Here is a 72089-nt window from a genome sequence, read left to right on the forward strand (position 1 = left end):
CATAGAAAACATAATATTATATACAAAACATAATATTATATACACATTGTTTATCTGTATAATCGATAATCATGTATAAACATTATGTTAATTAGCTTTTCCAAAAATGTTTTTAATTTTTCTAATTGATTCTATAAAAAGTTATATCTGTCTATATACTTATATATTATACTATTTACTTATACACATACATATAGATATATTTACAAATTATAAACATATACATACACATACATATATACATACATATACATATAAATATATTTGCACATATATATACACACACACACACACACACACACACACACATATATACGTATATACACATATGCATATATACATGTATATACATATACACATTTATACATCCATATATATAAATACATATACAGTATATACATATACAAAACCCAGAAGCAGTGAAGTTGTCACGTTGTGTAAATGCTAAATAAAAAGAGAATACAACAAATCCTTTTCAACTTATATTCAATTGAATAGACTGCAAAGACAAGATATTTAACATTAGAACTGGAAAACTTAATTTTTTGCAAATATTAGCTCATTTGGAATTTGATGCCTGCAACATGTTTCAAAAAAGCTGGCACAAGTGGCAAAAAAGAGTGAGAAATTTGAGGAATGCTCATCAAAGACTTATTTGGAACATCCCACAGGTGAACAGGCTAATTGGGAACAGGTGGGTGCCATGATTGGGTATAAAAGTAGATTCCATGAAATGCTCAGTCATTCACAAACAAGGACGGGGCGAGGGTCACCACTTTGTCAACAAATGCCTGAGCAAATTGTTGAAGAACAACATTTCTCAACAAGGAATTTAGGGATTTCACCATCTACGCTCCGTAATATCATCAAAAGGTTCAGAGAATGTGGAGAAATCACTGCAGGTAAGCGGCAAGGCTGAAAACCAACATTGAATGCCTGTGACCTTCGATCCCTACTGCATCAAAAAGCCACATCAGTGTGTAAAGGATATCACCACATGGAACACTTCAGAAAGCCACTGTCAGTAACTACAGTTGGTCGCTACATCTGTAAGTGCAAGTTAAAACTGTACTATGCAAAACCAAAGCCATTTATCAACAACACCCAGAAACGCTTCGCTGGGCCTGAGCTCATCTAAGATGGACTGATACAAAGTGGAAAAGTGTTCTGTGGTCTGACGAGTCCACATTTCAAATTGTTTTGGGAAACTGTGGACGTCGTGTTCTCCGGACCAAAGAGGAAAAGAACCATCCGGATTTTTCTAGGCGCAAAGTGTAAAAGGCAGCATGTGTGATGGTATGGAGGTGTATTAGTGGCCAAGACATGGGTAACTTACACATCTGTGAAGGCACCATTAATGCTGAAAGGTACATACAGCTTTTGGAGCAACATATGCTGCCATCCAAGCAACGTTACCATGGACGCCCCTGCTTATTTCAGCAAGACGATGCCAAGCCACGTGTTACAACTGTAGTAGAATTTCTGACCTTTGACCTATATTGCATGTCTGTCAAGAATGTACGCTCATTTAATTTCTCTTCTATTCTGGGCCAGTGGGACAAAAGTGAATATTAAGTCGTGCCAACCTGTCTACAGAATGTGTTGACTGTCTAAAGGATTCGAGTTGTTATGGAACAGATAGGGAAAACAAAAAGACATTGACGCACTAGATAAAAAACAATGACGCACAAGAGACATATAAAAAATGGCAGAAGACCGGAACTCGACAGTGATTTTGGCTTGTGTGTGTCTTGTTTACTCCGGAGTAACATGTGGTCTGTCTGCACGGCCAACTCAATTCAACCTGCACTTCTGATAATGGGTAAATAAATTTGTTGTACTAAACTACTTTTGTTGCCTGTTTAAGCTTCGGACAATCCACTACAGAAATTGGCGTCACTAACAGGATGGCACAGAAGCTACAGGTCGACAGCCGCTCCCGCTCTCTCAGTCAGGCAGACAGTGTGTTGCACGCCCGCATCACAAGGTAAGCAGTTTGCTTAAAGTGTAAACATTTTCTGCCTGGAGAGAGCCGGATCGATAAGACTAATTGCTGAATCTATTTTTGATAAAAGATAGGTTTAGTCAGGTTCTCCAAAAACAACCTGGAATGGGGTAAATTATGGTTGGATTGAGTTGTTTTATATGTGATCATTTGTCTGTGTGTTTGTTGAAAACTTGTGATTTCTTGTTTTTAACATAAGGGGATTGTTATTAGAATTTTGGTGGTTTGGAGTGTAGAAGCACAGACGATGTGAGACGAAAAATTTCTTTTAACCTCTTCATCCTCTGTCGTTGCTGGCAGAGGATGCTTCTTTCTGCAAGTGCATCAGAATTAGCCAGAGTTGGACAAAGATAAATTTAAGGCAAGGTTTGCTAACTGGTGTGACATTTGGCCCATATAAAATTGATACGTCTGTGAAAGTGCGAGACACCTGTCTATGTGGAAACTGCAGCGGTCCCTAGTCCTTGTGACTCAGCGTGTAAAAAAGCCTCATATTAGGTGACCATTCAGTGACTCCGGTAAAGGAGATCAACTGAGCCAAGTTGTCACGAATCTGTTTAATGGCTGCAGAATAGACAGGTGGCGTCTCGGGCTCCATATGGTAGAGCTTTGGTGAAACTTGGTGAAACTGTATGGGACTGACCAGACACGATGTCTGTAGGATTGCTGGGTGATTCCTAGTGGTCCTATGGCGCCTTAGGCCAGTGATCCGTGTTGGTCAGTTTGATAACGCAGGTGCTGCTCCAATGAAACGGGTTAATCACCGTTGTATGAGCAATGATGGAACCTGGTTTTTGTGATATGAGACGGCCGATTCCACAAAAGCACGCGTGCATTAGTTGTTTATGTTTGTCCGGACAATGGGGTGGTATGGTAATTTAACAATGTGTGTGTATAATGATGAATGCTGAAATATGTGTGTATTGCGTGAGTCAGTTTATGTTGGTACATTTAGATATATGCGTAATTTAATAACTTTTGTGTAGCACCTGGTTTCTTATCTGGTTTAATTCCCCCCTTCCCTTCCCCCCGCCCCCTCTCGCAACCTCCCTTCACGCTTTTTCTCACAGCCCCGCTATCTGTAAAAGTTGGGAAATTGTCTAAAATGTGTGTGATTGTGAGAAAGTAGACAAAGTTTATGTACAGAAAACATATGAGTGAATGATCTATCCATTTAATTATCTTATTCCGCTCTCGGAGGTTGGATCGCGGGGGCAGCAGCCTAAGCAGGGAAGTCCAGAATACCCTCCTTAAACTTGACTATTTGTCCATCAAAGAGTGAATGATAAATGTTGTTCTTATTATTAAGGTTCTGATATGATACAGCTGTGCTTCTGGATGAGAAAAATAGTTGTCTGTTGCATTTACTTTTAACTGTGCTGGTGATTGTAACTGTGTGACACTGTGGTTTGAAAAAAAAAAAAAAAAAAAAAGGAGGCCCTGCTGGAAGACATTTTAAGATAAGGGATGTGTGCGTGTGACGAGGTTGTGTGAGTGACAGCTGTGTGAGGCGTGGGCCGAAGAGGTGTGACACAGTTAGCATAGCATTGAGCTAGGTTAGCATTGAGCTAGGTTAGCATTGAGTTAGCATAGCATTGGATTAGTTTAGCATTGAGCTAGGTTTAAAGAATAAATAAATAAATAAATAAATAAAAAACTATATATAAATATATATAGTGGACAGCTGTACTCAATCTGAAGAGAAGGCTGACAGGTTGGTTTTGATAATAGGAAAAATAAAATATACTGTATATGAATAAATAAACATTTAAATATCAATACATACATTTGGACTGGGACATTGAAACATTGTTAAATTCATTAGTCATTAATTATGTGTGTAATATATTGTATTGAACAGCCTTGTTGCTTATCTGATCCATCCAGTTCCTGTGTGGAAGTTGAGACAAACACACGCACATCATAGAGTAGGACACATTGTAACTTTGAATTAATAGTTATACAACAAATAAATTAATAATATTGAATTTAAGTTTGATAAAGATAAATTGATTATACATTGACAGTTTAATTTTTTTTAGGAATAAACACACAATAAAATAAAAGTTAAATTTATATTCTAAAACATCTAAGGGCATCTGTGCAAACTGTGAAACATAGAGTCTGAAGAAGTACAGAAAAGAGGCGCCAACACTCAGCGCCATTGTCAAAACAAAACGTAGAGAAGCGTTAAACAAATTCTAATCAGAAGGAAGACAGACCAAAAAATGAGAACTTAAGTAAACAGACAGCAAGTAAACCAGAAATAATAATGTAAATAAATAACAAAGAAAGCACATTTCTATGTGACATTGGTGCATGTAGAATTACATGTAGAGAATAAAACTAAATGGAAATAACTGTCTGCAAGATGAGCATGACGTCATGAATTGTGCTCGGGTTAGTAATAGATAGATAGATAGACAGATAACACGTTATTGATTCCTTCAGGAGAGTTCCCTCAGGAAGAAGAAGTAAAAAGTAAACAGTAACTAATAAGGGTATAAATGGAAACAAAATAGAAAAATATTACAAGGAAAATAAAAAGAGAACAGTAAAATAAGAATATAACAAAAGAAACTAGGCATTAGCGACTGTGTTATGAAAAAGTATTGTACTGTTATTGTTTTGCATTCCCTGTTATCCTTATGTTATGTGAATGGTTTCTAGGAGAACAGAAAATAGAAACATTGTGTGAAGTGTAAGGAAGAGATGGATACAGGATGTTGTTTGTAAAGGAAAACGAAAGTGAAGAAAAGATGAGAAAGTGACAAATGAAGGTATTCGTAAATGGTATGCTGTTGATTGTGGTTAGCTGCAAGTTTGTTTAATTGTTTGTTTGTTTAGTTGTTTGAGTGAAAGGGGAAGAAATCAATAGGAATAATTACATGCAAAATGGAATAAAACTATGAGTGCGATAGATAATGAATGAATAAATGAAATAAGTTTATTTTGGTCATATAATAAACCATCAACCAATTTGTGTGAGCAGTTTAACAGTAAATTAGACATATTAACAATAATACACATTTACACACAGAACAAAAAAGAAAAAGAATGACCGAAAAAAAGAATAGGCGGAAGCCAAAGCTTATATTGGCCTATGATATACATTTACTGAACATTAAATTACCTGGAACATCAACGTTAAAAGATGAAAGTAATTGTTACTATATTTTATAATGTTCAAAAAACTTTACTTTTCAAGGGTCTCCAAAACCATAACAACAAACTACATGTGTTCAGCTCATCACTGAGGATGGTACATTATTTAACTCCTAAAACTGAAATACATTTGTGTTTTTATTTTATTTTACTTGACCTATTTCAAAAATCAATATCCCCCGTAAATGATAGTTTTCTCCTCATAATGTAAACAAGCTAAGAATACAAACTGGAAGGCTGTTGTTCTTTTCTCGGAAACATAATTGCCATTGTTTTAAAATTAAATTATCTGAACATTTAACACATTATGACTTATAAAAAATGGATTGATATGATCATAATAATAATGCTTTGTGTAATATTGAAATGAGCCTTTTAAGTTTAAGTATTGGGTCTATATTTCTTCTATAAACATTTCCCCAAACTTCAAAACAATATTACATATGGAAAAATAAATGAATAATATAACATGTGCAGACATTTCTTATTCAGCATGTGTTTTACTTTATACCGAATAGCAATGGATTTGGATATTTTTCTTTAATATGTTCAATATGCAGCTTCCAACATATTAATGATCAATTACTATTCTCAAGAATGTAGTTCATATACTCTGTCAATTTCCACTTGATTCAACTTTAATTTTTGTTTCACAATTTGACTTTGCACCCTGGACAGGTCGCCACCTCATCACAGGGCCAACACAGATAGATAGACAGACAACATTCACACACTAGGGCAAATTTAGTCTTATTAATTTCTACATATTGAGATCTATTACTTAAAATAACTACTAAACCACTATTGTGAAACACCTTTCTAATTTATGGGAGTATTGGGATAGGATTGAGGAAGATGTCTGCTGTGGTGGTGGTTAGTTTGGAAATCAATTTAATAAAAGTAAGTTTAAGTCAGGTAACTTTAAAGTGTAGTCTGACATTTTAGTTTGGAGTAATTTATATTTTTATTTAGACATTGCAGTACACCATACTTCTGGATGTTGAGCTAGAAGAGGATAATGGCATGACAGAATAAAGTTAGAGTTAAAGTTGGGGTGCCGGTGATTGTCACACACACACTGGGTGTGGTGGACCAACACCCGATACCTGACTGGAAGGAACCGAAAGGAGAGACAACACCTTGCCAGCGATGACGAGAACAACTAAGGTTGCCAGCCAATATGTGTCCACCGGGACTCCAGCAGCTGTGGAAAGAAGTGTCGGGAGTGCCGAAGCAGCGAGGAGGCCTGAAGCAAACCGAGGGCCTGGACCAAAGCCCCCACAGCTCCAACTCTACCTGAGTTTTCCCCAAAGCGGCCAGCGCGCACATGCCATTGCACAGTCTGCCCAATGGACTGAACCACACCCCAAAGAGAGACTGACTGTTTGAGTGGATCTCTTTCTTCACCAAGGCAGCCGAAAGCCCAACGAGGTGTCGGCAGGCCATCAGCCTGAGGCACCACCGAGCCATCTATACGAGCACTAATCGAACATGGACTCATACGAAATTCAGTTGTGTGTTCAAAATCAATTGATAATTAACAATATTGGTAACTACATTCATTGCAAATGCCGGGAAAAATATTTTTGAAAATGTCTTACAGTCATAAGTCTATATACATTCATCTATTTATGTTCAATGATGTTCATGATCAAAGTATTTCTTATTCCTTTACTAAATCAAAGGGTAGGCCACTAATTGTGTTCTGTGAGATGGTTTTACTGCAGGCTGGTAACAGCGATCGCTCTGAAGGAGGGTCATAGACGGAATTTTTGCCTCATATAAAAACATTGAGGTTTTTGCCTCTATCTGTGGTAGAGATTTAACTAGTGGTCTACATCAGAAATTGTTTTGGTCCAGGGTCTTAAGACCCTGGAAGGCGGGTATGTAGTAGAATTTCTGACCTTTGACCTATATTGCATGTCTGTCAAGAATGTACGCTCATTTAATTTCTCTTCTATTCTGTGCCAGTGGGACAAAAGTGAATATTAAGTCGTGCCAACCTGTCTACAGAATGTGTTGACTGTCTAAAGGATTCAAGTTGTTATGGAACAGATAGGGATAACAAAAAGACATTGACGCACTAGATAAAAAACAATGACGCACAAGAGACATATAAAAAATGGCAGAAGACCGGAACTCGACAGTGATTTTGGCTTGTGTGTGTCTTGTTTACTCCGGAGTAACATGTGGTCTGTCTGCACGGCTAACTTAATTCAACCTGCACTTCTGATAATGGGTAAATAAATGTGTTGTACTAAACTACTTTTGTTGCCTGTTTAAGCTTCGGACAATCCACTACACAACAGCGTGGCTTCATATTAAAAGAGTGTGGGTACTAGAATGGCCTGCCTGTAGTCCAGACATTGAAAATGTGTGAAGGCTAAAATATGAGAAGGGAGACTGTTGAACAACTTAAGCTTTTGAAGTGGAAAGAATTCCACTTCAAAAATGTGTCTCCTCAGTTCCCAAACCTTTACTGAGTGTTGTTAAAAGAAAAGGCCATGTAACACAGTGGTGAACACACTGACTTTTTTGCCATGTGTTGCTGCCATTCAATTCTAAGTTCATGATTATTTGCAAAAACAACAAAGTTTCTGGGTGTGAACATGAAATATCTTGTCTTTGCAGTCTATTCAGTTGAATATAAATTGAAAAGGATTTGTTGTATTCTCTTTTTATTTACCATTTACACAACGTGACCACTTCACTGCTTTGGTAGTTTGAACATATATACACATACAGTATATGCATGTATAAATATATACATATGCATATACAGTACTATTTCATTTTGGAAAAGAAAGAACATCTATTTTTCAAATATGAATGTGGGCTGCCATTAATTCTAAGAAATCTCCTGATGAGCGACTGTATCTCTGGCCATCTTCATCCTGCCTCCTCTACCTCTCCTAGCTGCTTGCCCACACTGCACCACCACCACCTTGTCTGCCTCCATCCATGCTTCCAAGGTGCCAGCTCAGGCAGAGCGTACTAAGTACTAAGTACTGAGTGCATGAGCTCGGCGGGGGTGCTGCGAGACTGTAGGAGGGGATGGGAGAGAACACATGGTGCTGTCAAGGACTCCAATAGGAGGACAGAAATAGGCACACGAGGAGGAGGAAGGCAGGTGAATGTGATGCTTTATGTGGAGAAAATGTTTGAAAATACTCTTGCTAAGTTTTGTGTTGAGAGGCGTACCTTTGATGCCAGCAGGCTAACATTTAGGGTCATGTGGGCCGATTGACCTTGCAGACAGACTGACCCCACCAAACACCACCGAAACCTACAAGATACAAGAAAAAAGGCCAACATGTGAATTCCATGTGTAAATGGAGGTGTGGTGCATCCCAGAGTGCTGATGTAACCCCATGGGCCAATCAGAAACATGATGTAACCCCATGGGCCAATCAGAAACAAGATGTAACCCCATGGGCCAATCAGAAACAAGATGTAACTCCATGGGCCAATCAGAAACAAGATGTAACCCAATGGGCCAATCAGAAAAAAGATGTAACCCCATGGGCCAATCATAAACAAGATGTAACCCCATGGGCCAATCAGAAACAAGATGTAACCCCATGGGCCAATCAGAAACAAGATGTAACCCCATGGGCTAATCAGAAACAAGATGTAACCCCATGGGCCAATCAGAAACAAGATGTAACCCCATGGGCCAATCAGAAACAAGATGTAACCCCATGGGCCAATCAGAAACAAGATGTAACCCCATGGGCCAATCAGAAACAAGATGTAACCCAATGGGCCAATCAGAAACAAGATGTAACCCCATGGGCCAATCAGAAACAAGATGTAACCCCATGGGCCAAACAGAAACAAGATGTAACCCCATAGGCCAATCAGAAACAAGATGTAACCCCATGGGCCAATCAGAAACAAGATGTAACCCCATGGGCCAATCAGAAACAAGATGTAACCCCATGGGCCAATCAGAAACAAGATGTAACCCAATGGGCCAATCAGAAACAAGATGTAACCCCAAGGGCCAATCAGAAACAAGATGTAACCCAATGGGCCAATCAGAAACAAGATGTAACCCCATGGGCCAATCAGAAACCAGATGTAACCCCATGGGCCAATCAGTAACAAGATGTAACCCCATGGGCCAATCAGAAACAAGATGTAACCCCATGGGCCAAACAGAAACAAGATGTAACCCCATGGGCCAATCAGAAAACAAGTTGTAACCCCATGGTCCAATCAGAAACAAGATGTAACCCCATGGGCCAATCAGAAACAAGATGTAACCACATGGGCCAATCAGAAACAAGATGTAACCCCATGGGCCAATCAGAAACCAGATGTAACCCCATGGGCCAATCAGTAACAAGATGTAACCCCATGGGCCAATCAGAAACAAGATGTAACCCCATGGGCCAAACAGAAACAAGATGTAACCCCATGGGCCAATCAGAAAACAAGATGTAACCCCATGGTCCAATCAGAAACAAGATGTAACCCCATGGGCCAATCAGAAACAAGATGTAACCACATGGGCCAATCAGAAACAAGATGTAACCCCATGGGCTAATCAGAAACAAGATGTAACCCCATGGGCCAATCAGAAACAAGATGTAACCCCATGGGCTAATCAGAAACAAGATGTAACCCCATGGGCCAATCAGAAACAAGATGTAACCCCATGGGCCAATCAGAAACAAGATGTAACCACATGGGCCAATCAGAAACAAGATGTAACCCCATGGGCCAATCAGAAACAAGATGTAACCCCATGGGCCAATCAGAAACAAGATGTAACCCCATGGGCTAATCAGAAACAAGATGTAACCCCATGGGCTAATCAGAAACAAGATGTAACCCCATGGGCCAATCAGAAACAAGATGTAACCCTATGGGCCAATCAGAAACAAGATGTAACCCAATGGGCTAATCAGAAACAAGATGTAACCCCATGGGCCAATCACAAACAAGATGTAACCCCATGGGCCAAACAGAAACAAGATGTAACCCCATGGGCCAATCAGAAACAAGATGTAACCCCATGGGCTAATCAGAAACAAGATGTAACCCAATGGGCCAATCAGAAACAAGATGTAACCCCATGGGCCAATCAGAAAACAAGATGTAACCCCATGGTCCAATCAGAAACAAGATGTAACCCCATGGGCCAATCAGAAACAAGATGTAACCACATGGGCCAATCAGAAACAAGATGTAACCCCATGGGCTAATCAGAAACAAGATGTAACCCCATGGGCCAATCACAAACCAGATGTAACCCCATGGGCTAATCAGAAACAAGATGTAACCCCATGGGCCAATCAGAAACAAGATGTAACCCCATGGGCCAATCAGAAACAAGATGTAACCACATGGGCCAATCAGAAACAAGATGTAACCCCATGGGCCAATCAGAAACAAGATGTAACCCCATGGGCCAATCAGAAACAAGATGTAACCCCATGGGCTAATCAGAAACAAGATGTAACCCCATGGGCTAATCAGAAACAAGATGTAACCCAATGGGCCAATCAGAAACAAGATGTAACCCCATGGGCCAATCAGAAAACAAGATGTAACCCCATGGTCCAATCAGAAACAAGATGTAACCCCATGGGCCAATCAGAAACAAGATGTAACCACATGGGCCAATCAGAAACTAGATGTAACCCCATGGGCTAATCAGAAACAAGATGTAACCCCATGGGCCAATCACAAACCAGATGTAACCCCATGGGCTAATCAGAAACAAGATGTAACCCCATGGGCCAATCAGAAACAAGATGTAACCCCATGGGCCAATCAGAAACAAGATGTAACCACATGGGCCAATCAGAAACAAGATGTAACCCCATGGGCCAATCAGAAACAAGATGTAACCCCATGGGCCAATCAGAAACAAGATGTAACCCCATGGGCTAATCAGAAACAAGATGTAACCCCATGGGCTAATCAGAAACAAGATGTAACCCCATGGGCCAATCAGAAACAAGATGTAACCCCATGGGCCAATCAGAAACAAGATGTAACCCAATGGGCTAATCAGAAACAAGATGTAACCCCATGGGCCAATCACAAACAAGATGTAACCCCATGGGCCAAACAGAAACAAGATGTAACCCCATGGGCCAATCAGAAACAAGATGTAACCCCATGGGCTAATCAGAAACAAGATGTAACCCCATGGGCCAATCAGAAACAAGATGTAACCCCATGGGCCAATCAGAAACAAGATGTAACCCAATGGGCTAATCAGAAACAAGATGTAACCTCATGGGCCAATCAGAAACAAGATGTAACCCCATGGGCCAATCAGAAACAAGATGTAACCCCATGGGCCAATCAGAAACAAGCTGTAACCCCATGGGCCAATCAGAAACAAGATGTAACCCCATGGGCCAATCAGAAACAACATGTAACCCCATGGGCCAATCATAAACAAGATGTAACCCCATGGGCCAATCAGAAACAAGATGTAACCCCATGTCCACGCGATGTTGCAGAGTCTTGTCAACCAAGACAGCCCCACAGCATCCAGAACCTTAAGGAACTCCGGGCGGATCTCATCTTGGGCCTTGCCACCGAGGAGCTTTTTAACTACCTCGGCAACCTCAGCCCCAGAATCAGGAGAGCCCACCACAGATACCCCAGGCACTGCTTCCTCATAGGAAGACGTGTTGGTGGGGTTGAGGAAGTCTTCGAAGTATTCCCTCCACCCATCCACAACATCTGCAGTCGAGGTCAGCAGCACACCATCCTCACCATACACGGTGTTGACAGTGCACTGCTTCCCCTTCCTGAGGCGGCGGATGGTGGTCCAGAATTGCTTCGAAGCCGTCCGGAATTAGTTTTCCATGGCTTCCCCGAACTCATCTCATGTCCGAGTTTTTGGCTCCGCGACCACTGAAGCTGCACACCGCTTGACCTGTCGTTACCTGTCCACTGCCTCCTGAGTCCTGTGAGCTAAAAGGACCCGATAGGACTCTTTCTTCAGCTTGACGGCTTCTAGGATTACCGCCACAAAAGGCACCAACCACCTTGCGGCCACAGCTCCAATCAGCCACCTCGACAATAGAGGTACGGAACATGGTCCACTCAGACTCAATGTCCAGCACCTCCCTCGTGACATGTTCAAAGTTCTTCCGGAGGTGGGAATTGAAACTCTCTCTGACAGGAGTCTCTGCCAGACGTTCCCAGCAGACCCTCACAATGCATTTGGGCCTGCCAGCTCTGTCTGGCATACTCCCTCACCAACTCCGCAGCCAACTCACCACCAGGTGGTGATCGGTTGAGAGCTCCGCCCTTCTCTTCACCCGAGTGTCCAAAACATGAGCCTGCAAATCTGATGACACAACTATTAAGTCCATCATGGAACTTTGCTAGCTTATGTAGCCGAGGATCAGACTGCCAAGTGCAATGCCTTCGGCAACCGCCCAGCTCACATTGCAGCCGACCTCTATGGCCCCCCTCATGAGTGGTGAGCCAATTGGAGGGGGGACCCATGTTGCCTCTTCGGGCTGTGCCCGGCCGGGCCCCATGGGGACAGGCCCGGCCACCAGGCGCTCGCCATCGTGCCCCACCTGCGGGCCTGGCTCCAGAGGAGAACCCCGGTGACCCGCGTCCGGGCAGGGGAGATCTGAGTCCTTTGTTCTTCTTTTTCATCGAGGTCTTGGAGCTGCTCTTTGTGTGATCCCTCACCTAGGACCTGTTTGTCTTGGGAGACCCTACCAGGTGACATAGAAGCCCCCGGACATCACAGCGCCTAGGATCATTGGGACACGCAAACTCCTCTACCACCATAAGGTGGCAGCTCAGAGAGGAGCCAAACTTTATTTTGTAAAAAAAATGTAATCAAATTAACGAAACTTTATTTTAATTTTAATTCAATTCATTGGGAAATATATTGTTCCACACATCGTTATTTTAGTGCAAAATAACAAATTGAACATGAATAATCCTGGTACAGGATTTGAACCCAGTAGGACTGTTTACCCGCCCAGCACTAATGCCGACACAAGGGTCAATGAGGGGAATGTTTTGATCAGTGAGAGAGCAGGAAGGGGCTTGTAATAAGTGTGTGGTAGAATATCATATGATGTCATTCATTTACTGACATTTTACGTCAGCAAAATCATGAATTATGGATTATTAATATCTAATGCTTTTCATTACTTTCATGCATTTTCAAACTCACATTTCAGAAAATAAACTTCACATTGTTCACCATTTTAAATGTGCCAATAGACTGAAATGTACACAAACTTGAAGGATTTCATGTATATTTGGGGGATGTTTCATTATTTAAAGGCATGTCTGGCTCACAAAAAAATAAATAATAATAATGAAAAGAAAAGGCTAAAATAAAAGCAAACACTTTATTTAGCAAAAAAAATCAACAAACCCCGTTTCCAAATGAACATATTTCATGTTCAAACTCATAAACTTGATTTTTTTTTTGCAAAAATGATTTGCAAAAAAAAATGTTTATGAGTTTGAACATGAAATATGTTGTCTTTGTAGCATATTCAACTGAATATGGCTTGAAAAGGATTTGCAAATCATTGTATTCCGTTTATATTTACATCTAACACCATTTCCCAACTCATATGGAAACGGGGTTTGTAATAAATGTTGCTGCATTTTTTAAAATACTTTTTTAACCAAACTTTAAAATATTTTGCGTGTTTGTGACGCGCTCCCAGGGAAATATTGATCACTCTCAATTTGATAGTTTGTCGGTCATGTGACTTTCACACCCACACAGGTTGGCAACATAGCCTCCACCACACAACATCGCCTCCACCACACAACATCGCCTCCACCACACAACATAGCCTCCACCACACAACATCGCCTCCACCACACAACATCGCCTCCACCACACAACATCGCCTCCACCACACAACATAGTCTCCACCACACATCGCCTCCACCACACATCGCCTCCACCACACAACATCGCCTCCACCACACAACATCGCCTCCACCACACAACATCGCCTCCACCACACAACATCGCCTCCACCACACAACATCGCCTCCACGCGTGTCCAGCGTCAGCGTGATGCACTTTCACAGCAAACAGGCGATATATGTGGGGGAGTCAGGGGGGGAGGGGGTGTGGTGAGGGCCTTTGTGAGTGGGAGTGGGCTTGTATTTTAGTGAGTGGGAGTGGGCTTGTACTTCTCCTGGACAACAGCTGCTGTGCAGAGAGGAAGAGGAGGAGGAGGAAGAGGCGGAGGCAGTGCGTGTCTTCAGTCCACAGCAGTGTTCCTCGCTGCAGGATCAAATACTTCCTCCCAGCAGAACACACACAAGGGATTCTTTTTTCTTTAAACCGCCGACATTGCTGCTCGTCCTCACCCCGCCTCCCTTTTTTTTTTTACCCTTTGTCCTCCTCCTTTGTCCCCCCCCAGGCCCCCCACCCCCTCGTCCCCCCTCCCCAGCCCCCCCTCAGCCTCCCCTCAGCCCCTGCATCCACCTCAGCGAGAGAAGGCGCCCTTGTCATCCTACAGCCGGTAAGCTAGCTCCACTCCTTCATCCACGCAGGGAGGTGATGGACACGGGCTGGTCCTCCTCTCCTGCATGATGGTGCATCCACGCAGGGAGGTGATGGACACGGGCTGGTCCTCCTCTCCTGCATGATGGTGCATCCACGCAGGGAGGTGATGGACACGGGCTGGTCCTCCTCTCCTGCATGATGCTGCATCCACGCAGGGAGGTGATGGACACGGGCTGGTCCTCCTCTCCTGCATGATGCTGCATCCACGCAGGGAGGTGATGGACACGGGCTGGTCCTCCTCTCCTGCATGATGCTGCATCCACGCAGGGAGGTGATGGACACGGGCTGGTCCTCCTCTCCTGCATGATGGTGCATCCACGCAGGGAGGTGATGGACACGGGCTGGTCCTCCTCTCCTGCATGATGCTGCATCCACGCAGGGAGGTGATGGACACGGGCTGGTCCTCCTCTCCTGCATGATGCTGCATCCACGCAGGGAGGTGATGGACACGGGCTGGTCCTCCTCTCCTGCATGATGCTGCATCCATGTTGTCTTCCCACGCTACGTGGGTGACCTCACCGTGTGGGAAACAAAAGCATTGCTAATGGAGGGAGGAGAGAGGAGGGAGGAGGCATGATTGAATGAGTGGAATTGCGCTTTTAGCTCAGGTGACACGTCTGCGATGACCAGGATGTCCGCTATCGGTTCCTGTTATCGCGGTCACCATGACAACCCGGCTCAGGTGTCCCGCCAAAGACAAGGAGCGCCGTCATGATGGGTCCAGGAAGAAACATCCCCCCCTTCATTTTGACTCCACTGTTGCTAGGACACGCCCTCTCCACGTCATGACGTCTCATTGGCTGGCAGAGATGATGCAAGACTCCCTCACCCAGAATCTGTCCTGAGCACCCATAGAAACATCACCAAGATCATCACATTTATTTGTGTTCCTCTCAGTCTGCCATAGAAACATCACCAAGATCATCACATTTATTTGTGTTCCTCTCAGTCAGCCATAGAAACATCACCAAGATCATCACATTTATTTGTGTTCCTCTCAGTCTGCCATAGAAACATCACCAAGATCATCACATTTATTTGTGTTCCTCTCAGTCAGCCATAGAAACATCACCAAGATCATCACATTTATTGGTGTTCCTCTCAGTCTGCCATAGAAACATCACCAAGATCATCACATTTATTTGTGTTCCTCTCAGTCCGCCATAGAAACATCACCAAGATCATCACATTTATTTGTGTTCCTCTCAGTCTGCCATAGAAACATCACCAAGATCATCACATTTATTTGTGTTCCTCTCAGTCCGCCATAGAAACATCACCAAGATCATCACATTTATTTGTGTTCCTCTCAGTCTGCCATAGAAACATCTCCTGGCCCAGCAAGTAGCACCTTGATCACAAGACATTCTGTTGGGGGAGTTGCATCATCTTCTATTAGCGATCGACTAATTATCGGCACTGATATTTGGCATTTTGATGTGTATCGGTCTTCTTTTATCTGTATCCATTTTTTGGACAGAATCAGCAGATATGATAGCAGTATTTAAAAAATACTTAGTAAACTACAAACCTTGTTTCCATATGAGTTGGGAAATGGTGTTAGATGTAAATATAAACGGAATACAATGATTTGCAAATCATTTTCAAGCCATATTCAGTTGAATATGCTACAAAGACAACATATTTCATGTTCTAACTCATAAACATTTTTTTTGTGCAAATAATCATTAACTTTATAATTTGATGGCAGCAACACGTGACAAAGAAGTTGGGAAAGGTGGCAATAAATACTGATAAAGTTGAGGAATGCTCATCAAACACTTATTTGGAACATCCCACAGGTGTGCAGGCTAATTGGGAACAGGTGGGTGCCATGATTGGGTATAAAAGTAGATTCCATGAAATGCTCAGCCATTCACAAACAAGGATGGGGCGAGGGTCACCACTTTGTCAACAAATGCCTGAGCAAATTGTTGAAAAGTTTAAGAACAACCTTTCTCAAGCAGCTATTGCAAGGAATTGAGGGATTTCACCATCTACGCTCCGTAATATCATCAAAGGGTTGAGAGAATGTGGAGAAATCACTGCACGTAAGCAGCATGGCCGGAAACCAACATTGAATGAGCGTGACCTTCCATCCCTCAGACGGCACTGTATCAAAAAGCGACATCAATCTCTAAAGGATATCACCACATGGGCTCAGGAACACTTCAGAAAACCACTGTCACTAAATACAGTTGGTCGCTACATCTGTAAGTGCAAGTTAAAGCTCTACTATGTAAAGCCAAAGCCATTTATCAACAACACCCAGAAACGCCGCCGGCTTCTCTGGGCCCGAGATCATCTAAGATGGACTCATGCAAAGTGGAAAAGTGTTCTGTGGTCTGACGAGTCCACATTTCAAATTGTTTTTGGAAATATTCGACATCGTGTCATCCAGACCAAAGAGGAAAAGAACCATCCAGACTGTTATAGACGCAAAGTGTAAAAGGCAGCATGTGTGATGGTATGGGGGTGTATTAGTGGCCAAGACATGGGTAACTTACACATCTGTGAAGGCACCACTAATGCTGAAAGGTACATACAGCTTTTGGAACAACATATGTTGCCATCCAAGCGCCGTCTTTTTCATGGACGCCCCTGCTTATTTCAGCAAGACAATGCCAAGCCACATTCAGCACGTGTTACATCAATGTGGCTTCGTAAAAAAAGAGTGCGGGTACTTTCCTGGCCCGCCTGCAGTCCAGACCTGTCTCCCATGGAAAATGTGTGGTGCATTATGAAGCCTAAAATAGCAGAAGGGAGACCCCGGACTGCTGAACAACTGAAGCTGTACATCAAGCAAGAATGGGAAAGAATTCCACTTTCAAAGCTTCAATAATTAGTTTCCTCAGTTCCCAATCATTTACTGAGTGTTGTTAAAAGGAAAGGCCATGTAACACAGTGGTGAACATGCCCTTTCCCAACTACTTTGTCACGTGTTGCAGCTAAGTTCAGGCCTGGCCCTAACCAATCTGGCGCCCTAGGCAAGATTTTAGGTGGCGCCCCCCCACATCGGCAATGAAGTGTATATACTCACAAGAAACCGAATAGCTTTGTCTTTGACCTTTTTTTTACTTAAAGAAAGCAAATTAACATATTATATGAGAATGTTATGTTATGATTATCTTTAACCGAATCACAGCAGTGCTCAAATTAAAAAACAGCATTCCCTCTCATGTGATATTGCTTAATTAACATTAATGATGTGCACTTTAACAACTAGGCTTACAACTATACCTAATATATAAAGGGGTGGAAAAGTGACTATTACCTGCAGGGCAAACATTAGCTAACCAGAAGGCAATAACAATGTCAACAAAAAACACCTGCTTAAAAGATCTAATACAAATGTCCCTGAGGAATGTAAGGTGGGAGTACTGGAATTACCTAACGTTACATTATTATTTTCCATAACAATTTAGCCCCCTCCACAATATTAACCCGACGTTAAAACAGAACTAGCTATTTATTGATTAGCAATTGCCGAATCATGTAACATTAGCTTAATGCTAAAAAGCCAGGTTATTATCACATTCTGTAACAGACAAATAATTTAATGTAGGCTAACGTTACTCGTATACCTGCTACCTTTGTCTTTTTCTCGTTTCTCCTCCTCTTCTTTTCTCTTTTTTTCCCCTGAGCACCTGACAGTTTTGGCCGTTTTGACATTTGTGGTGACGTCCAAAAAGAGTCATGATACGGGAAGGGAGGGGGGGCGTAATGTTGTAACAAATAATATTTCTATTAAATAGGCTTTACTTTGCATTTTAATTAACGTGGGATTATTTTTTGCATTTAGAAATAATAGTACCAACTTTTTTTTTTTCTCCAACATTTGTGGCACTGGCGTGGCGCCCCCTGATGGACGGCGCCCTTAGCATTTGCCTATACAGCCTATGCCACGGGCAGGCCCTGGCTAAGTTAATTATTATTTGCAAAAAAAAAAAAGTTTATGAGTTTGAACATGAAATATGTTGTCTTTGTAGCATATTCAACTGAATATGGCTTGAAAAGGATTTGCAAATCATTGTATTCCGTTTATATTTACATCTAACACCATTTCCCAACTCATATGGAAACGGGGTTTGTAGTATACATAGTAATACTTTGTCAACGTAGTATATATAATAATACTTTGTCAAAGTAGTGTATATAATAATATTTTGTCAAAGTAGTATGTATAATAATATTTTGTCAAAGTAGTATACATAATAATAGTTTTGATGCACACAACCTAGAGACTCCTGCAGTGTTTAGTGATCAACAGGCGGTGAAATATGTGTCAGAAAATACACAAAAATAAACGTATTAGCCTCATTTTGCCAAAATCCTCATGAGCTTTGGAGCAATGATGACTTGATGAAGTGTGATGTCTCCAATGTATTAGAACCACTTCACTATATATCTCCCTGCTTTGATGTTTTGGTTTATTGAATGCTGCTTTTTACTGCAATAGTGATGAGTTTGGATTATTGAGAGTGCGATATAACACATGTATGTATGTATGTATGTATGTATGTATGTATGTATGTATGTATACATGCATGCATGTATGTATGTATGTATGTATGTATGTATGCATGCATGCATGTATGCATGCATGCATGTATGTATGTATGTATGTATGTATGTATGTATGTATGTACGCACGCACGCACGCACGTACGTACGCATGTATGTATGTATGTATGTATGTATGCATGTATGTATGTATGTATGTATGTATGCATGTATGTATACATGCATGCATGCATGCATGTATGTATGTATGTATGTATGTATGTATGTATGTATGTATGTATGCATGCATGCATGCATGCATGCATGTATGTATGTATGTATGTATGTATGTATGTATGTATGTATGCATGTATGTATGTATGTATGCTTGCTTACCTGGCACAAGGAACTCTTCTTATTGGCCCTTCCCTTGCCATACTTTGGGGTTGGGGCTGGGGGGTTAGGTTTGGTTGATATCAGCACTTCAGTCATCAACAATTGTATCATCTGAGAAATGGACATTGAAACAGAGTAGGTGTGACTTGGTAGGATATGTACAGCGAGCAGAGAACATAGTGAGTTCAGAAAGCATAAGAACAAGTATATACATTTGATTATTTACAATCCGGGGAGGTGGGATGTGGTGGGGGGAGGGTGTTGGGGTTGAGGTTGTTTTCACAACACTCAGTTTAAGTCTCCATGTTTTCAGGTACCCTGCTATTTGTGACATGTCTGAGGTTAGGGGCTCCTCTACTGTTGACCAGTTTCTGTGTGAATGTAAGAGGGTGAGGTATCTGTACTGCCTTGATGTTGTGGAGGGCAGATCGCTGATGTATAGGTTGAAGAGCAATGGAGCCAGTACTGATCCTTGGGGGACTCCATTTTTGAGGTGCCGTGGGCGGCTGGCCTGTCCATCGCTTGTCTTCAGTATGAAGCTGCAGTTGGAGAGGATTGTGCATATAAACCGTACTAGATGGCAGTCTGGAACACTCCAGAGGAGTTTCAAGATAAGGCCCTGGTGCCAGACGGTGTCATAAGCCGCAGCGAGGTCCACCAGAACAACGCCCGCTTTGTGACGTGTTTTGAAGCTGTCTTCGATGTCGTTCGTCAGCTTTACGATTTGGTGGACCGTGCTGTGTCCGCGGCGGAGTCATGCTTGTTGGTCAGGTAGTTGGGGGGTCTCTGGTGGGGTCCAGGCGGGCCAGGAGGAGTCGCTCCAGGACCTTGAATGAGACGCAGAGAAGTGAGATTGGTAGTTCTTGGGGTTGTCCGTTGGTTTGTTGGGTTTTGGTAAGGCAATGATTGTTGCCCTTCGCCAGATCTTGGGTATTGCTAGCCTGTTGAGGCAGGAAGTATAAAACTCCTTGAGCCAGTTCTGACTTTTTTGGCCACAGTGTAGCAAGAAGTGATGTGAAGTGATTTATATTTATATAGCACTTTTCTCTAGTGACTCAAAGCGCTTTTACATAGAGAATTCTGGTGGGATGTTGTCTGGCCCCTGGCCTTTCCTGCTCTTCAGTTGTCCGATGGCAGTGGAGAGCTCTTCAGATGTGAAGGGTGTCGACATGGGGCCGTCTGCTCCTGGGTCTTGCCAGAGGTTTTTGTGGTTTCTTGCTTGACGGAAGGAGCTCTTGCTTGACGAAAGGAGTGTGGTCTTTTACAGTGTCCGTGAATCGGCCATTTGCAAGAAGTTGTTCAGCAATTGAATTGGCTGATACAGGACATTGTGTTGGTCTGGAGCTTCTGCCTGTGAGGCCATTGAAGGTCTTCCAGGTCATTCTGCTAGTGGGTGAAGTCGAGGCCTTGGAATGTTTTCTCCCATCCATCCCCATGCTTTTGAGGCTGCCTCTTCGCCGGGTTCAGCATGCAGTCATTCATCGTAGTGTGTGTAACAATCCCCGTCCCAGTTTGGGTATATACCCACGGCGGAAGCCACGAGGGATGGCCTTATTTGCTGCCCTGATGGGGCAAGTGTGTTTGTGTATAGTATCTCCAGTAGTGTGTAAGTGTGTTTGTGTATAGTATCTCCAGTACTGTGTAAGTGTGTTTGTGTATAGTATCTTCAGTAGTGTGTAAGTGTGTTTGTGTATAGTATCTCCAGTAATGTGTTTGTGTATAGTATCTCCAGTAGTGTGTAAGTGTGTTTGTGTATAGTATCTCCAGTAGTGTGTAAGTGTGTTTGTGTATAGTATCTCCAGTAGTGTGTTTGTGTATAGTATCTCCAGTAGTGTGTAAGTGTGTTTGTGTATAGTATCTCCAGTAGTGTGTAAGTGTGTTTGTGTATAGTATCTCCAGTAGTGTGTAAGTGTGTTTGTGTATAGTATCTCCAGTAGTGTGTTTGTGTATAGTATCTCCAGTAGTGTGTAAGTGTGTTTGTGTATAGTATCTCCAGTACTGTGTAAGTGTGTTTGTGTATAGTATCTTCAGTAGTGTGTAAGTGTGTTTGTGTATAGTATCTCCAGTAGTGTGTAAGTGTGTTTGTGTATAGTATCTCCAGTAGTGTGTAAGTGTGTTTGTGTATAGTATCTCCAGTAGTGTGTAAGTGTGTTTGTGTATAGTATCTCCAGTAGTGTGTAAGTGTGTTTGTGTATAGTATCTCCAGTAGTGTGTAAGTGTGTTTGTGTATAGTATCTCCAGTAGTGTGTTTGTGTATAGTATCTCCAGTAGTGTGTTTGTGTATAGTATCTCCAGTAGTGTGTAAGTGTGTTTGTGTATAGTATCTCCAGTAGTGTGTAAGTGTGTTTGTGTATAGTATCTCCAGTAGTGTGTAAGTGTGTTTGTGTATAGTATCTCCAGTACTGTGTAAGTGTGTTTGTGTATAGTATCTTCAGTACTGTGTAAGTGTGTTTGTGTATAGTATCTCCAGTAGTGTGTAAGTGTGTTTGTGTATAGTATCTCCAGTAGTGTGTAAGTGTGTTTGTGTATAGTATCTCCAGTAGTGTGTAAGTGTGTTTGTGTATAGTATCTCCAGTAGTGTGTTTGTGTATAGTATCTCCAGTAGTGTGTTTGTGTATAGTATCTCCAGTAGTGTGTAAGTGTGTTTGTGTATAGTATCTCCAGTAGTGTGTAAGTGTGTTTGTGTATAGTATCTCCAGTAGTGTGTTTGTCTATAGTATCTCCAGTAGTGTGTAAGTGTGTTTGTGTATAGTATCTCCAGTAGTGTGTAAGTGTGTTTGTGTATAGTATCTCCAGTAGTGTGTAAGTGTGTTTGTGTATAGTATCTCCAGTAGTGTGTAAGTGTGTTTGTGTATAGTATCTCCAGTAGTGTGTAAGTGTGTTTGTGTATAGTATCTCCAGTAGTGTGTTTGTGTATAGTATCTCCAGTAGTGTGTTTGTGTATAGTATCTCCAGTAGTGTGTAAGTGTGTTTGTGTATAGTATCTCCAGTAGTGTGTTTGTGTATAGTATCTCCAGTAGTGTGTTTGTGTATAGTATCTCCAGTAGTGTGTTTGTGTATAGTATCTCCAGTAGTGTGTAAGTGTGTTTGTGTATAGTATCTCCAGTAGTGTGTAAGTGTGTTTGTGTATAGTATCTCCAGTAGTGTGTTTGTCTATAGTATCTCCAGTAGTGTGTAAGTGTGTTTGTGTATAGTATCTCCAGTAGTGTGTAAGTGTGTTTGTGTATAGTATCTCCAGTAGTGTGTAAGTGTGTTTGTGTATAGTATCTCCAGTAGTGTGTAAGTGTGTTTGTGTATAGTATCTCCAGTAGTGTGTTTGTGTATAGTATCTCCAGTAGTGTGTTTGTGTATAGTATCTCCAGTAGTGTGTAAGTGTGTTTGTGTATAGTATCTCCAGTAGTGTGTTTGTGTATAGTATCTCCAGTAGTGTGTTTGTGTATAGTATCTCCAGTAGTGTGTTTGTGTATAGTATCTCCAGTAGTGTGTAAGTGTGTTTGTGTATAGTATCTCCAGTAGTGTGTAAGTGTGTTTGTGTATAGTATCTCCAGTAGTGTGTTTGTCTATAGTATCTCCAGTAGTGTGTAAGTGTGTTTGTGTATAGTATCTCCAGTAGTGTGTAAGTGTGTTTGTGTATAGTATCTCCAGTAGTGTGTAAGTGTGTTTGTGTATAGTATCTCCAGTAGTGTGTAAGTGTGTTTGTGTATAGTATCTCCAGTAGTGTGTAAGTGTGTTTGTGTATAGTATCTCCAGTAGTGTGTTTGTGTATAGTATCTCCAGTAGTGTGTTTGTGTATAGTATCTCCAGTAGTGTGTAAGTGTGTTTGTGTATAGTATCTCCAGTAGTGTGTTTGTGTATAGTATCTCCAGTAGTGTGTTTGTGTATAGTATCTCCAGTAGTGGGTAAGTGTGTTTGTGTATAGTATCTCCAGTAGTGTGTAAGTGTGTTTGTGTATAGTATCTCCAGTAGTGTGTAAGTGTGTTTGTGTATAGTATCTCCAGTAGTGTGTAAGTGTGTTTGTGTATAGTATCTCCAGTAGTGTGTAAGTGTGTTTGTGTATAGTATCTCCAGTAGTGTGTTTGTGTATAGTATCTCCAGTAGTGTGTTTGTGTATAGTATCTCCAGTAGTGTGTAAGTGTGTTTGTGTATAGTATCTCCAGTAGTGTGTAAGTGTGTTTGTGTATAGTATCTCCAGTAGTGTGTAAGTGTGTTTGTGTATAGTATCTCCAGTAGTGTGTTTGTGTATAGTATCTCCAGTAGTGTGTTTGTGTATAGTATCTCCAGTAGTGTGTAAGTGTGTTTGTGTATAGTATCTCCAGTAGTGTGTAAGTGTGTTTGTGTATAGTATCTCCAGTAGTGTGTTTGTGTATAGTATCTCCAGTAGTGTGTTTGTGTATAGTATCTCCAGTAGTGTGTAAGTGTGTTTGTGTATAGTATCTCCAGTAGTGTGTTTGTGTATAGTATCTCCAGTAGTGTGTTTGTGTATAGTATCTCCAGTAGTGTGCAAGTGGTGACACCAATGATGGTATTTGGAGAGGTGAAATGGGACTAAGTAGGACATGACTGAAGGCCTAGGTGAGAAATGCACTGCTTATTTAACACAAACTTTAGGCTTAGGTCAGGCTGATAATAAAAATAAGTGCTGTTGAAACCATTGAAACCAGTAACCATCACCATGGTGTAACCAGCCCCATTGAAACCAGTAACCATCACCATGGTGTAACCAGCACCATTGAAACCAGTAACCATCACCACGGTGTAACCAGCACCATTGAAACCAGTAACCATCACCACGGTGTAACCAGCACCATTGAAACCAGTAACCATCACCATGGTGTAACCAGCACCATTGAAACCAGTAACCATCACCACGGTGTAACCAGCACCATTGAAACCAGTAACCATCACCATGGTGTAACCATCACCATGGTGTAACCAGCACCATTGAAACCAGTAACCATCACCACGGTGTAACCAGCACCATTGAAACCAGTAACCATCACCATGGTGTAACCATCACCATGGTGTAACCAGCACCATGGTGTAACCAGCACCATTGAAACCAGTAACCATCACCACGGTGTAACGAGGCCCTGGGGCTGTCAGGAGATGATTTGAGCTCTGATAATAGCTGAAATATTTGTGATGTCATCCAAAGCCACAGGTTGTTGTCCAGGTAACAAGAGGGAGGTCTTTCACCAGGTGTGACAAGTGTTGTTGTCCAGGTAACAAGAGGGAGGTCTTTCACCAGGTGTGACAAGTGTTGTTGTCCAGGTAACAAGAGGAAGGTCTTTCACCAGGTGTGACAAGTGTTGTTGTCCAGGTAACAAGAGGGAGGTCGTATGTGATATCAGATATAAGAACCTTACATGCACGACTGCTTCCTTCTCTGTTTTGAGTATTAAAAGACTAACCTGATCCTCACACTCCTGGTTCCTGCATCTTGGGGTCACAACTACTGCAGCCATGCCAGTTGCCAACATAATCCTCCAGCCCTGAGGAACAGGCATATATAGCAGCCTGATTGGCAGCTGCAAGCAGGTGTGCCAGGCTGCCACTCAGAGACAGGTGAACAGGCATATATAGCAGCCTGATTGGCAGCTGCAAGCAGGTGTGCCAGGCTGCCACTCAGAGACAGGTGAACAGGCATATATAGCAGCCTGATTGGCAGCTGCAAGCAGGTGTGCCAGGCTGCCACTCAGAGACAGGTGAACAGGCATATATAGCAGCCTGATTGGCAGCTGCAAGCAGGTGTGCCAGGCTGCCACTCAGAGACAGGTGAACAGGCATATATAGCAGCCTGATGGGCAGCTGCAAGCAGGTGTGCCAGGCTGCCACTCAGAGACAGGTGAACAGGCATATTTAGCAGCCTGATTGGCAGCTGCAAGCAGGTGTGCCAGGCTGCCGCTCAGAGACAGGTGAACAGGCATATATAGTAGCCTGATTGGCAAGTGCAAGCAGGTGTGCCAGGCTGCCACTCAGGGACAGGTGAACAGGCATATATAGCAGCCTGATTGGCAGCTGCAAGCAGGTGTGCCAGGCTGCCACTCAGAGACAGGTGAACAGGCATATATAGCAATCAATCAATCAATCAATCAATGTTTATTTATATAGCCCTAAATCACAAGTGTCTCAAAGGGTTGTACAAGCCACAACGACATCCTCGGTACAGAGCCCACATTCGGGCAAGGAAAACTCACCCCATTGGGACGTCAATGTGAATGACTATGAGAAACCTTGGAGAGGACCGCATATGTGGGTAACCCCCCCCCCCCCTCCCCCCTCCCCCCCCTCTAGGGGAGACCGAAAGCAATGGATGTCGAGTGGGTCTAACATAATATTGTGAAAGTCCAACACATCAGCGAAAGTCCAGTCTATGGTGGGGCCAGCAGGAATCATCCCGAGTGGAGACGGGTCAGCAGCGTAGAGATGTCCCCATCTGATGAACAGGCTAGCGGTCCAACCCGGGTTGGGAGCAGAGTAGAAAAGAAAAGAAAAGAAACGGCAGATCAACTGGTCTAAAAAGGGGGGTCTATTTAAAGGCTAGAGTATACAAATGAGTTTTAAGATGAGACTTAAATGCTTCTACTGAGGTAGCATCTCTAACTTTTACCGGGAGGGCATTCCAGAGTATTGGAGCCCCAATAAAAAACGCTCTATAGCCCGCAGACTTTTTTTTGGCTCTGGGAATCACTAATAAGCCGGAGTTCTTTGAACGCAGATTTCTTGTCGGGACATATGGTACAATACAATCGGCAAGATAGGCAGGAGCTTGACCGTGTAGTATTTTATACGTAAGTAGGAAAACCTTAAAGTCGCATCTTAAGTGCACAGGAAGCCAGTGCAAGTGAGCCAGTATAGGTATATATATATAGGTATATATGTATATAAAGGTATATACAGTATAGGCGTAATATGATCAAACTTTCTTGTTTTTGTCAAAAGTCTAGCAGCCGCATTTTGTACCATCTGTAATCTTTTAATGCTAGACATAGGGAGACCCGAAAATAATACGTTACAGTAATCAAGACGAGACGTAACGAACGCATGGATAATGATCTCAGCATCGCTTGTGGACAAAATGGAACGAATTTTAGCGATATTACGGAGATGAAAGAAGGCCGTTTTAGTAACACTCTTAATGTGTGACTCAAAGGAGAGAGTTGGGTGGAAGATAATACCCAGATTCTTTACCGAGTCACCTTGTTTAATTGTTTGGTTGTCAAATGTTAAGGTGGTATTATTAAATAGATGTCGGTGTTGAGCAGGACCGATAATCAGCATTTCCGTTTTCTTAGCGTTGAGTTGCAAAAAGTTAGCGGACATCCATTGTTTAATTTCATTAAGACACGCCTCCAGCTGACTACAATCCGGCGTGTTGGTCAGCTTTAGGGGCATGTAGAGTTGAGTGTCATCAGCATAACAGTGAAAGCTAACACCGTATTTGCGTATGATGTCACCTAGCGGCAGCATGTAAATACTAAAGAGTGCAGGGCCAAGAACCGAACCCTGGGGAACTCCGCACGTTACCTTAACATAGTCCGAGGTCACATTGTTATGGGAGACACACTGCATCCTGTCAGTAAGATAAGAGTTAAACCAAGACAAGGCTAAGTCTGACATACCAATACGCGTTTTGATACGCTCTAATAAAATATTATGATCAACAGTATCGAAAGCGGCGCTAAGATCAAGAAGCAGCAACATAGATGACGCATCAGAATCCATTGTTAGCAATAGATCATTAGTCATTTTTGCGAGGGCTGTCTCCGTAGAGTGATTTGCCCTGAAACCGGATTGAAAAGGTTCACAGAGATTGTTAGATGCTAAGTGTTCATTTAGCTGCTGTGCGACAATTTTTTCGAGGATTTTCGAGATAAACGGAAGGTGGGACACCGGCCGGTAGTTTACCAGGAGATCAGGATCGAGGTTAGGTCTTTTGAGCAGAGGATGAATAACCGCTTTTTTGAATGCTAGAGGAACAGTACCAGAGGAAAGTGATAAGTTTATAATATTTAACACTGATGGACCTAATAATACAAAAAGCTCCTTGATAAGTTTCCCAGGAAGTGGGTCAAGTAAACATGTTGTTTGTTTTGTCCCATTTACACATTTTGACAATTCCTCCAATGTTATTTCATCAAAGAGAGAGAAACTATTTTGGAGGGCAGTGTCCGTCGTATATACCGTCGTATTTGTGTTAATAGAACCCAGTTGTAGCTGGGATGCATTGTCTTTAATCTCTTTTCTAATGACTTCAATTTTCTTATTAAAGAAATTCATAAAGTCATCTGCTGAGTGGGTGGAGCTACTGGGAGAAGTCCCTTGTTGGGTTAGCGATGCTACTGTACTAAACAGAAATTTAGGATCATTTTTGTTGAGGTGGATGAGATTTGAGTAATATTTAGCTTTAGCTGAGGTAAGCATGCGTTTATAAGTTATTAAACTATCACTCCATGCTTGATGGAAAACCTCAAGTTTAGTCGCACGCCATTCGCGTTCCAGCTTTCTACATGATAATTTATGAGCTCTAATTTCTTCTGTAAACCATGGGGTACGCCTTTCAGGGGCCCTTTTTAGCTTTAGCGGTGCTACAATATCAATGGTGTCGCGCAGGGCGTCATTAAAGTTGTTAGTGAGGTTATCAATAGAGCCCACATAATTTGGGAATGGTGCCATTACCGAAGGCAGTAGGTCAGTAAGAGTCGTCGTTGTGGCAGCATTAATGTTGCGGCTGCTATAGTAGTTATTATTATTATTATTAGTTTGTTGACAATGAGTCAGAACTTCGAATTTTATAAGGTAATGATCGGACATTACTTTAGTGTACGGGAGTATCGTAACTTTAGAGGTGGTAACACCCCTGACAAGCACCAGATCTATCGTATTACCGTTGCGATGCGTGGGTTCATTTATTATTTGTGTAAGACCACAGCTATCAATTATAGTCTGGAGCGCCACGCATGGAGGGTCCGATGGGGTATTCATATGGATATTAAAGTCCCCCATTATGATTATATTGTCGGCGTGCATCACTAGATCAGCAACAAACTCTGAGAATTCACTAATGAAGTCCGAATAGGGCCCAGGGGGGCGGTAGATAACAGCCAGGTGGAGAGGCAGCGGTGTGACAAACCTCAAAGTGAGCACCTCAAACAAGTTATATTTATTATTTAGGTTAGGTGTAAGATTATAGTTTTCATTGTATATTAGTGCGACACCCCCTCCCCTTTTAAGAGGTCGGGCAACATGTGTATTGGTATAGTTAGGAGGAGATGCCTCATTTAGCGCAAAAAAATCGTCTGGTTTGAGCCAGGTCTCGGCGAGACCAACGACGTCAAGTTTGTTGTCTCTAATGACTTCATTAACTAATAGCGTTTTGGAAGATAATGATCTTATGTTTAAAAAGCCCATATTATAGGTAGTGGGCTGTTTTGAGGATTGTTTGTTGATTATCCGAAGTAGCAATATTAATAATGTTGCGTTTATTATGCGTATTGCACTTTAAATAGTTTCGACCATATCTAGGAATTGATACGACGGGGATATTCAGATTGTTTGCTTGATGTTGCGATAAACTGAACGCATCATAGTTAGCTACCTCAGTACAATGTATGTCTGCCTCTGACACGGTCACAAAAGAAAAAACATTATGTGAGTTGGGTTTTATTCTAAGAGAATTGCTATGTGTGCAGGGATTATCCAGCCTGACGCCGGCTAGTTCTAGTTTAAATGGCTTCTTACCCGGAGACTCCACGCTTCTTTGGTTAGCTTTTCTCTTTGTTGTTAGCCCCGCTCGGCAACCCCGCTTCTGCTTCCGCTCGCACCGCTTACGTCGTCTCCATTGGCGGTCACCGCTAGCACTTGACTCCGCTGCTACAAAGGCCGCTCGATGTAGCCCACGAAGTATTCCCATGCTAGCGAGGAGGTCCACCGTACATGCATCTTTCAGTCTATAACGACCCGATCCATCCACATCCAGAATTGTTTGTCGGTCGTATGTGATCACAGAGTGTTCACGCTTTGAGCCAGCCATGAAATTGACAGTAATGATGGGTGTTTTTTGCCAAATCGCTCTACACTCCCAAGAGCGTTAGCATAGCCGCAGCATAGCCATAGCCATGCGCCGCCATAGCAGCCTGATTGGCAGCTGCAAGCAGGTGTGCCAGGCTGCCACTCAGAGAGAGGTGAACAGGCATATATAGCAGCCTGATTGGCAGCTGCAAGCAGGTGTGCCAGGCTGCCACTCAGAGACAGGTGAACAGGCATATATAGCAGCCTGATTGGCAGCTGCAAGCAAGTGTGCCAGGCTGCCACTCAGAGACAGGTGAACAGGCATATATAGCAGCCTGATTGGCAGCTGCAAGCAGGTGTGCCAGGCTGCCACTCAGGGACAGGTGAACAGGCATATATAGTAGCCTGATTGGCAGCTGCAAGCAAGTGTGCCAGGCTGCCACTCGGGGACAGGTGAACAGGCATATTTATCAGCCTGATTGGCAGCTGCAAGCAGGTGTGCCAGGCTGCCACTCAGAGACAGGTGAACAGGCATATATAGCAGCCTGATTGGCAGCTGCAAGCAAGTGTGCCAGGCTGCCACTCAGAGACAGGTGAACAGGCATATATAGCAGCCTGATTGGCAGCTGCAAGCAGGTGTGCCAGGCTGCCACTCAGGGACAGGTGAACAGGCATATATAGTAGCCTGATTGGCAGCTGCAAGCAAGTGTGCCAGGCTGCCACTCGGGGACAGGTGAACAGGCATATTTATCAGCCTGATTGGCAGCTGCAAGCAGGTGTGCCAGGCTGCCACTCAGAGACAGGTGAACAGGCATGATTGGCAGCTGCAAGCAGGTGTGCCAGGCTGCCACTCAGAGACAGGTGAACAGGCATATATAGCAGCCTGATGGGCAGCTGCAAGCAGGTGTGCCAGGCTGCCACTCAGAGACAGGTGAACAGGCATATATAGCAGCCTGATTGGCAGCTGCAAGCAAGTGTGCCAGGCTGCCACTCAGAGACAGGTGAACAGGCATATATAGCAGCCTGATTGGCAGCTGCAAGCAGGTGTGCCAGGCTGCCACTCAGGGACAGGTGAACAGGCATATATAGTAGCCTGATTGGCAGCTGCAAGCAAGTGTGCCAGGCTGCCACTCGGGGACAGGTGAACAGGCATATTTATCAGCCTGATTGGCAGCTGCAAGCAGGTGTGCCAGGCTGCCACTCAGAGACAGGTGAACAGGCATGATTGGCAGCTGCAAGCAGGTGTGCCAGGCTGCCACTCAGAGACAGGTGAACAGGCATATATAGCAGCCTGATGGGCAGCTGCAAGCAGGTGTGCCAGGCTGCCACTCAGAGACAGGTGAACAGGCATATATAGTAGCCTGATTGGCAGCTGCAAGCAAGTGTGCCAGGCTGCCACTCAGAGACAGGTGAACAGGCATGATTGGCAGCTGCAAGCAGGTGTGCCAGGCTGCCACTCAGAGACAAGTGAACAGGCATGATTGGCAGCTGCAAGCAGGTGTGCCAGGCTGCCACTCAGAGACAGGTGAGGAAAGCGAGCGCTCAGAGGAGACATGCAGGAAATGGAAATGAAATAAGAGCGCTGGCAGGAAGTAAACACAGGTGAAGTGACAGTTACTCTTCAAACTAATGGTACAGTGGCCAAAAATATTGAATATACATTTTGGTTTTTAATGAATGTTTAGGTCTACTACGTTTATTTTGGACATGTTAAAAACAAATCAAAATAAATCATTGAAAAAGTCTTGCTAACATTACAGATATGGAAACAAATACTTCCCAATGAAAACTCAAATGAAAACAATCCATCATTATTAGGACTTTCATATCCAAAAAGGAGTTGGAAGAAGTGAAACATATTTATTGCCAGCCATGATTTTTAAATCAAATAACTCCTTTTCTTATCATCATCATTATTATTATTATGAACAATCATGCATTTGCCAGACTTATTACAATATATGATCAATAATCTTTACTTACTTTCCTTTGGCACATATGTACATTATACACACACATGAATACAAGTACTAACATATGTACAATATACACACACATGAATACAAGTACTAACATATGTACAATATACACACACATGAATACAAGTACTAACATATGTACAATATACACACGTACATGAATACAAGTACTAACATATGTACAATATACACACACATGAATACAAGTACTAACATATGTACAATATACACGTACATGAATACAAGTACTAACATATGTACAATATACACACACATGAATACAAGTACTAACATATGTACAATATACACATACATGAATACAAGTACTAACATATGTACAATATACACATACATGAATACAAGTACTAACATATGTACAATATACACACACATGAATACAAATACTACTACTAACATATATACAATATACACACACATGAATACAAGTACTAACATATGTACAATATACACACACATGAATACAAGTACTAACATATGTACAATATACACACACATGAATACAAGTACTAACATATGTACAATATACACACACATGAATACAAGTACTAACATATGTACAATATACACACACATGAATACAAGTACTAACATATGTACAATATACACACACATGAATACAAGTACTAACATATGTACAATATACACACACATGAATACAAGTACTAACATATGTACAATATACACACACATGAATACAAGTACTAACATATGTACAATATACACGTACATGAATACAAGTACTAACATATGTACAATATACACACACATGAATACAAGTACTAACATATGTACAATATACACGTACATGAATACAAGTACTAACATATGTACAATATACACGTACATGAATACAAGTACTAACATACTATACTAACATGCTTGGCTGGGGTAGACAACGTGGAGAAAATGATGACTGGAGATGTGAACACAGATATTCAACGTAAAGATGCACCTGTCTTCAGATCCTACACCAAGGGTGGGCAATTAATTTTTACCGGGGGCCGCATGAGCAACCCGAGCACTGCTGGAGGGCCACATCGACAATATTTCAATTCAATTTTGCTCAATATTATTTTTGGTATACACCGTAAGATAAATAATAATAATAATAATAATTAATAATAATAATAATACTTTCATTTAACCTAACTTAACTTTATACCAAAAGCACTGCTTTGGAAATCATTTGTCCCCCTTTCAGAGATCACATTTAGTTGCCCTTAAACATCCTCATGTTGCACAATGAAATGTAAGCATAGGATGAAGTGGAACTTTCTCTAGTAACAGCATTCCATGATTAATATCAATAAATTAACATTAATAATAAATGACAGTAAAATAAGCACACGTCTGACTGAGGAGTCATAGTGTAACTTTGTGTGGTGTTTGACTTGTCCGACTTTTTGTGTGGCCATAAACGCACCAGTGGTTTAGTGCTATGCGTGTTGGTGACAGATGACAAGTTGCTTTTGGCCTGGTTTGTACGGCAGAAAATGACTAGTTTTTCCAGATAGAAGTGTTTTACTCATGTTTTTGGTGTGGTTATGTCACAATATAATCAGTTTTGCTCAATAAAGTGATGGATATAATTCCTGTCCTCGAAGCATCTCGATAGACGTTACAATAATTGAAGGGTGTTGACGAACACCGTTAGGGCCGCTTGTTGTCACTGTCACTCAGAGTTGCATTGCAATATTACACAGAATAAATGTGTTTATTTTTTTTAGAATTCAGATGATTTGATTTGGTGCGCGGCATATATTTGCTGTGCGCAGAGGACGCTTGAACAGTGCACAATTGTGCAGGCGCGCACCTTAGAGGGAACGTTGCTTGGCAGTCCATGTCTTGTTGAAAACACGCCATTCCTCATCAACTTTTCTCTTTTTAGCGTCTCGGCGGTAACCGTGCATCACTTGTCGCTGTGCACCTTCACTCGCAGGTTACACACGGACATACGCACATAAATAACACTTTTCAAAATAAAAGCAGCACAGTTGTATTGCTCGCACGACATAGATGTTTTTTAAACTTTATTTTGTAATTTGTGATTGCAGCTGTTCACGTTCACTCACAATCACGCACACGCATACGTCCACACGGAAGTAATACAAATAACGCTTTTCAAAACAAAAGCAGCACCGTTGTATTGCACACTCGACGTAGATACTTTTTAAAATTCATTTTGTAATTTATGTTTGGCCTCACGCGGGCCGGACATGGATGAACAAGGGGCCGGATGTGGCCTGCGGGCCGCAGAATGCCCAAGTCTGTCCTACAGCAAGCTTTGTAATCTACACGGTCTCTCCCAGCTAATAACACTACCCACAAGGGTGTGTGATTCCACCCAATCAACCATAGATCTCATTCTCACATCAAACTGGCCTAAAATAAAATCATCACACACATAATAAACCTCTCAATTACACAAGGCCAAGTACCAAAATATTTTAAGATAGCAAGAGTAACTCCCCTCTTCAAAAAAGGAAGCAAATTGGAACCTAGCAACTACCGACCTGTTTCTAATCTCAGTTCCATTTCGAAAGTAATGGAGAAAATAGTTTATGAACAGGTGGATAGTTACCTTGCCACTAATAAACTCATGTACAAATTCCAATCCGGCTTCAGAACTAACCACTCCACTGACACATGTCTTCTCTATCTGAGCGACCACATCAAACATGAGGTGGAAGCGGGCAAATACTGCGGCATGGTCATGCTGGACCTTCAGAAGGCCTTTGACACCGTTAACCACGCTATACTGATGGATAAGCTCAGAGCAATCGGATTTAACAAAACCTTTGATTGATTGATTGAGACTTTTATTAGCTGGATGCAATCTTACTTGGAGGGGAGGGAGCAGGTGGTAGAAGTGAACAGCACCGTGTGTCCCCCCCCCCTCTCGGTGAGCTGTGGAGTCCCCCAAGGCAGTATATTGGGGCCTATACTGTTCCTAATATACATAAATGACTTGTCATCAGCATGCGACTGTGAATTGTTCTTGTTTGCGGATGACTCTGTCTTGCTGGTATCAGACAAGGACAAGTCACAGGTGGAGAAAATCGTCAGTGCTGAGCTGTGTAGAACTTGCACCTGGCTCGCTGACAACAAGCTATCCATACACTTGGGTAAAACTGAATCCATCCTGTTTGGGTCCCACATCAACCTTAAGAAAGTCAATGACTTCACCATAAAAGTGGGTGACATTGTTATCACCAGGAAAGATGAGGTCACCTACCTAGGTTCCATTCTAGAGGCTAACCTTTCCTGTGATAAAATGGCAACCAAGGTCATCAGAAAGGTTAACCAACGAAGGAGATTTCTCTACAGAATCTCCTCTCTGGTCAACAAAAGCACCTTGAGGATTCTGGCGGGAACTCTCGTTCAACCCTTTTTCCATTACGCATGCACCTCCTGGTACCCTAGCACCTCCAAAACCCTCAAATCTAAACTCCAAACATCCCAGAACAAGCTAGTCAGGTTACTTCTAGACCTCCACCCCAGATCACACCTCACTCCTACCCACTTCTCCAAAGTGGGCTGGCTCAAGGTGGAGGACAGAGTTAAACAACTTGCACTGAGCCTAGTCTATAAAATCCACTACACCTCCCTGATACCGAAGTACATGTCAAACTACTTCCTTAACGTAAATGACCGCCATAACCACAACACCAGGGGGAGCTCCACTAACCACGTTAAACCCAGATTACCAGCTAACAAACTCCCAACAGGTGTAAAAGAAAGGGCATCTCTATCCTCCTTCAAAAGCGCACTAAAAGAACACCTACAGGCAACTTCAACCCTAAACTAACACCCTCCCTTCCACATCCCACCTCCCCGGATTGTAAATAATCAAATGTAGATACTTATTCTTATACTTTCTGATCTCTCTCTCTATGTCCACTACTTGCTGTACATATCAACTACCAAGTCAGTCCTACACTGTTTCAATGTCCATTTCTCTGATGATGCAATTGTTGATGACTGAAGTGTTGATATCAACCAAACCTACCCCCCCCCCCCCCCTCCCTCCACATCCCACCCCCCGGATTGTAAATAATGTAAATAATTCAATGTATATACTCTGATGATTAACTTGTGTGATGACTGTATTATGATGATAGTATATATCTGTATCATGAATCAATTTAAGTGGACCCCGAGACTTAAAGGCCTACTGAAAGCCACTACTACCGACCACGCAGTCTGATAGTTTATATATCAATGATGAAATCTTAACATTATAACACATGCCAATACGGCCGGGTTAACTTATAAAGTAACATTTTAAATTTGCCGCTAAACTTCCGGTTCGAAACGCCTCTGAGGATGACGTATGCGTGTGACGTAGCCCGGGGAACACGGGTATGCCTTCCACATTGAAGCCGATACGAAAAAGCTCTGTTTTCATTTCATAATTCCACAGTATTCTGGACATCTGTGTTCGTGAATCTGTTTCAATCATGTTCATTGCATTATGGAGAAGGAAGCCGAGCAAGCAAAGAAGAAAATTGTCGGTGCGAAATGGACGTATTTTTCGAACGTAGTCCGCCACAACAGTACACAGCCGGCGCTTCTTTGTTTACATTCCCGAAAGATGCAGTCAAGATGGAAGAACTCGGATAACAGAGACTCTAACCAGGAGGACTTTTGATTTGGATACACAGACGCCTGTAGAGAACTGGGACAACACAGACTCTTACCAGGATTACTTTGATTTGGATGACAAAGACGCAGACGTGCTACTGTGAGTATGCAGCTTTGGCTTTTTTTTGCGTATGTACGTAACTTTTTTAAAATATATAAGCTTTATGAACCTTGGGTTAGGTGAACGGTCTTTTGGGCTGAGTGATTGTGTGTGTTGATCATGTGTTTGAATTGTATTGGCGTGTTCTATGGAGCTAGGAGCTAGCAGAGGAGCTAGGAGCTAGCATAACACGTACCGTACCGTACGTGCGCGTCACGTACGTAACTTTTTAAAAATATATAAGCTTTATGAACCTTGGGTTAGGTGAACGGTCTTTTGGGCTGAGTGATTGTGTGTGTTGTGCAGGTGTTTGAATTGTATTGGCGTGTTCTATGGAGCTAGGAGCTAGCAGAGGAGCTAGGAGCTAGCATAACAAACACGCAGGTGTTATTATGCAGGATTAATTTGTGGCATATTAAATATAAGCCTGGTTGTGTTGTGGCTAATAGAGTATATATATGTCTTGTGTTTATTTACTGTTGTAGTCATTCCCAGCTGAATATCAGGTACCGTGAGTATGCAGCCTTGGCTGCTAAACATTCGATAACTTGACCGTATGTGCGCGTCACGTACGTAACTTTTTAAAAATATATAAGCTTTATGAACCTTGGGTTAGGTAAACGGTCTTTTGGGCTGAGTGATTGTGTGTGTTGATCAGGTGTTTGAATTGTATTGGCGTGTTCTATGGAGCTAGGAGCTAGCATAACAAACACGCAGGTGTTTTTATGCAGGATTAATTTGTGGCATATTAAATATAAGCCTGGTTGTGTTGTGGCTAATAGAGTATATATATGTCTTGTGTTTATTTACTGTTGTAGTCATTCCCAGCTGAATATCAGGTCACCCCCGCCTCTCACAGCATCTTCCCTATCTGAATAGCTTCAACTCCCCACTAGTCCTTCACTTGCACTTTACTCATCCACAAATCTTTCATCCTCGCTCAAATTAATGGGGAAATTGTCGCTTTCTCGGTCCGAATCTCTCTCACTTCATGCGGCCATCATTGTAAACAATAGGGAACTTTGCGTATATGTTCAACTGACTACGTCACGCTACTTCCGGTAGGGGCAAGCCTTTTTTTATCAGATACCAAAAGTTGCAATCTTTATCGTCGTTGTTCTATACTAAATCCTTTCAGCAAAAATATGGCAATATCGCGAAATGATCAAGTATGACACATAGAATAGATCTGCTATCCCCGTTTAAATAAAAAAAATTCATTTCAGTAGGCCTTTAAACAAGTTGAAAAACTTATTGGGGTGTTACCATTTAGTGGTCAATTGTGGTCAAAGTCTCCAAGGCGTATTAGAAAGTATCCAGTAACTGACCCACAAGTCATTATCTGTCACTTTGCTGGCTGAACGATATCACTCTGATGGATCCTTTTGTCTTAAACTCCACTTTAGCGTCAGAGCCACAACAGCACCTGTGCAAAAACCTCATCTGCACCTGTGCAAAAACCTCATCTGCACCTGTGCAAAAACCTCATCTGCACCTGTGCAAAAACCTCATCTGCACCTGTGCAAAAACCTCATCTGCACCTGTGCAAAAACCTCATCTGCACCTGTGCAAAAACCTCATCTGCACCTGGTCGTGTTGAAAGTAATCAAGTCAGCATTGCAGCAGTTTGAGTTGTGTGAACATGTTTCCTGTTACTGCTCTGATGCAGGAGTCTTACTTTGTATTATCCATTAGTACAAGCGCACATCTTTTTCTACCAATGAAACATCTTTTTCTACCAATGAAACATCATTTTCTACCAATGAAACATCATTTTGTACCAATGAAACATCATTTTGTACCAATGAAACATCATTTTGTACCAATGAAACATCATTTTGTACCAATGAAACATCATTTTGTACCAATGAAACATCTTTTTGTACCAATGAAACATCATTTTGTACCAATGAAACATCATTTTGTACCAATGAAACATCATTTTGTATCCACATGCACAGGAAGTACCTGACTTTTTTTTCTTTTCTGACTGCGTGCGACTGAAATTTGCAAACAACAGCCTGGTTTCCTGTCTGACTGTCTGTTGTCTGTCTGACTGTGTGCTGTCTGTCTGACTGTGTGCTGTCTGTCTGACTGTGTGCTGTCTGTCTGACTGTGTGCTGTCTGTCTGCCTGTCTGTTGTCTGTCTGACTGTGTGCTGTCTGTCTGACTGTCTGTTGTCTGTCTGACTGTGTGCTGTCTGTCTGACTGTCTGTTGTCTGTCTGACTGTGTGCTGTCTGTCTGACTGTGTGCTGTCTGTCTGACTGTGTGCTGTCTGTCTGACTGTGTGCTGTCTGTCTGAATGTCTGTTGTCTGTCTGACTGTGTGCTGTCTGTCTGACTGTCTGTTGTCTGTCTGACTGTGTGCTGTCTGTCTGACTGTGTGCTGTCTGTCTGACTGTGTGCTGTCTGTCTGAATGTCTGTTGTCTGTCTGACTGTGTGCTGTCTGTCTGACTGTGTGCTGTCTGTCTGACTGTGTGCTGTCTGTCTGACTGTGTGCTGTCTGTCTGAATGTCTGTTGTCTGTCTGACTGTGTGCTGTCTGTCTGACTGTCTGTTGTCTGTCTGACTGTGTGCTGTCTGTCTGACTGTCTGTTGTCTGTCTGACTGTGTGCTGTCTGTCTGACTGTCTGTTGTCTGTCTGACTGTCTGTTGTCTGTCTGACTGTGTGCTGTCTGTCTGACTGTGTGCTGTCTGTCTGACTGTCTGTTGTCTGTCTGACTGTGTGCTGTCTGTCTGACTGTCTGTTGTCTGTCTGACTGTGTGCTGTCTGTCTGACTGTGTGCTGTCTGTCTGACTGTCTGTTGTCTGTCTGACTGTGTGCTGTCTGTCTGACTGTCTGTTGTTTGTCTGACTGTGTGCTGTCTGTCTGACTGTCTGTTGTCTGTCTGACTGTGTGCTGTCTGTCTGACTGTGTGCTGTCTGTCTGACTGTCAGGTGGCGGCTGCTGACGCTCGACCAGCGTGTGGAGCTGACAAGTTGATGTGGTGAAGAGTCCTGCAGGAGTTCACACAAGCAAAGGTAATCACGGTGGTTGGTTGTGACATGTGAGGGTGTGGAGAGGACGGAGGGTGGTTGTGACATGTGAGGGTGTGGAGAGGACGGAGGGTGGTTGTGACATGTGAGGGTGTGGAGAGGACGGAGGTTGGTTGTGACATGTGAGGGTGTGGAGAGGACGGAGGGTGGTTGTGACATGTGAGGGTGTGGAGAGGACGGAGGTTGGTTGTGACATGTGAGGGTGTGGAGAGGACGGAGGTTGGTTGTGACATGTGAGGGTGTGGAGAGGACGGAGGGTGGTTGTGACATGTGAGGGTGTGGAGAGGACGGAGGGTGGTTGTGACATGTGAGGGTGTGGAGAGGACGGAGGTTGGTTGTGACATGTGAGGGTGTGGAGAGGACGGAGGGTGGTTGTGACATGAGAAGGTGTGGAGAGGACGGAGGGTGGTTGTGACATGTGAGGGTGTGGAGAGGACGGAGGTTGGTTGTGACATGTGAGGGTGTGGAGAGGACGGAGGTTGGTTGTGACATGTGAGGGTGTGGAGAGGACGGAGGTTGGTTGTGACATGTGAGGGTGTGGAGAGGACGGAGGGTGGTTGTGACATGTGAGGGTGTGGAGAGGACGGAGGGTGGTTGTGACATGTGAGGGTGTGGAGAGGACAGAGGTTGGTTGTGACATGTGAGGGTGTGGAGAGGACGGAGGGTGGTTGTGACATGTGAGGGTGTGGAGAGGACGGAGGTTGGTTGTGACATGTGAGGGTGTGGAGAGGACGGAGGTTGGTTATGACATGTGAGGGTGTGGAGAGGACGGAGGGTGGTTGTGACATGTGAGGGTGTGGAGAGGACGGAGGTTGGTTGTGACATGTGAGGGTGTGGAGAGGACGGAGGTTGGTTGTGACATGTGAGGGTGTGGAGAGGACGGAGGGTGGTTGTGACATGTGAGGGTGTGGAGAGGACGGAGGGTGGTTGTGACATGTGAGGGTGTGGAGAGGACGGAGGTTGGTTGTGACATGTGAGGGTGTGGAGAGGACGGAGGGTGTTTGTGACATGTGAGGGTGTGGAGAGGACGGAGGTTGGTTGTGACATGTGAGGGTGTGGAGAGGACGGAGGTTGGTTATGACATGTGAGGGTGTGGAGAGGACGGAGGGTGGTTGTGACATGTGAGGGTGTGGAGAGGACGAAGGTTGGTTGTGACATGTGAGGGTGTGGAGAGGACGGAGGTTGGTTGTGACATGTGAGGGTGTGGAGAGGACGGAGGGTGGTTGTGACATGTGAGGGTGTGGAGAGGACGGAGGGTGGTTGTGACATGTGAGGGTGTGGAGAGGACGGAGGTTGGTTGTGACATGTGAGGGTGTGGAGAGGACGGAGGGTGGTTGTGACATGTGAGGGTGTGGAGAGGACGGAGGTTGGTTGTGACATGTGAGGGTGTGGAGAGGACGGAGGTTGGTTATGACATGTGAGGGTGTGGAGAGGACGGAGGGTGGTTGTGACATGTGAGGGTGTGGAGAGGACGGAGGGTGGTTGTGACATGTGAGGGTGTGGAGAGGACGGAGGGTGGTTGTGACATGTGAGGGTGTGGAGAGGACGGAGGGTGGTTGTGACATGTGAGGGTGTGGAGAGGACGGAGGGTGGTTGTGACATGTGAGGGTGTGGAGAGGACGGAGGGTGGTTGTGACATGTGAGGGTGTGGAGAGGACGGAGGTTGGTTGTGACATGTGAGGGTGTGGAGAGGACGGAGGGTGGTTGTGACATGTGAGGGTGTGGAGAGGACGGAGGTTGGTTGTGACATGTGAGGGTGTGGAGAGGACGGAGGTTGGTTATGACATGTGAGGGTGTGGAGAGGACGGAGGGTGGTTGTGACATGTGAGGGTGTGGAGAGGACGAAGGTTGGTTGTGACATGTGAGGGTGTGGAGAGGACGGAGGTTGGTTGGACATGTGAGGGTGTGGAGAGGACGGAGGGTGGTTGTGACATGTGAGGGTGTGGAGAGGACGGAGGGTGGTTGTGACATGTGAGGGTGTGGAGAGGACGGAGGTTGGTTGTGACATGTGAGGGTGTGGAGAGGACGGAGGGTGGTTGTGACATGTGAGGGTGTGGAGAGGACGGAGGTTGGTTGTGACATGTGAGGGTGTGGAGAGGACGGAGGTTGGTTATGACATGTGAGGGTGTGGAGAGGACGGAGGGTGGTTGTGACATGTGAGGGTGTGGAGAGGACGGAGGGTGGTTGTGACATGTGAGGGTGTGGAGAGGACGGAGGGTGGTTGTGACATGTGAGGGTGTGGAGAGGACGGAGGGTGGTTGTGACATGTGAGGGTGTGGAGAGGACGGAGGGTGGTTGTGACATGTGAGGGTGTGGAGAGGACGGAGGGTGGTTGTGACATGTGAGGGTGTGGAGAGGACGGAGGTTGGTTGTGACATGTGAGGGTGTGGAGAGGACGGAGGGTGGTTGTGACATGTGAGGGTGTGGAGAGGACGGAGGTTGGTTGTGACATGTGAGGGTGTGGAGAGGACGGAGGTTGGTTATGACATGTGAGGGTGTGGGAGAGGACGGAGGGTGGTTGTGACATGTGAGGGTGTGGAGAGGACGAAGGTTGGTTGTGACATGTGAGGGTGTGGAGAGGACGGAGGTTGGTTGTGACATGTGAGGGTGTGGAGAGGACGGAGGGTGGTTGTGACATGTGAGGGTGTGGAGAGGACGGAGGGTGGTTGTGACATGTGAGGGTGTGGAGAGGACGGAGGTTGGTTGTGACATGTGAGGGTGTGGAGAGGACGGAGGGTGGTTGTGACATGTGAGGGTGTGGAGAGGACGGAGGTGGTTGTGACATGTGAGGGTGTGGAGAGGACGGAGGTTGGTTATGACATGTGAGGGTGTGGAGAGGACGGAGGGTGGTTGTGACATGTGAGGGTGTGGAGAGGACGGAGGTTGGTTGTGACATGTGAGGGTGTGGAGAGGACGGAGGTTGGTTATGACATGTGAGGGTGTGGAGAGGACGGAGGGTGGTTGTGACATGTGAGGGTGTGGAGAGGACGGAGGGTGGTTGTGACATGTGAGGGTGTGGAGAGGACGGAGGGTGGTTGTGACATGTGAGGGTGTGGAGAGGACGGAGGTTGGTTGTGACATGTGAGGGTGTGGAGAGGACGGAGGGTGGTTGTGACATGTGAGGGTGTGGAGAGGACGGAGGTTGGTTGTGACATGTGAGGGTGTGGAGAGGACGGAGGTTGGTTATGACATGTGAGGGTGTGGAGAGGACGGAGGGTGGTTGTGACATGTGAGGGTGTGGAGAGGACGGAGGGTGGTTGTGACATGTGAGGGTGGGAGAGGACGGAGGGTGGTTGTGACATGTGAGGGTGTGGAGAGGACGGAGGTTGGTTGTGACATGTGAGGGTGTGGAGAGGACGGAGGTTGGTTATGACATGTGAGGGTGTGGAGAGGACGGAGGGTGGTTGTGACATGTGAGGGTGTGGAGAGGACGGAGGGTGGTTGTGACATGTGAGGGTGTGGAGAGGACGGAGGGTGGTTGTGACATGTGAGGGTGTGGAGAGGACGGAGGTTGGTTGTGACATGTGAGGGTGTGGAGAGGACGGAGGGTGGTTGTGACATGTGAGGGTGTGGAGAGGACGGAGGTTGGTTGTGACATGTGAGGGTGTGGAGAGGACGGAGGTTGGTTGTGACATGTGAGGGTGTGGAGAGGACGGAGGGTGGTTGTGACATGTGAGGGTGTGGAGAGGACGGAGGTTGGTTGTGACATGTGAGGGTGTGGAGAGGACGGAGGTTGGTTATGACATGTGAGGGTGTGGAGAGGACGGAGGGTGGTTGTGACATGTGAGGGTGTGGAGAGGACGAAGGTTGGTTGTGACATGTGAGGGTGTGGAGAGGACGGAGGTTGGTTGTGACATGTGAGGGTGTGGAGAGGACGGAGGGTGGTTGTGACATGTGAGGGTGTGGAGAGGACGGAGGGTGGTTGTGACATGTGAGGGTGTGGAGAGGACGGAGGTTGGTTGTGACATGTGAGGGTGTGGAGAGGACGGAGGGTGGTTGTGACATGTGAGGGTGTGGAGAGGACGGAGGTTGGTTGTGACATGTGAGGGTGTGGAGAGGACGGAGGTTGGTTATGACATGTGAGGGTGTGGAGAGGACGGAGGGTGGTTGTGACATGTGAGGGTGTGGAGAGGACGGAGGGTGGTTGTGACATGTGAGGGTGTGGAGAGGACGGAGGGTGGTTGTGACATGTGAGGGTGTGGAGAGGACGGAGGGTGGTTGTGACATGTGAGGGTGTGGAGAGGACGGAGGGTGGTTGTGACATGTGAGGGTGTGGAGAGGACGGAGGGTGGTTGTGACATGTGAGGGTGTGGAGAGGACGGAGGTTGGTTGTGACATGTGAGGGTGTGGAGAGGACGGAGGGTGGTTGTGACATGTGAGGGTGTGGAGAGGACGGAGGTTGGTTGTGACATGTGAGGGTGTGGAGAGGACGGAGGTTGGTTGTGACATGTGAGGGTGTGGAGAGGACGGAGGGTGGTTGTGACATGTGAGGGTGTGGAGAGGACGGAGGGTGGTTGTGACATGTGAGGGTGTGGAGAGGACGGAGGTTGGTTGTGACATGTGAGGGTGTGGAGAGGACGGAGGGTGGTTGTGACATGAGAAGGTGTGGAGAGGACGGAGGGTGGTTGTGACATGTGAGGGTGTGGAGAGGACGGAGGTTGGTTGTGACATGTGAGGGTGTGGAGAGGACGGAGGTTGGTTGTGACATGTGAGGGTGTGGAGAGGACGGAGGTTGGTTGTGACATGTGAGGGTGTGGAGAGGACGGAGGGTGGTTGTGACATGTGAGGGTGTGGAGAGGACGGAGGGTGGTTGTGACATGTGAGGGTGTGGAGAGGACAGAGGTTGGTTGTGACATGTGAGGGTGTGGAGAGGACGGAGGGTGGTTGTGACATGTGAGGGTGTGGAGAGGACGGAGGTTGGTTGTGACATGTGAGGGTGTGGAGAGGACGGAGGTTGGTTATGACATGTGAGGGTGTGGAGAGGACGGAGGGTGGTTGTGACATGTGAGGGTGTGGAGAGGACGGAGGTTGGTTGTGACATGTGAGGGTGTGGAGAGGACGGAGGTTGGTTGTGACATGTGAGGGTGTGGAGAGGACGGAGGGTGGTTGTGACATGTGAGGGTGTGGAGAGGACGGAGGGTGGTTGTGACATGTGAGGGTGTGGAGAGGACGGAGGTTGGTTGTGACATGTGAGGGTGTGGAGAGGACGGAGGGTGTTTGTGACATGTGAGGGTGTGGAGAGGACGGAGGTTGGTTGTGACATGTGAGGGTGTGGAGAGGACGGAGGTTGGTTTTGACATGTGAGGGTGTGGAGAGGACGGAGGGTGGTTGTGACATGTGAGGGTGTGGAGAGGACGAAGGTTGGTTGTGACATGTGAGGGTGTGGAGAGGACGGAGGTTGGTTGTGACATGTGAGGGTGTGGAGAGGACGGAGGGTGGTTGTGACATGTGAGGGTGTGGAGAGGACGGAGGGTGGTTGTGACATGTGAGGGTGTGGAGAGGACGGAGGTTGGTTGTGACATGTGAGGGTGTGGAGAGGACGGAGGGTGGTTGTGACATGTGAGGGTGTGGAGAGGACGGAGGTTGGTTGTGACATGTGAGGGTGTGGAGAGGACGGAGGTTGGTTATGACATGTGAGGGTGTGGAGAGGACGGAGGGTGGTTGTGACATGTGAGGGTGTGGAGAGGACGGAGGGTGGTTGTGACATGTGAGGGTGTGGAGAGGACGGAGGGTGGTTGTGACATGTGAGGGTGTGGAGAGGACGGAGGGTGGTTGTGACATGTGAGGGTGTGGAGAGGACGGAGGGTGGTTGTGACATGTGAGGGTGTGGAGAGGACGGAGGGTGGTTGTGACATGTGAGGGTGTGGAGAGGACGGAGGTTGGTTGTGACATGTGAGGGTGTGGAGAGGACGGAGGGTGGTTGTGACATGTGAGGGTGTGGAGAGGACGGAGGTTGGTTGTGACATGTGAGGGTGTGGAGAGGACGGAGGTTGGTTATGACATGTGAGGGTGTGGAGAGGACGGAGGGTGGTTGTGACATGTGAGGGTGTGGAGAGGACGAAGGTTGGTTGTGACATGTGAGGGTGTGGAGAGGACGGAGGTTGGTTGTGACATGTGAGGGTGTGGAGAGGACGGAGGGTGGTTGTGACATGTGAGGGTGTGGAGAGGACGGAGGGTGGTTGTGACATGTGAGGGTGTGGAGAGGACGGAGGTTGGTTGTGACATGTGAGGGTGTGGAGAGGACGGAGGGTGGTTGTGACATGTGAGGGTGTGGAGAGGACGGAGGTTGGTTGTGACATGTGAGGGTGTGGAGAGGACGGAGGTTGGTTATGACATGTGAGGGTGTGGAGAGGACGGAGGGTGGTTGTGACATGTGAGGGTGTGGAGAGGACGGAGGGTGGTTGTGACATGTGAGGGTGTGGAGAGGACGGAGGGTGGTTGTGACATGTGAGGGTGTGGAGAGGACGGAGGGTGGTTGTGACATGTGAGGGTGTGGAGAGGACGGAGGGTGGTTGTGACATGTGAGGGTGTGGAGAGGACGGAGGGTGGTTGTGACATGTGAGGGTGTGGAGAGGACGGAGGTTGGTTGTGACATGTGAGGGTGTGGAGAGGACGGAGGGTGGTTGTGACATGTGAGGGTGTGGAGAGGACGGAGGTTGGTTGTGACATGTGAGGGTGTGGAGAGGACGGAGGTTGGTTATGACATGTGAGGGTGTGGAGAGGACGGAGGGTGGTTGTGACATGTGAGGGTGTGGAGAGGACGAAGGTTGGTTGTGACATGTGAGGGTGTGGAGAGGACGGAGGTTGGTTGTGACATGTGAGGGTGTGGAGAGGACGGAGGGTGGTTGTGACATGTGAGGGTGTGGAGAGGACGGAGGGTGGTTGTGACATGTGAGGGTGTGGAGAGGACGGAGGTTGGTTGTGACATGTGAGGGTGTGGAGAGGACGGAGGGTGGTTGTGACATGTGAGGGTGTGGAGAGGACGGAGGTTGGTTGTGACATGTGAGGGTGTGGAGAGGACGGAGGTTGGTTATGACATGTGAGGGTGTGGAGAGGACGGAGGGTGGTTGTGACATGTGAGGGTGTGGAGAGGACGGAGGTTGGTTGTGACATGTGAGGGTGTGGAGAGGACGGAGGTTGGTTATGACATGTGAGGGTGTGGAGAGGACGGAGGGTGGTTGTGACATGTGAGGGTGTGGAGAGGACGGAGGGTGGTTGTGACATGTGAGGGTGTGGAGAGGACGGAGGGTGGTTGTGACATGTGAGGGTGTGGAGAGGACGGAGGTTGGTTGTGACATGTGAGGGTGTGGAGAGGACGGAGGGTGGTTGTGACATGTGAGGGTGTGGAGAGGACGGAGGTTGGTTGTGACATGTGAGGGTGTGGAGAGGACGGAGGTTGGTTATGACATGTGAGGGTGTGGAGAGGACGGAGGGTGGTTGTGACATGTGAGGGTGTGGAGAGGACGGAGGGTGGTTGTGACATGTGAGGGTGGGGAGAGGACGGAGGGTGGTTGTGACATGTGAGGGTGTGGAGAGGACGGAGGTTGGTTGTGACATGTGAGGGTGTGGAGAGGACGGAGGTTGGTTATGACATGTGAGGGTGTGGAGAGGACGGAGGGTGGTTGTGACATGTGAGGGTGTGGAGAGGACGGAGGGTGGTTGTGACATGTGAGGGTGTGGAGAGGACGGAGGGTGGTTGTGACATGTGAGGGTGTGGAGAGGACGGAGGTTGGTTGTGACATGTGAGGGTGTGGAGAGGACGGAGGGTGGTTGTGACATGTGAGGGTGTGGAGAGGACGGAGGTTGGTTGTGACATGTGAGGGTGTGGAGAGGACGGAGGTTGGTTGTGACATGTGAGGGTGTGGAGAGGACGGAGGGTGGTTGTGACATGTGAGGGTGTGGAGAGGACGGAGGTTGGTTGTGACATGTGAGGGTGTGGAGAGGACGGAGGTTGGTTATGACATGTGAGGGTGTGGAGAGGACGGAGGGTGGTTGTGACATGTGAGGGTGTGGAGAGGACGAAGGTTGGTTGTGACATGTGAGGGTGTGGAGAGGACGGAGGTTGGTTGTGACATGTGAGGGTGTGGAGAGGACGGAGGGTGGTTGTGACATGTGAGGGTGTGGAGAGGACGGAGGGTGGTTGTGACATGTGAGGGTGTGGAGAGGACGGAGGTTGGTTGTGACATGTGAGGGTGTGGAGAGGACGGAGGGTGGTTGTGACATGTGAGGGTGTGGAGAGGACGGAGGTTGGTTGTGACATGTGAGGGTGTGGAGAGGACGGAGGTTGGTTATGACATGTGAGGGTGTGGAGAGGACGGAGGGTGGTTGTGACATGTGAGGGTGTGGAGAGGACGGAGGGTGGTTGTGACATGTGAGGGTGTGGAGAGGACGGAGGGTGGTTGTGACATGTGAGGGTGTGGAGAGGACGGAGGGTGGTTGTGACATGTGAGGGTGTGGAGAGGACGGAGGGTGGTTGTGACATGTGAGGGTGTGGAGAGGACGGAGGGTGGTTGTGACATGTGAGGGTGTGGAGAGGACGGAGGTTGGTTGTGACATGTGAGGGTGTGGAGAGGACGGAGGGTGGTTGTGACATGTGAGGGTGTGGAGAGGACGGAGGTTGGTTGTGACATGTGAGGGTGTGGAGAGGACGGAGGTTGGTTATGACATGTGAGGGTGTGGAGAGGACGGAGGGTGGTTGTGACATGTGAGGGTGTGGAGAGGACGGAGGGTGGTTGTGACATGTGAGGGTGGGGAGAGGACGGAGTTTGGTTGTGACATGTGAGGGTGTGGAGAGGACGGAGGGTAACAAGACCTCCACATGGAGATTATAGACTGAGCGGCAGAAGGAGCCCTTAGGGGCAGACAGGAGTAACTTTGAGGGTAGAACTGAAAGGAGGCCGCGAGCGTCGCTTTGCCAGCTTGGCTTCCTGTTTGCAGCCAGCTTTTTGCTTTCAGCCGCCATGTGGGAAGTACTCTGTGCTTTCAAGGGGCCTCTTGCTTGCTTGCTTGCTTGCTTCCTTCCTTCCTTCCTTCCTTGCTTGCTTGCTTGCTTGCTTGCTTGCTTGCTTGCTTGCTTGCTTCCTTCCTTCCTTCCTTGCTTGTTTGCTTGCTTGCTTGCTTCCTTGCTTGGGACTACAAATGTCAGCTGTGTAGTGTGGAAGAAGTCAAAAGTGCCCACAGATACTTTCATTGACACTTCTGCTTGACTAACTGCAGAGTCTGCTTGGTCTCTTAGTGCAGTGTCTACAACACAACATTGATGGTGCAGTGTCTACAACACAACATTGATGGTGCAGTGTCTACAACACAACATTGATGGTGCAGTGTCTACAACACAACATTGATGGTGCAGTGTCTACAACACAACATTGATGGTGCAGTGTCTACAACACAACATTGATGGTGCAGTGTCTACAACACAACATTGATGGTGCAGTGTCTACAACACAACACTTGCCAGCAGGTACACAACATTGATGGTGCAGTGTCTACAACACAACATTGATGGTGCAGTGTCTACAACACAACACTTGCCAGCAGGCACACAAAATTAATGGTGCAGTGTCTACAACACAACACTTGCCAGCAGGCACACAACGTTGATGGTGCAGTGTCTACAACACAACATTGATGGTGCAGTGTCTACAACACAACATTGATGGTGCAGTGTCTACAACACAACATTGATGGTGCAGTGTCTACAACACAACATTGATGGTGCAGTGTCTACAACACAACATTGATGGTGCAGTGTCTACAACACAACACTTGCCAGCAGGCACACAACATTGATGGTGCAGTGTCTACAACACAACACTTGCCAGCAGGCACACAACATTGATGGTGCAGTGCCTACAACACAACATTGATGGTGCAGTGTCTACAACACAACATTGATGGTGCAGTGTCTACAACACAACATTGATGGTGCAGTGTCTACAACACAACATTGATGGTGCAGTGTCTACAACACAACATTGATGGTGCAGTGTCTACAACACAACATTGATGGTGCAGTGTCTACAACACAACACTTGCCAGCAGGCACACAACATTGATACAACGTTGATGACACAAGTCCTTTAAAGCAGACTTTGAAAGAGTGTGGTGAAATAGTTGTATTTGTAAATTGAGCCAAGGTTGTTGGTTGGCTAATGAGCACATTTCAATGTCAAATCAACGTCACAAGCTGTACGAGTGAAAATGAATTTGTCCTACAACATGTGAAGTATACAAACCCCGTTTCCATATGAGTTGGGAAATGGTGTTAGATGTAAATATAAACAGAATACAATGATTTGCAAATCCTTTCCAAGCCATATTCAGTTGAATATGCTACAAAGACAACATATTTCATGTTCAAACTCATAAACTTGATTTTTTGTGCAAATAATAATGAACTTAGAATGTCATGGCTGCAACACGTGCCAAAGTAGTTGTGAAAGGGCATGTTCACCACTGTGTTACATGGCCTTTCCTTTGAACAACACTCAGTTTTGGTTTGGGAAGTGAGGAGACACATTTTTGAAGTGGAATTCTTTCCCATTCTTGCTTGATGTACAGCTTAAGTTGTTCAACAGTCCGGGGGTATCCCTTCTGCTATTGCAGGTGCCACACATTTTCAATGTCTGGACTACAGGCAGGCCAGTCTAGTACCCGCACTCTTTTACTATGAAGCCACCTTGATGTAACACCTGGCTTGGCATTGTCTTGCTGAAATAAGCAGGGGCGTCCATGGTAACGTTGCTTGGATGGCAACATATGTTGCTCCAAAAGCTGTATGTACCTTTCAGCATTAATGGTGCCTTCACAGATGTGTAAGTTACCCATGTCTTGGCCACTAATACACCCCCATACCATCACACATGCTGACTTTTACACTTTCACCCTAGAACAATCCGGATGGTTCTTTTCCTCTTTGGTCCGGAGGACACGACGTCCACAGTTTCCAAAAACAATTTGAAATGTGGACTCATCAGACCACAGAACACTTTTCCACTTTGTATCAGTCCATCTTAGATGAGCTCGGCGTTTCTGGGTGTTGTTGATAAACGGTTTTGGCCTTGCATAGGAGAGTTTTAACTTGCACTTACAGATGTAGCGACCAACTGTAGTTACTGACAGTGGCTTTCTGAAGTGTTCCATGTGGTGATATCCTTTACACACTGATGTGGCTTGTTGATGCAGTACAGCCTGAGGGATGGAAGGTCACGGGCTTAGCTGCTTACCTGCAGTGATTTCTCCACATTCTCTGAACCCTTTGATGATATTACGGAGCGTAGATGGTGAAATCCCTCAATTCCTTGCAATAGCTGCTTGAGAAAGGTTGTTCTTAAACTGTTCAACAATTTGCTCAGGCATTTGTTGACAAAGTGGTGACCCTCGCCCCATCCTTGTTTGTGAATGACTGAGCATTTCATGGAATCTACTTTTATACCCAATCATGGCACCCACCTGTTCCCAATTTGCCTGTTCACCTGTGGGATGTTCCAAATAAGTGTTTGATGAGCATTCCTCAACTTTATCAGTATTTATTGCCACCTTTCCCAACTTCTTTGTCACGTGTTGCTGCCATCAAATTATAAAGTTAATGATTATTTGCACAAAAAAAAAAGTTTATCAGTCGTATGTTGTCTTTGTAGCATATTCAACTGAATATGGCTTGAAAAGGATTTGCAAAGCATTGTATTCCGTTTATATTTACATCTAACACCATTTCCCAACTCATATGGAAACGGGGTTAGTAGAACTACACCTCAACTAGGAAGTCTATGTTTTTACCCAGAAGGCTTAGCGCTGTAGGCAGGGACAGGAAGGGAGGACGAGGATGGAATATATGTTGTTGTTGTTGTTTCTTGGTCGACACAAGAGAGAAACAGAAGTGTTGATCAGACGTACACGTTTGAGAGAAATTGATTGGCAAAAATGATTGTGATTGTACAAAAAGTGTGGGAATTTGCAGGCAAATAATCTGCGTGAACTGAAGAGAATAATAATACTTGGATCAGTATTTAGCTAGCTCAAAAAGGTCTTTTTCAAAAACATTCTCTGAGACCATTTGACGTACTGCTCTTCTCAACGAGCAGCGGGGTCTGCTCTTCTCAACGAGCAGCGGGGTCCTGCTGGGCCCTCACGGGCTTGGGACACAAAAACCGTGAAAATTTGCAATTTCTGTTTCAATTTTTGTTTGAATAATTATGTGCAAGTTATCACACGCCTCTTATGCTTAAAGGCTGTTGCTATAGTTATTATCAATTGTGCTCAAGTTGTACTTTTCTATCTGTGCAAAGGCACACAACTTGTTATCTTCCACTGCAAGTGGCCTCGCAGCAGCAGTTTGTTTGCAGACCCTGCCTGCTGACAGCCAAGGTCGGACTTGAAGGACCTCAAGGAAGATAAGACCACAGCACGCAGACTAAACAGAGACAAGGCCATCACAAGGACCCCAGCACATTCCATTGTGAATAATCACATATTGTGCGTCGCATGATATGTGTGGCCACTCCCTTTAGAGGCGGCCTCACTGATGCTAACTAGGGAACTCCTGAGTAAATAGAGGAGCCCGGGGGCTGTACCTTAGAGCGTGGTGGGAGACTGTAACTGAGTGTGCAGCACCAAACCTTTCTCCCCATGAGCAAAATGGAACTCTGTCTCTGCCTGATTCCTTGCTTCTTGTCTTGTGTAATAGATAGTTGGGTGTTTGAACCTGACACTAAACATATGACAGGGTAAATATGCAAATGAGAGGATGATGTCAGAGATAGATTGCAGTGGTGGGGGAACCCTGCAGACACTTTGAGGTCAGAAGTGATGCACTGTACTAAAGAAGAGAAGTGATGCACTGTACTAAAGAAGAGAAGTGATGCAGTGTACTAAAGAAGAGAAGTGATGCACTGTACTAAAGAAGAGAAGTGATGCAGTGTACTAAAGAAGAGAAGTGATGCACTGTACTAAAGAAGAGAAGTGATGCACTGTACTAAAGAAGAGAAGTGATGCAGTGTACTAAAGAAGAGAAGTGATGCAGTGTACTAAAGAAGAGAAGTGATGCACTGTACTAAAGAAGAGAAGTGATGCACTGTACTCAAGAAGAGAAGTGATGCACTGTACTAAAGAAGAGAAGTGATGCACTGTACTAAAGAAGAGAAGTGATGCACTGTACTCAAGAAGAGAAGTGATGCACTGTACTAAAGAAGAGAAGTGATGCAGTGTACTAAAGAAGAGAAGTGATGCAGTGTACTAAAGAAGAGAAGTGATGCACTGTACTAAAGAAGAGAAGTGATGCACTGTACTAAAGAAGAGAAGTGATTCCGTGTACTAAAGAAGAGAAGTGATGCACTGTACTAAAGAAGAGAAGTGATGCACTGTACTAAAGAAGAGAAGTGATGCACTGTACTAAAGAAGAGAAGTGATGCACTGTACTAAAGAAGAGAAGTGATGCACTGTACTAAAGAAGAGAATTGATGCACTGTACTAAAGAAGAGAAGTGATGCAGTGTACTAAAGAAGAGAAGTGATGCACTGTACTAAAGAAGAGAAGTGATGCACTGTACTAAAGAAGAGAAGTGATGCAGTGTACTAAAGAAGAGAAGTGATGCACTGTACTAAAGAAGAGAAGTGATGCACTGTACTAAAGAAGAGAAGTGATGCACTGTACTAAAGAAGATAAGTGATGCAGTGTACTAAAGAAGAGAAGTGATGCACTGCAGTAAAGAAGATAAGTGATGCAGTGTACTAAAGAAGAGAAGTGATGCACTGTACTAAAGAAGAGAAGTGATGCACTGTACTAAAGAAGAGAAGTGATGCACTGTACTAAAGAAGAGAAGTGATGCAGTGTACTAAAGAAGAGAAGTGATGCACTGTACTAAAGAAGAGAAGTGATGCAGTGTACTAAAGAAGAGAAGTGATGCAGTGTACTAAAGAAGAGAAGTGATGCACTGTACTAAAGAAGAGAAGTGATGCAGTGTACTAAAGAAGAGAAGTGATGCACTGTACTAAAGAAGAGAAGTGATGCACTGTACTAAAGAAGAGAAGTGATGCACTGCACTAAAGAAGAGAAGTGATGCAGTGTACTAAAGAAGAGAAGTGATGCACTGTACTAAAGAAGAGAAGTGATGCACTGTACTAAAGAAGAGAAGTGATGCACTGTAATAAAGAAGAGAAGTGATGCAGTGTACTAAAGAAGAGAAGTGATTCACTGTACTAAAGAAGAGAAGTGATGCAGTGTACTAAAGAAGAGAAGTGATGCAGTGTACTAAAGAAGAGAAGTGATGCACTGTACTAAAGAAGAGAAGTGATGCACTGTACTAAAGAAGAGAAGTGATTCCGTGTACTAAAGAAGAGAAGTGATGCACTGTACTAAAGAAGAGAAGTGATGCAGTGTACTAAAGAAGAGAAGTGATGCAGTGTACTAAAGAAGAGAAGTGATGCACTGTACTAAAGAAGAGAAGTCATGCACTGTACTAAAGAAGAGAAGTGATGCACTGTACTAAAGAAGAGAAGTGATGCAGTGTACTAAAGAAGAGAAGTGATGCACTGTACTAAAGAAGAGAAGTGATGCAGTGTACTAAAGAAGAGAAGTGATGCACTGTACTAAAGAAGAGAAGTGATGCAGTGTACCAAAGAAGAGAAGTGATGCAGTGTACTAAAGAAGAGAAGTGATGCACTGTACTAAAGAAGAGAAGTGATGCACTGTACTAAAGAAGAGAAGTGATGCACTGCACTAAAGAAGAGAAGTGATGCAGTGTACTAAAGAAGAGAAGTGATGCAGTGCACTAAAGAAGAGAAGTGATGCAGTGTACTAAAGAAGAGAAGTGATGCAGTGTACTAAAGAAGAGAAGTGATGCAGTGTACTAAAGAAGAGAAGTGATGCACTGTACTAAAGAAGAGAAGTGATGCAGTGTACTAAAGAAGAGAAGTGATGCAGTGTACTAAAGAAGAGAAGTGATGCAGTGTACTAAAGAAGAGAAGTGATGCACTGTACTAAAGAAGAGAAGTGATGCGCTGTACTAAAGAAGAGAAGTGATGCACTGTACTAAAGAAGAGAAGTGATGCAGTGTACTAAAGAAGAGAAGTGATGCACTGTACTAAAGAAGAGAAGTGATGCAGTGTACTAAAGAAGAGAAGTGATGCACTGTAGTGGCCTGAAAGGACAGTGAGAAGAACGAGGATGTTAAAGATGGCCGCTATCATATCAGCTGCGTATCATTTGACTGGGGACTTTTACCAGCCTGGAGGAGACCACATCACCAGGCCAACGGTTACCTGGCAACCGTAAGCCGAGGGCTGCTCTGGCTACGCTGCGCTAGTCACTGGCCACAACATTAGGTACACGAGCACAGGCATCTTTCTTTAGGACCTTTCACACTGTACCTAATGACGTGTCCACCAGCTCCTTTTTCACTGGACTCCACTTCAGCCTCCCTCATCCTTCCTGCACTGCGTGCTGGGTCACAGCAGGAGGGCGCCATCTTGGAAACATCTTCACTGTACTGCTTTCAAATGTCCTCCTTTTGTCATCCCAACAACATGACACAACCTCGGTTACACATGCAGGTCCTGTGGAACTTACAACCCCGTTTCCATGTGAGTTGGGAAATGGTGTTACATGTAAATATAAACAATTTGCAAATCCTTTTCAAGCCATATTCAGTTGAATATGCTACAGAGACAACATAGGCTAATTGGGAACAGGTGGGTGCCATGATTGGGTATAAAAGTAGATTCCATGAAATGCTCAGTCATTCACAAACAAGGATGGGGCGAGGGTCACCACTTTGTCAACAAATGCCTGAGCAAATTGTTGAACAGTTTAAGAACAACCTTTCTCAAGCAGCTATTGCAAGGAATTGAGGGATTTCACCATCTACGCTCCGTAATATCATCAAAGGGTTCAGAGAATGTGGAGAAATCACTGCAGGTAAGCAGCTAAGCCCGTGACCTTCCATCCCTCAGGCTGTACTGCATCAACAAGCCACATCAGTGTGTAAAGGATATCACCACATGGAACACTTCAGAAAGCCACTGTCAGTAACTACAGTTGGTCGCTACATCTGTAAGTGCAAGTTAAAACTCTCCTATGCAAGGCCAAAACCGTTTATCAACAACACCCAGAAACGCCGAGCTCATCTAAGATGGACTGATACAAAGTGGAAAAGTGTTCTGTGGTCTGACGAGTCCACATTTCAAATTGTTTTTGGAAACTGTGGACGTCGTGTCCTCCGGACCAAAGAGGAAAAGAACCATCCGGATTGTTCTAGGGTGAAAGTGTAAAAGGCAGCATGTGTGATGGTATGGGGGTGTATTAGTGGCCAAGACATGGGTAACTTACACATCTGTGAAGGCACCATTAATGCTGAAAGGTACATACAGCTTTTGGAGCAACATATGTTGCCATCCAAGCAACGTTACCATGGACGCCCCTGCTTATTTCAGCAAGACAATGCCAAGCCAGGTGTTACATCATCATGGCTTCATAGTAAAAGAGTGTGGGTACTAGACTGGCCTGCCTGTAGTCCAGACATTGAAAATGTGTGGCACCTAAAATAGCAGAAGGGAGACCCCCGGACTGTTGAACAACTTAAGCTGTACATCAAGCAAGAATGGGAAAGAATTCCACTTCCAAAATGTGTCTCCTCACTTCCCAAACCAAAACTGAGTGTTGTTCAAAGGAAAGGCCATGTAACACAGTGGTGAACATGCCCTTTCCCAACTACTTTGGCACGTGTTGCAGCCATGACATTCTAACTTAATTATTATTTGCAAAAAATAAAGTTTATGAGTTTGAACATGAAATATGTTGTCTTTGTAGCATATTCAACTGAATATGGCTTGAAAAGGATTTGCAAATCATTGTATTCCGTTTATATTTACATCTAACACCATTTCCCAACTCATATGGAAACGGGGTTTGTAGTTTGAAGCAACTTTGCAAAATAGTTGTATTTGTTGATTGAGACCATAGTCTACTCCCATTAGCTGCATTGTTAGCCACCTCCTGCTTGCCCTATTTTACAACTTAGAATGCATGAAAAAAGAAAAGCCTGTGTTACATGAGGATGGTGAATGACAGGTAAAGTGTTACATGACAGGTAAAGTGTTACATGACAGGTAAAGTGTTACATGACAGGTAAAGTGTTACATGACAGGTAAAGTTGCCATCAAGCACGACATGGCGCTGCTGGTTCAGTCTCAACTCGTCTGCTGAGTGTCATGATCTGAGCCTCGTATTGTTTTCCTGTGTTTACTTTCTTAGTTCCGCTTTAGCGCTCTTATTTTGCTCCTTCTTCCTGTTTTGTTTGTGTTCCTGCTTCACTCTGAGCCTCTTCTCCTCCCAGCTCTTTTCATTTTGTAAATACAACTATTTGACTTGAGCCTTTGTCAAAGCATTTCTTCATGTATGTTGACACGTTGTGGACGCTTCTCCTTTTCACTCGTCAGTTTTTGCTGTTCTCCAGCATTCCATTTTGACTATACCCTGATCAGTTTAGTTTCGTTTTGCACAGCCTTCCCTAGGTTTTGGTGGCCTTCCTAGCGACACTCGTCTTTCATTTATTTGAGCCGTCAAATACCTTTTCACCTGCACGTTGACTTTCCGCATCTTGGCAACGCGCCAAATGATGGCCGTCACTTGAAGCAAGCGTCACACCTGCTCTGTAAAAATGGTGTTATTGCAAAAAGAGCAACGTTTGTGCCCTGCTCCTTTTAAGGAAGCAGACACTTTCATTTCCTCAGTGGGTTTACACTAAACTTTTGTTTATTAAGCAAATGAAATAAGGTTGACTTCCTATTTTCTTAAGGAACTGCACTCCATTATGAGACATAACTTATGTCTTCTGCCCATTATGAGACATAACTTATGTCTTCTGCCCATTATGAGACATAACTTATGTCTGCAATGGTAATATCGCAGACTTCTGGTTAGGGATGCACCATATTATCGACCAATAATAGCTCATTCTTTTCAATTCAAGTGAGCAGATAATAATAAAGGTGTATCCTCTCTGTGTTTGTCCTCGGTCTCTCTGTTGTGGTCTGGGCCTCAGCCCCTCCCGTCTCCTACGCCACTGTTTCTGAGCCATAGGGCCGGCAAAAAAACATATTTTTCTCAGCTGTGGTCCGTATGGGCCGCAATACACTTTCCCACCTCTTGTGGCAGTAATGACAATCTCAAACAAACAGAAGAAGTTTGTTTAGTGCAGAAATGATGACTGAAGTGCTGAAGATGTATTTTTATTTGCACTTTAATTCTATTGATAGTTTCGTTAAAACACATTTGTACATTTTGTTTAATTTTAGCACAGCATCATTTTAAGTTCAATTATTTTTCGACAGTTATTAAAGAGTTCTTTCTTTTGCAGTGTATTTAGTTAGTATTTATTTTTCTAATCAGCCTGACCTAAGCCTAAGGTTTATGTGTTAAATAATATTAGTGATTAAGACATACTTGCATATCATTATTGAATACCATTCAAATCAAGAGTAATTCAGTTTGAGGGTCCCTCTGTAGTGAAAAAGTTGGGCCCAAGGTCAATTGGGTTAAGAAAAGCAGCCCTATGGTATGGTGGCTTATTTGTGATGTTGTGGTACTGCGTGTGTGCAGAGAAACGCATCATGTCACCAATGTGGGCTTTCTTTAGCATGTCAGAAGACGACATTTCACTCGTACTTTGCAAAACGTGTTGTGCAGGAATTTAAGGAGAAGACAAACTTCAACACAGTAACACGTGATAAGTCGGCCTACAATTCACTAACATGAAGTAGTACAAATCTGCTTGTGCTGCTCGGCCGAGACCGGGTGTTATTAGCGGCGACCTCAGCAAGCCACAGGACTGACGAGGAAGCGCGAGAAAGAAAAGACCTTAGGGCGCAAGAAGTTGACAACAGCATGTGTAGTTGATGTTTACCTTCTTGGTTCATCTGGAGGCAAAAGTAACAAAGTTCACTGTTAGGATTTCTTTGTGGGGAAAAATGCACTGCAGTTCTTTATGTTGTACAATTGAATGTTGCCTTTCCAAGGAGCAGAGACACAAATTGCATGACTTTATTACTGTCATGGAAAAATGTCATTGTGTTTTTGTGTTGTTGCTAACGGCAATGTGGAATCTTATTGGCTTAGTTCTATTACCCTTACTTATTTATATATGTTGTGTTGGACAAATTGTTTTGTTTTTTCATTTGGTGAAATCATATTCAGAATGTTTGAGTTGCTTGTTGTGTATCAATGAAATCATTGATTAATGGATTGATTGAGAAGTTTATTGACATGTTAAATCATTGAATCCATGTAACGCTTCAAGAAGGCAAATGGATGGCCAAATGTCCCGAGTTGGTGTACCTAATGTAGTGGCAGCTTCTGAGGCCACATGAGGAGTTGGTGTACCTAATGTAGTGGCAGCTTCTGAGGCCACATGAGGAGTTGGTGTACCTAATGTAGTGGCAGCTTCTGAGGCCACATGAGGAGTTGGTGTACCTAATGTAGTGGCAGCTTCTGAGGCCACACGAGGAGTTGGTGTACCTAATGTAGTGGCAGCTTCTGAGGCCACATGAGGAGTTGGTGTACCTAATGTAGTGGCAGCTTCTGAGGCCACACGAGGAGTTGGTGTACCTAATGTAGTGGCAGCTTCTGAGGCCACACGAGGAGTTGGTGTACCTAATGTAGTGGCAGCTTCTGAGGCCACATGAGGAGTTGGTGTACCTAATGTAGTGGCAGCTTCTGAGGCCACATGAGGAGTTGGTGTACCTAATGTAGTGGCAGCTTCTGAGGCCACATGAGGAGTTGGTGTACCTAATGTAGTGGCAGCTTCTGAGGCCACATGAGGAGTTGGTGTACCTAATGTAGTGGCAGCTTCTGAGGCCACATGAGGAGTTGGTGTACCTAATGTAGTGGCAGCTTCTGAGGCCACGTGAGGAGTTGGTGTACCTAATGTAGTGGCAGCTTCTGAGGCCACACGAGGAGTTGGTGTACCTAATGTAGTGGCAGCTTCTGAGGCCACACGAGGAGTTGGTGTACCTAATGTAGTGGCAGCTTCTGAGGCCACATGAGGAGTTGGTGTACCTAATGTAGTGGCAGCTTCTGAGGCCACATGAGGAGTTGGTGTACCTAATGTAGTGGCAGCTTCTGAGGCCACATGAGGAGTTGGTGTACCTAATGTAGTGGCAGCTTCTGAGGCCACATGAGGAGTTGGTGTACCTAATGTAGTGGCAGCTTCTGAGGCCACATGAGGAGTTGGTGTACCTAATGTAGTGGCAGCTTCTGAGGCCACATGAGGAGTTGGTGTACCTAATGCAGTGGCAGCTTCTGAGGCCACATGAGGAGTTGGTGTACCTAATGTAGTGGCAGCTTCTGAGGCCACACGAGGAGTTGGTGTACCTAATGTAGTGGCAGCTTCTGAGGCCACGTGAGCAAACATGTACGCAGCATTAGGTGCAGCAGGCAGACTGTGATCAGGTTACTGTGGCCATGGAAATGTCTGAGGATGAAATAGGCAGCATGTTTTACATCAGCCGTGTCATTCTTGTCTGCATTTTGTGCTCCCAGGTCGCCAGCCATGGGGAACCTCATCAAGGTCCTTGGCAAGGACTTGGAGAACTGTCCTCATTTTTTCCTGGACTTTGAAAGTAAGTAAGTGGGTGTGTGCGTGTGCTTGAGTTGTGAGTGTCTGCAGAGGTGCATTGTGGGAGGCGGCAGGATGGAGCGTTGTTGTGTTGTCGTCATCTCTTTGGTCCCACTCTTCTCAGGCCACAACATTAGGTACACACACAGGAGCCAATCAAATAAGCTGGATCAATCATTTCAAGATGGTCATGCTGATTGACATCATCCATTATTAATATAGTTAACTAACTGGTTAATAGAAGTACTGTTAATAGCCATCTTGACTAACTGGTTAATAGAAGTACTGTTAATAGCCATCTTGACTAACTGGTTAATAGAAGTACTGTTAATAGCCATCTTGACTAACTGGTTAATAGAAGTACTGTTAATAGCCATCTTGACTAACTGGTTAATAGAAGTACTGTTAATAGCCATCTTGACTAACTGGTTAATAGAAGTACTGTTAATAGCCATCTTGACTAACTGGTTAATAGAAGTACTGTTAAAAGCCATCTTGAATAACTGGTTAATGGAAGTACTGTTAATAGCCATCTTGACTAACTGGTTAATAGAAGTACTGTTAATAGCCATCTTGACTAACTGGTTAATAGAAGTACTGTTAATAGCCATCTGGACTAACTGGTTAATAGACGTTACTGTTAATAGCCATCTTGACTAACTGGTTAATGGAAGTACTGTTAATAGCCATCTTGACTAACTGGTTAATGGAAGTACTGTTAATAGCCATCTTGACTAACTGGTTAATAGAAGTACTGTTAATAGCCATCTTGACTAACTGGTTAATAGAAGTACTGTTAATAGCCATCTTGACTAACTGGTTAATAGAAGTACTGTTAATAGCCATCTTGACTAACTGGTTAATAGAAGTACTGTTAATAGCCATCTTGACTAACTGGTTAATAGAAGTACTGTTTATAGCCATCTTTACTAACTGGTTAATAGACGTACTGTTAATAGCCATCTTGACTAACTGGTTAATGGAAGTACTGTTAATAGCCATCTTGACTAACTGGTTAATAGAAGTACTGTTAATAGCCATGTTGACTAACTGGTTAATAGAAGTACTGTTAATAGCCATCTTGACTAACTGGTTAATAGAAGTACTGTTAATAGCCATCTTGACTAACTGGTTAATAGAAGTACTGTTAATAGCCATCTTGACTAGCTGGTTAATAGAAGTACTGTTAATAGCCATCTTGACTAACTGGTTAATAGAAGTACTGTTAATAGCCATCTTGACTAACTGGTTAATAGACGTACTGTTAATAGCCATCTTGACTAACTGGTTAATGGAAGTACTGTTAATAGCCATCTTGACTAACTGGTTAATGGAAGTACTGTTAATAGCCATCTTGACTAACTGGTTAATAGAAGTACTGTTAATAGCCATCTTGACTAACTGGTTAATAGAAGTACTGTTAATAGCCATCTTGACTAACTGGTTAATAGAAGTACTGTTAATAGCCATCTTGACTAACTGGTTAATAGACATACTGTTATAGCCATCTTGACTAACTGGTTAATGAAGTACTGTTAATAGCCATCTTGACTAACTGGTTAATAGAAGTACTGTTAATAGCCATCTTGACTAACTGGTTAATAGACGTACTGTTAATAGCCATCTTGACTAACTGGTTAATAGAAGTACTGTTAATAGCCATCTTGACTAACTGGTTAATAGAAGTACTGTTAATAGCCATGTTGACTAACTGGTTAATAGAAGTACTGTTAATAGCCATCTTGACTAACTGGTTAATGGAAGTACTGTTAATAGCCATCTTGACTAACTGGTTAATGAAGTACTGTTAATAGCCATCTTGACTAACTGGTTAATAGAAGTACTGTTAATAGCCATCTTGACTAACTGGTTAATAGAAGTACTGTTAATAGCCATCTTGACTAACTGGTTAATAGAAGTACTGTTAATAGCCATCTTGACTAACTGGTTAATAGAAGTACTGTTAATAGCCATCTTGACTAACTGGTTAATAGACGTACTGTTAATAGCCATCTTGACTAACTGGTTAATGAGAAGTACTGTTAATAGCCATTTGACTAACTGGTTAATAGAAGTACTGTTAATAGCCATCTTGACTAACTGGTTAATAGAAGTACTGTTAATAGCCATCTTGACTAACTGGTTAATAGAAGTACTGTTAATAGCCATCTTGACTAACTGGTTAATAGAAGTACTGTTAATAGCCATCTTGACTAACTGGTTAATAGAAGTACTGTTAATAGCCATCTTGACTAACTGGTTAATAGAAGTACTGTTAATAGCCATCTTGACTAACTGGTTAATAGAAGTACTGTTAATAGCCATCTTGACTAACTGGTTAATAGAAGTACTGTTAATAGCCATCTTGACTAACTGGTTAATAGAAGTACTGTTAATAGCCATCTTGACTAACTGGTTAATAGAAGTACTGTTAATAGCCATCTTGACTAACTGGTTAATAGAAGTACTGTTAATAGCCATCTTGACTAACTGGTTAATAGAAGTACTGTTAATAGCCATGTTGACTAACTGGTTAATAGAAGTACTGTTAATAGCCATCTTGACTAACTGGTTAATAGACGTACTGTTAATAGCCCATCTTGACTAACTGGTTAATAGAAGTACTGTTAATAGCCATCTTGACTAACTGGTTAATAGAAGTACTGTTAATAGCCATCTTGACTAACTGGTTAATAGAAGTACTGTTAATAGCCATCTTGACTAACTGGTTAATAGAAGTACTGTTAATAGCCATCTTGACTAACTGGTTAATAGAAGTACTGTTAATAGCCATCTTGACTAACTGGTTAATAGAAGTACTGTTAATAGCCATCTTGACTAACTGGTTAATAGAAGTACTGTTAATAGCCATCTGACTAACTGGTTAATAGACGTACTGTTAATAGCCATCTTGACTAACTGGTTAATAGGAAGTACTGTTAATAGCCATCTTGACTAACTGGTTAATAGAAGTACTGTTAATAGCCATCTTGACTAACTGGTTAATAGAAGTACTGTTAATAGCCATCTTGACTAACTGGTTAATAGAAGTACTGTTAATAGCCATCTTGACTAACTGGTTAATAGAAGTACTGTTAATAGCCATCTTGACTAACTGGTTAATAGAAGTACTGTTAATAGCCATCTTGACTAACTGGTTAATAGAAGTACTGTTAATAGCCATCTTGACTAACTGGTTAATAGAAGTACTGTTAATAGCCATCTTGACTAACTGGTTAATAGAAGTACTGTTAATAGCCATCTTGACTAACTGGTTAATAGAAGTACTGTTAATAGCCATCGTTGACTAACTGGTTAATAGAAGTACTGTTAATAGCCATCTTGACTAACTGGTTAATAGAAGTACTGTTAATAGCCATCTTGACTAACTGGTTAATAGAAGTACTGTTAATAGCCATCTTGACTAACTGGTTAATAGAAGTACTGTTAATAGCCATCTTGACTAACTGGTTAATAGAAGTACTGTTAATAGCCATCTTGACTAACTGGTTAATAGAAGTACTGTTAATAGCCATCTTGACTAACTGGTTAATAGAAGTACTGTTAATAGCCATCTTGACTAACTGGTTAATAGAAGTACTGTTAATAGCCATCTTGACTAACTGGTTAATAGAAGTACTGTTAATAGCCATCTTGACTAACTGGTTAATAGAAGTACTGTTAATAGCCATCTTGACTAACTGGTTAATAGACAGTACTGTTAATAGCCATCTTGACTAACTGGTTAATAGAAGTACTGTTAATAGCCATCTTGACTAACTGGTTAATAGAAGTACTGTTAATAGCCATCTTGACTAACTGGTTAATAGAAGTACTGTTAATAGCCATCTTGACTAACTGGTTAATAGAAGTACTGTTAATAGCCATCTTGACTAACTGGTTAATAGAAGTACTGTTAATAGCCATCTTGACTAACTGGTTAATAGAAGTACTGTTAATAGCCATCTTGACTAACTGGTTAATAGAAGTACTGTTAATAGCCATCTTGACTAACTGGTTAATAGAAGTACTGTTAATAGCCATCTTGACTAACTGGTTAATAGAAGTACTGTTAATAGCCATCTTGACTAACTGGTTAATAGAAGTACTGTTAATAGCCATCTTGACTAACTGGTTAATAGAAGTACTGTTAATAGCCATCTTGACTAACTGGTTAATAGAAGTACTGTTAATAGCCATCTTGACTAACTGGTTAATAGACGTACTGTTAATAGCCATCTTGACTAACTGGTTAATAGAAGTACTGTTAATAGCCATCTTGACTAACTGGTTAATAGAAGTACTGTTAATAGCCATCTTGACTAACTGGTTAATAGAAGTACTGTTAATAGCCATCTTGACTAACTGGTTAATAGAAGTACTGTTAATAGCCATCTTGACTAACTGGTTAATAGAAGTACTGTTAATAGCCATCTTGACTAACTGGTTAATAGAAGTACTGTTAATAGCCATCTTGACTAACTGGTTAATAGAAGTACTGTTAATAGCCATCTTGACTAACTGGTTAATAGAAGTACTGTTAATAGCCATCTTGACTAACTGGTTAATAGAAGTACTGTTAATAGCCATCTTGACTAACTGGTTAATAGAAGTACTGTTAATAGCCATCTTGACTAACTGGTTAATAGAAGTACTGTTAATAGCCATCTTGACTAACTGGTTAATAGAAGTACTGTTAATAGCCATCTTGACTAACTGGTTAATAGAAGTACTGTTAATAGCCATCTTGACTAACTGGTTAATAGAAGTACTGTTAATAGCCATCTTGACTAACTGGTTAATAGAAGTACTGTTAATAGCCATCTTGACTAACTGGTTAATAGAAGTACTGTTAATAGCCATCTTGACTAACTGGTTAATAGAAGTACTGTTAATAGCCATCTTGACTAACTGGTTAATAGACGTACTGTTAATAGCCATCTTGACTAACTGGTTAATAGAAGTACTGTTAATAGCCATCTTGACTAACTGGTTAATAGAAGTACTGTTAATAGCCATCTTGACTAACTGGTTAATAGAAGTACTGTTAATAGCCATCTTGACTAACTGGTTAATAGAAGTACTGTTAATAGCCATCTTGACTAACTGGTTAATAGAAGTACTGTTAATAGCCATCTTGACTAACTGGTTAATAGAAGTACTGTTAATAGCCATCTTGACTAACTGGTTAATAGAAGTACTGTTAATAGCCATCTTGACTAACTGGTTAATAGAAGTACTGTTAATAGCCATCTTGACTAACTGGTTAATAGAAGTACTGTTAATAGCCATCTTGACTAACTGGTTAATAGAAGTACTGTTAATAGCCATCTTGACTAACTGGTTAATAGAAGTACTGTTAATAGCCATCTTGACTAACTGGTTAATAGAAGTACTGTTAATAGCCATCTTGACTAACTGGTTAATAGACAGTACTGTTAATAGCCATCTTGACTAACTGGTTAATAGAAGTACTGTTAATAGCCATCTTGACTAACTGGTTAATAGAAGTACTGTTAATAGCCATCTTGACTAACTGGTTAATAGAAGTACTGTTAATAGCCATCTTGACTAACTGGTTAATAGAAGTACTGTTAATAGCCATCTTGACTAACTGGTTAATAGAAGTACTGTTAATAGCCATCTTGACTAACTGGTTAATAGAAGTACTGTTAATAGCCATGTTGACTAACTGGTTAATAGAAGTACTGTTAATAGCCATCTTGACTAACTGGTTAATAGAAGTACTGTTAATAGCCATCTTGACTAACTGGTTAATAGAAGTACTGTTAATAGCCATCTTGACTAACTGGTTAATAGAAGTACTGTTAATAGCCATCTTGACTAACTGGTTAATAGAAGTACTGTTAATAGCCATCTTGACTAACTGGTTAATAGAAGTACTGTTAATAGCCATGTTGACTAACTGGTTAATAGAAGTACTGTTAATAGCCATCTTGACTAACTGGTTAATAGACATACTGTTAATAGCCATCTTGACTAACTGGTTAATAGAAGTACTGTTAATAGCCATGTTGACTAACTGGTTAATAGAAGTACTGTTAATAGCCATCTTGACTAACTGGTTAATAGACAGTACTGTTAATAGCCATCTTGACTAACTGGTTAATAGAAGTACTGTTAATAGCCATCTTGACTAACTGGTTAATAGAAGTACTGTTAATAGCCATCTTGACTAACTGGTTAATAGACATACTGTTAATAGCCATCTTGACTAACTGGTTAATAGAAGTACTGTTAATAGCCATCTTGACTAACTGGTTAATAGAAGTACTGTTAATAGCCATCTTGACTAACTGGTTAATGGAAGTACTGTTAATAGCCATCTTGACTAACTGGTTAATAGAAGTACTGTTAATAGCCATCTTGACTAACTGGTTAATAGAAGTACTGTTAATAGCCATGTTGACTAACTGGTTAATAGAAGTACTGTTAATAGCCATGTTGACTAACTGGTTAATAGAAGTACTGTTAATAGCCATCTTGACTAACTGGTTAATAGACATACTGTTAATAGCCATCTTGACTAACTGGTTAATAGAAGTACTGTTAATAGCCATCTTGACTAACTGGTTAATAGAAGTACTGTTAATAGCCATCTTGACTAACTGGTTAATAGAAGTACTGTTAATAGCCATCTTGACTAACTGGTTAATAGAAGTACTGTTAATAGCCATGTTGACTAACTGGTTAATAGAAGTACTGTTAATAGCCATCTTGACTAACTGGTTAATAGACATACTGTTAATAGCCATCTTGACTAACTGGTTAATAGAAGTACTGTTAATAGCCATGTTGACTAACTGGTTAATAGAAGTACTGTTAATAGCCATCTTGACTAACTGGTTAATGGAAGTACTGTTAATAGCCATCTTGACTAACTGGTTAATAGACATACTGTTAATAGCCATCTTGACTAACTGGTTAATAGACGTACTGTTAATAGCCATCTTGACTAACTGGTTAATAGAAGTACTGTTAATAGCCATCTTGACTAACTGGTTAATAGAAGTACTGTTAATAGCCATCTTGACTAACTGGTTAATGGAAGTACTGTTAATAGCCATCTTGACTAACTGGTTAATAGAAGTACTGTTAATAGCCATGTTGACTAACTGGTTAATAGACATACTGTTAATAGCCATCTTGACTAACTGGTTAATAGAAGTACTGTTAATAGCCATCTTGACTAACTGGTTAATAGAAGTACTGTTAATAGCCATCTTGACTAACTGGTTAATGGAAGTACTGTTAATAGCCATGTTGACTAACTGGTTAATAGAAGTACTGTTAATAGCCATCTTGACTAACTGGTTAATAGACATACTGTTAATAGCCATCTTGACTAACTGGTTAATAGAAGTACTGTTAATAGCCATCTTGACTAACTGGTTAATAGAAGTACTGTTAATAGCCATCTTGACTAACTGGTTAATGGAAGTACTGTTAATAGCCATCTTGACTAACTGGTTAATAGAAGTACTGTTAATAGCCATCTTGACTAACTGGTTAATAGAAGTACTGTTAATAGCCATCTTGACTAACTGGTTAATAGACAGTACTGTTAATAGCCATCTTGACTAACTGGTTAATAGAAGTACTGTTAATAGCCATCTTGACTAACTGGTTAATAGAAGTACTGTTAATAGCCATCTTGACTAACTGGTTAATGGAAGTACTGTTAATAGCCATCTTGACTAACTGGTTAATAGAAGTACTGTTAATAGCCATCTTGACTAACTGGTTAATAGAAGTACTGTTAATAGCCATCTTGACTAACTGGTTAATAGAAGTACTGTTAATAGCCATGTTGACTAACTGGTTAATAGAAGTACTGTTAATAGCCATCTTGACTAACTGGTTAATAGAAGTACTGTTAATAGCCATCTTGACTAACTGGTTAATAGAAGTACTGTTAATAGCCATCTTGACTAACTGGTTAATAGAAGTACTGTTAATAGCCATGTTGACTAACTGGTTAATAGAAGTACTGTTAATAGCCATCTTGACTAACTGGTTAATAGACAGTACTGTTAATAGCCATCTTGACTAACTGGTTAATAGAAGTACTGTTAATAGCCATGTTGAATAACTGGTTAATAGAAGTACTGTTAATAGCCATCTTGACTAACTGGTTAATGGAAGTACTGTTAATAGCCATCTTGACTAACTGGTTAATAGAAGTACTGTTAATAGCCATCTTGACTAACTGGTTAATAGACGTACTGTTAATAGCCATCTTGACTAACTGGTTAATAGAAGTACTGTTAATAGCCATCTTGACTAACTGGTTAATAGAAGTACTGTTAATAGCCATGTTGACTAACTGGTTAATAGAAGTACTGTTAATAGCCATCTTGACTAACTGGTTAATAGAAGTACTGTTAATAGCCATCTTGACTAACTGGTTAATAGAAGTACTGTTAATAGCCATCTTGACTAACTGGTTAATAGAAGTACTGTTAATAGCCATCTTGACTAACTGGTTAATAGAAGTACTGTTAATAGCCATGTTGACTAACTGGTTAATAGAAGTACTGTTAATAGCCATCTTGACTAACTGGTTAATAGAAGTACTGTTAATAGCCATCTTGACTAACTGGTTAATAGAAGTACTGTTAATAGCCATCTTGACTAACTGGTTAATAGACGTACTGTTAATAGCCATCTTGACTAACTGGTTAATAGAAGTACTGTTAATAGCCATCTTGACTAACTGGTTAATAGAAGTACTGTTAATAGCCATCTTGACTAACTGGTTAATGGAAGTACTGTTAATAGCCATCTTGACTAACTGGTTAATAGAAGTACTGTTAATAGCCATGTTGACTAACTGGTTAATAGACATACTGTTAATAGCCATCTTGACTAACTGGTTAATAGAAGTACTGTTAATAGCCATCTTGACTAACTGGTTAATAGAAGTACTGTTAATAGCCATCTTGACTAACTGGTTAATGGAAGTACTGTTAATAGCCATGTTGACTAACTGGTTAATAGAAGTACTGTTAATAGCCATCTTGACTAACTGGTTAATAGACATACTGTTAATAGCCATCTTGACTAACTGGTTAATAGAAGTACTGTTAATAGCCATCTTGACTAACTGGTTAATAGAAGTACTGTTAATAGCCATGTTGACTAACTGGTTAATAGACATACTGTTAATAGCCATCTTGACTAACTGGTTAATAGAAGTACTGTTAATAGCCATCTTGACTAACTGGTTAATAGAAGTACTGTTAATAGCCATCTTGACTAACTGGTTAATGGAAGTACTGTTAATAGCCATGTTGACTAACTGGTTAATAGAAGTACTGTTAATAGCCATCTTGACTAACTGGTTAATAGACAGTACTGTTAATAGCCATCTTGACTAACTGGTTAATAGAAGTACTGTTAATAGCCATGTTGACTAACTGGTTAATAGAAGTACTGTTAATAGCCATCTTGACTAACTGGTTAATAGAAGTACTGTTAATAGCCATCTTGACTAACTGGTTAATAGAAGTACTGTTAATAGCCATCTTGACTAACTGGTTAATAGACGTACTGTTAATAGCCATCTTGACTAACTGGTTAATAGAAGTACTGTTAATAGCCATCTTGACTAACTGGTTAATAGAAGTACTGTTAATAGCCATGTTGACTAACTGGTTAATAGAAGTACTGTTAACAGCCATCTTGACTAACTGGTTAATAGAAGTACTGTTAATAGCCATCTTGACTAACTGGTTAATAGAAGTACTGTTAATAGCCATGTTGACTAACTGGTTAATGGAAGTACTGTTAATAGCCATCTTGACTAACTGGTTAATAGAAGTACTGTTAATAGCCATCTTGACTAACTGGTTAATAGAAGTACTGTTAATAGCCATGTTGACTAACTGGTTAATAGAAGTACTGTTAATAGCCATCTTGACTAACTGGTTAATAGAAGTACTGTTAATAGCCATCTTGACTAACGGGTTAATAGAAGTACTGTTAATAGCCATCTTGACTAACTGGTTAATAGAAGTACTTTTAATAGCCATCTTGACTAACTGGTTAATAGAAGTACTGTTAATAGCCATCTTGACTAACTGGTTAATAGACGTACTGTTAATAGCCATCTTGACTAACTGGTTAATAGAAGTACTGTTAATAGCCATCTTGACTAACTGGTTAATAGAAGTACTGTTAATAGCCATCTTGACTAACTGGTTAATAGAAGTACTGTTAATAGCCATCTTGACTAACTGGTTAATAGAAGTACTGTTAATAGCCATCTTGACTAACTGGTTAATAGAAGTACTGTTAATAGCCATGCTTGACTAACTGGTTAATAGAAGTACTGTTAATAGCCATCTTGACTAACTGGTTAATAGAAGTACTGTTAATAGCCCATCTTGACTAACTGGTTAATAGAAGTACTGTTAATAGCCATCTTGACTAACTGGTTAATAGAAGTACTGTTAATAGCCATCTTGACTAACTGGTTAATAGACGTACTGTTAATAGCCATCTTGACTAACTGGTTAATAGAAGTACTGTTAATAGCCATCTTGACTAACTGGTTAATAGAAGTACTGTTAATAGCCATCTTGACTAACTGGTTAATAGAAGTACTGTTAATAGCCATCTTGACTAACTGGTTAATAGAAGTACTGTTAATAGCCATCTTGACTAACTGGTTAAATAGAAGTACTGTTAATAGCCATGTTGACTAACTGGTTAATAGAAGTACTGTTAATAGCCATGCTTGACTAACTGGTTAATAGACAGTACTGTTAATAGCCATCTTGACTAACTGGTTAATAGAAGTACTGTTAATAGCCATCTTGACTAACTGGTTAATAGAAGTACTGTTAATAGCCATCTTGACTAACTGGTTAATAGAAGTACTGTTAATAGCCATCTTGACTAACTGGTTAATAGAAGTACTGTTAATAGCCATCTTGACTAACTGGTTAATAGAAGTACTGTTAATAGCCATCTTGACTAACTGGTTAATAGAAGTACTGTTAATAGCCATCTTGACTAACTGGTTAATAGAAGTACTGTTAATAGCCATCTTGACTAACTGGTTAATAGAAGTACTGTTAATAGCCATCTTGACTAACTGGTTAATAGAAGTACTGTTAATAGCCATCTTGACTAACTGGTTAATAGAAGTACTGTTAATAGCCATCTTGACTAACTGGTTAATAGAAGTACTGTTAATAGCCATCTTGACTAACTGGTTAATAGAAGTACTGTTAATAGCCATCTTGACTAACTGGTTAATAGAAGTACTGTTAATAGCCATCTTGACTAACTGGTTAATAGAAGTACTGTTAATAGCCATCTTGACTAACTGGTTAATAGAAGTACTGTTAATAGCCATCTTGACTAACTGGTTAATAGAAGTACTGTTAATAGCCATCTTGACTAACTGGTTAATAGAAGTACTGTTAATAGCCATCTTGACTAACTGGTTAATAGAAGTACTGTTAATAGCCATTTGACTAACTGGTTAATAGAAGTACTGTTAATAGCCATCTTGACTAACTGGTTAATAGACAGTACTGTTAATAGCCATCTTGACTAACTGGTTAATAGAAGTACTGTTAATAGCCATGCTTGACTAACTGGTTAATAGAAGTACTGTTAATAGCCATCTTGACTAACTGGTTAATAGACAGTACTGTTAATAGCCATCTTGACTAACTGGTTAATAGAAGTACTGTTAATAGCCATCTTGACTAACTGGTTAATAGAAGTACTGTTAATAGCCATCTTGACTAACTGGTTAATAGAAGTACTGTTAATAGCCATCTTGACTAACTGGTTAATAGAAGTACTGTTAATAGCCATCTTGACTAAATGGTTAATAGAAGTACTGTTAATAGCCATCTTGACTAACTGGTTAATGGAAGTACTGTTAATAGCCATCTTGACTAACTGGTTAATAGAAGTACTGTTAATAGCCATCTTGACTAACTGGTTAATAGAAGTACTGTTAATAGCCATGTTGACTAACTGGTTAATAGAAGTACTGTTAATAGCCATGCTTGACTAACTGGTTAATAGAA

At 43.0% G+C, this 72089-nt stretch overlaps 1 long non-coding RNA gene across 1 annotated transcript; it reads left to right on the forward strand.

The window, feature by feature from the left end:
• Positions 1 to 14335: 14335 nt before the first annotated feature.
• Positions 14336 to 59998, forward strand: LOC133645438 (uncharacterized). The gene is made up of 3 exons (XR_009825113.1): positions 14336 to 14670; positions 39306 to 39389; positions 59940 to 59998. It is a non-coding gene; the product is annotated as an uncharacterized LOC133645438 (long non-coding RNA).
• Positions 59999 to 72089: the final 12091 nt, after the last annotated feature.

The sequence above is a fragment of the Entelurus aequoreus genome, unplaced genomic scaffold, assembly GCF_033978785.1.
Source record: "Entelurus aequoreus isolate RoL-2023_Sb unplaced genomic scaffold, RoL_Eaeq_v1.1 HiC_scaffold_81, whole genome shotgun sequence".
Taxonomy (NCBI): Eukaryota; Metazoa; Chordata; class Actinopteri; order Syngnathiformes; family Syngnathidae; genus Entelurus; species Entelurus aequoreus.